At 45.3% G+C, this 72089-nt stretch overlaps 1 protein-coding gene across 1 annotated transcript; it reads right to left on the bottom strand.

Moving 5' to 3' along the window:
- Positions 1–13220: 13220 nt before the first annotated feature.
- Positions 13221–63153, bottom strand: KIAA1210 (KIAA1210 ortholog). The gene is made up of 11 exons (XM_020975099.2): positions 63049–63153; positions 62462–62931; positions 45593–45891; positions 43933–44089; positions 39737–39851; positions 34276–34338; positions 31548–31724; positions 28088–28196; positions 23810–25072; positions 22508–22668; positions 13221–15902 (listed from the first exon to the last, which is right to left on the bottom strand). The coding sequence occupies exons 1-11, from the start codon at positions 63151–63153 to the stop codon at positions 15900–15902; spliced, it is 2922 nt and encodes a 973-aa protein (XP_020830758.1). The 3' UTR covers positions 13221–15899.
- Positions 63154–72089: the final 8936 nt, after the last annotated feature.

Below are 72089 nucleotides of genomic sequence, written 5' to 3'. Positions count from 1 at the left end.
CTCTGTCTCTGTCTCTCTCTCACACACTCTGTCCCTGTCTCTCTGTCTCTGTCTCTCATACACTGTCTCTGTCTCTCTGTTCTCTGTCTCTCTGTCTATCTCTCTCCTCTCTGTCTCTGTCCCTCTGTCTCTCTCTCTCTTTGTCTCTCTCTGTCTCCTCTCCTCTCCTTCTTTCTCTCTCTCTCTCTCTGTCCTCTGTCTCTGTGTCTCTCTCCCCATGTTTCTAAAATTGGCCTGTAAACCAGTGGGTTGTCACTGGAAGCAGGGAGCAACAGTTCCCCCTCTCCTGAGCTCTCCCCCCATCTCTGCCCCTCACCCCTGCAGCACAGAGCCACCATTCTCTCCACTAATCCAGAATCGCCTTTTTCAGACAGCAGCTCCAAGCAGTGCAGGCCTGCCCCTCCCCTCCCGGCTTTCTTGGCAGTGGGTTTATACCAGCTTCCTCTGAAACTGTCCATTTCATCTTCTGTTATGATGCAAGCATATTTCACCGCATATGGAATATTCCAAGCACATAAACTTTCGTTTATCCGTGAGACAGTAAGAGCGGCATCCCTTTAGTTTCCAGGTCTGGGCCACCGTGAAAAGAGTAGTTTGGGATTTTGCTAAACTGAGGAAGGAATGAGAGCAGGCCGGGAGAGAGGTCAGTTGAGGGAGACAGGCGATCAGTTTGTTTAAGCTCCACCACCCCCAGGTCTAACCTCGTGGCTGATGGTAACTTGAGGTTCAATGAGCACAGGAACTATTCATTCTTCCCTATCTTCTATGGGAAGGCTTGACCCATTAGCAGCAGTATTCAACTTTTCAGTAAGCTGCATATCCAATCTGGCCATTAGATGGCCCTCTAAGACAGTGCTATATTCCCATGTGATCTTTCATGATGACCATGAGTGGAGTCCAATGCCTTTGTTAAACGCCTACTAAGTGCCGTAGTAGGACAGTGCCAGGCTCTGTCCTAGGTGCTAGGGATAGAAAAACAATAATGGAACCGCCTTTGGCCCTGAGGAACTTATATCCTACTGGTGGGGATCACAAGTACAAAATAATTATATACAAAATGAGTGTGGTGTGTGCAAGGTAATTTAAAAGTGAAAGTCCAACGGGGGTGGGGAGGGAGATTAGGAAAGATTTAGGATTAGGAAAGACTTTGTGTAAAAGGTGGGTCTGAATGGAGCTTTGATGAAAAGCCAGGAGTGTAAGAGACAGAGGTGAGAATGGAATGTATTCCCGGAATGATCCTCCTCTCCCTCAGCGTTTCCCAGTCTCAGTCTCCACACTCACCCACCTCTTCTTTATCTGCCTCTCTCTGTTGCTCTGTTCCCACCCGCACCCCACCCCCTTTTCTCCCATTTTCTCTCATTCTCCTCCCTTACACCCTTCTCTGCCTCAGTCTCCCAATCTGTCTCTCTCTCTTTCTCCTGTCTCCCTCCCTTCTCCCTCTCGCTCTTGCTCTTTCACTCTCTCACTATCTGCCTCCTCCTTGCTATCACTTGCTCTTTTCTCCATATCTCTCACTCACTGTCCATCACTCAAAACCAGTGGTTCCCTGTTGATGTCAGGGCTCTCAAAGCCCTTTCCAACCCAGCCCATTCCTGCTTTCCCCATCTTTTTACATTATACTCCCTTTCATGTAATCTACAATTCAGCAACTCTGGTCTTCTTTCTGTTCCTCACTCAGGACACTCAAACTCCAGACTCAATGTCTTTGCCCTGGCCATCTCCCATACCTGGACACACATATTCCCTCCTTACTTCCACCTCCTGGCCTTCTTCAAGACTCATGAGGCTCAAATCCTACCTTTTCCAAGAGGCTTTTCCAGGTCCCCTCCCACCATTACCACCACCATAGAGCCTTCCTTCTCAGATCACCATCCCGTCACCCTTTCAGTGCCTTCTCTATACACAGTTGTTTGCATCTTGTCTCTCCAATTAGAATGTGAGCTCTTCGAGGGCAGATACCTGGTTTTTGCCTTTCTTTGTATCCCCAGTGCACAGTGCCTGGCACATAGGAAGCCTTTAACTAATGCTTGTTGACTGACTGACTGATATCTTAGAAGAGATACTGATAAAGCAGAGTCCAGAGTAGGGCAGCCAAGATGAGAAGGGCCTCACAACCATTCCATGTGGAAGAATTGGTTCCAGTCCAATTCAACAAACACCCCTGATGTGCCAAGCATTATCCTGGGCATGGGAGCACAAAGACATGAGGGAAAACAGCTAATGAAATTGTCACCTGAAAGAGCTTGGCCCCAGAGGACAGAAAAAGGAGAGGCAGTGTTGCATAGTGGTCAGAGGGCTGGACATGGAATTAGGAAGACAAGAGACTGAACCCCGTCCATTTCAGGCACTCACTTGCTATGTAACCTTGGACAAGTCATTTAACCTCTGTCTGCCTCAGTTTCCTTCTCTGTTACATAGGGATGATAAGACCACCTACCTCACAGAGATGTTGGGAGGATCACATTGAATAATAGAGACAAAATACTTCGCAAACCTTAAGCACTATATAATCATTCCTGATTAATCATGATTTGCACCAATGAGTAGAAGTGGTCAATTGGCAAAATTTGGTTTAGTGTTAGAAAATACTGCTTCCAAATTGGCCATGCCCAACAGTGACCTCTCTCTTTCTGTATTTTAAGTCCATTGAGACTCTGGCAAGAGGTGGGTAGCATACTTCATCTTCAGTCCTCCGGCATCTTGGGTTATCTTTGCATGCGTCAGAGGACGAAAGCCTTTCAAAGGTGATTTCCATTATCATGTTTTCAACAGATAAGTTGTTCTCCAAATTTTGTCCATCCCACTCTGCACCAATTCCTAGAGGTCTTCCCAGTGTGAGGTGTGTTCATGTATGTGTGTGTGTGTGTGCATGTTACCCATGAATGTTACGTACATATTCACATTGGTTTGCCTAAAATTCATGGATGGCATGAATAGATATGTTGGGCAACATATCCTCTCACCAAGGTGGGGAGGGAGAGGCGGGGCTCTGATTCCTGCCTGGAGAGGAGCAGGAAATTGAGGTCTCTAGGCCAGCTGCTAGCTGCTCTACTCTCCTCAGAGAGGAGCAACCAGACTAGAATTAGATCAGTTCATCCCCCTGAATATTGCTACTCTTGGTAATTAAATTCATTCTTCTTTGAAGCTGCTTCCCTGGTTGCTATTCCTTAAAGGTGGAGGGGTGCAGCTTGTCTGAGACTTGTTCATTGCCTACCAAATCCTAGTTACACAAAAACCCATCACAAATGGTGAGTAGAGAGTAAATCCGTTCAAGCTCCTTTATAGATGAGGTCAGAGTTCTACATGTTAGAACATACTGAAGAATGCATAGAGTGAATGAGTTCCCCCAATGGGAATGAACTAAATTAGGTCAACTGAAACAGAGACTGACAGAAAGACAGACAGACAGAGAAAGAGTCCCTATCTCAGCCAAGGTGAAATCCCGCAAAGTCTTGAGTCTCTGGTTCCTCTACATGTCTGCCAGTTCCCGAAGTCTCTTCTCTCTCTCCCTTTGCAGGTTTCTCCCTGAAACTAGTCTGGAAACAAATGAGTCGTCACTGGAAGCAGGGAGCAACAGTCCCCCCTCTCCTGAGCTCTCCCCCCCCCATCTCTGCCCCTCACCCCTGCAGTGCAGAGTCACCATTCTCTTCACTAATCCATAATCCCCTTCCTCAGACAGCAGCTCCAAGCAGTGGAGGCCTGCCTCTCCCCCTCCTGGCTTGCTTGGCAGTGGGTTTACACCAGCTTCCTCTGAAACAATATCCCATCAGGTCACTGGATGTCATTTAAAGACCACGTGATGTTCCTTATTGGTATTCAATTGGTCAGACTGTATTCATTAGCACCTACTAGGTTCTAGGGATAGAAAGGCAAAAATGAAACAGCCCCCTGACCTCAAAGAGCTTATATACATTGGTGGAGACCACATGTGCATAAATAAGTATATACAAGATGGGTAGAAGTTATACATGGTAATTTAGGGAGGAAAGAACAAACACTTGGGGGGAGGGGAGGAGTGTGTTGTGGATCAGGAAGAGCTGTGTTTACAAGGGAACATTTGAATGAAGCTTTGAAGGAAACCAGAGATTCTAAGGGGCAGAGGTGAGGATGGATGGCTTTCCTGGGCTGCATCTCTCTCTATCTCTGGCCTCTCTGGCTCTGCCTCTGTCTCTCTCTATCTCTGGCTCTCTCCTTCCCTCCCCCCATCTCTCCTTTCTAGCCTCTACCTCTCCTTTCTCTTTGTCTCATGCTTCCTTCCTTCCTCCCTCCCTCCCTCTTTCTTTCTCTTTGTCTAAGACGCACTCTATCCATCTCTGTGTGTCTATCTCCCTCTCCTCTTGTCTCGATTTGTCCTTCACGCTGCCTCACTGTTGCTCTCTTCCTTTTCCACTTCTCTGCCTCTCTCTCTCCTTCTATGTCTTCCTCAATCTCATTCTATCTCTGTCTTTATCTGTCCCTCTTCCTCCTCCGACTCCCTCCCCATCTCCTTCTCTTGCAGTCTCTCCCTCCCTCCATCTTTCTCTCTTCCTCCCACGCTACTTCCGTTTCTCATTCTCTCCCTCTACCCTCCCTCTCGCCCACTCATTTGCTAGCTTGCTTTCTCTCCTTTTCTCTCTCTCTGTCTCTCGCTCATTCCCCCTCTCACCTTCCCTCCCCCTCACCCTATTTTTCCTTCTCTGTCTTCTTCTCTCATCTCTCCCTTCTCTATCCCCCTTTCCCCTTTCTCTGCCTTCCTCCCTTCCTCCCTCTCTCTGTCTCTGTCTCAATTTCTCTGTGTGTGTCTCTCTCTCCCTCTCCCTCCCCCTTTGCCCCTTCTCTCTCACTACTTTTTCTCACTCTGCCTCTCTCTGTTGCTCTCTTCCTTTATCTCTCTCTCTGACTCAGTTTCTGTCTGCCTCTTTCTATGTCTCACTCTCTCTCATCCCCCCTCCCTCTGTCTCCAGCCTCTTTTTCGATGTCTCACTCTTCCTCTCTTTCTCTAGCTCTGTGTCACCAGAAAAAGAGCTGCCTTCACTGCCATAGCCTGATGCTGGGTCTCCCTGCCTCCCCTTTCCCCACTCCAGCCCATCCTTCACTCAGTGACCAAGGTGGTCTTCCCAAAAGTGCAGGTCTGACCAGATCACTCCATAAACTCCAGTGGCTCCCTGTTGATGTCAGGGCTCTCAAAGCCCTTCCCAACCCAGCCCATTCCTGCTTTCCCCATCTTTTTACATTATACTCCCTTTCATCTACAATCCAGCAACTCTGGTCTTCTTTCTGTTCCTCACTCAGGACACTCAAACTCCAGACTCAATGTCTTTGCCCTGGCCATCTCCCATACCTGGACACACATATTCCCTCCTTACTTCCACCTCCTGGCCTTCTTCAAGACTCATGAGGCTCAAATCCTACCTTTTCCAAGAGGCCTTACCAGGTCCCCTCCCACCATTACCACCACCATAGAGCCTTCCTTCTCAGATCACCATCCATTCACCCTTTCAGCGTCTTCTCTGTACACAGTTGTTTGCATCTTGTCTCTCCAATTAGAATGTAAGTTCCTTGAGGGCAGAGACCTGGTTTTTGCCTTTTTTATATCCCAAGTGCTTAGCACAGTGCCTGGCACATAGGAAGCCTTTAATTAATGTTTGTTGACTGACTGATATCTTAGGAAAGATCCTGATAAAGCAGACTCCAGAGTAGGAAAGCCAAGATGAGGAGGGCCTCACAACCATTCCATGTGCAAGAACTGGTTCCAGTCCAATACAGCAAACACCTCTGATGTGCCAAGCATTGTCCTGGGCATGGGGGCACAAAGACATGGACCCAAGGAGACACATGAGATCTTAGACTGAGAACTGCAAGGTACCTCAGAGACTATTTTACACCCTCTTATTTTACAGATGAGGAAACTGAGGCCAAAAAAGAGGATGTGGTTGACTTAAAGTCACACACAGGACTGTGGACCTAGAGCTGGAAGGATCCTCAGAGGCCATGCATGCCATGCAAAGCCCTTATCTTAGAGCAGAGGATCCAGAGAGCTGAAGTAATTGACTCAGACTCACACAGGCAGTCACCATTCGAGGGGCTTTTGAACTCAGGTCTTGTGGCTCCAGATCTTGCAACTGTCCATACCTGATCGTGAATCACAGAAACTTGGAATATCTGAGGTACCGGGGACCCAAAAGGTCACACAGCTCAGACCCCTCCCTTCTAGATGAGTCCAACCAAGAGCCAGGGTGGAGAAGAAATTTGTCCAAAGGCTCAGCCATTGAGTGGCAGAAAAGGGACTCAAGCCCCAGTCCTTTGACTCCCATTCCGGGGCTCTTTCTATTCACTGCCCTGGGATTGTCCATTTTTAATACAGTATTCTTCTATCATGGCTAAAGGAGAGGCTTGGGGGGGGAGAGACTGAATCGAGTAACTTGGCTGACTGAGGACCTGTCTCCTGATTGCTTGTTCATTGAGGGACTGTCTGACAATGTAGGCTGTCTGCCTGGTAGCCTGAACCCTCTCCTCTCTGTATGAGGCTTAATTTTTCATTCTTTCCCTATGAGTCTTCCTTCTCAGGGCATCATGCCCAGACCCTAAACCTGCACTAATTGGGCCAGGTCCAAAGGGTGACTTTGCCTTTATCCTTAGCCCTAGGGAATTCCCTTATCTCTTGCTCTCCATACAACTGGGCAACTGGGGTGAGGGCATCTACCTCCTACCCGTGGAACTGCCCTCTCCCTGTGGGTCTTTTTATTGTACGCTGTTGTGTTCTGTGCCCTAACTTGGGGGCTGCTCTGGCCACTGACAGGGTGGCAACATGCACAGACTAGTGGCCTGTGAATGCACAAAGACCCAGGTTCCAATCCTGCCCCTGAACTTGTCTAGCTGTGGGTGACCATGACCATATCATCTACTACCTCTCTGAGCCTCAGTTTCTTCATAGGTAACCATCAACAACTGCAGAACCAACTGCCAGGAATTGTCACATAAGCACAGGAGCCCTGGTAGTAACAGCCCCTCCCAGACCACCAGTCCTGCTTCCAGCCCAGCCCTCATAGCCATCATCCAGGGAAGCAACTCCTGTGGAAAAGGGGCCAGACATCCCCACCAACCACCACCTACCACCCACGGGGCTGGTAAGCCCACCAGGCACCCGAGGGAGAGACAGAAGGCATCATGTGCCAGGCCAGGCAAACAACCACCACTGCCTTGACCACTCCTCATATCCTGATGGAGACGCCCAAGGACCCTGAACCCAAGAGCTCTGGGAATAATGATGCTTCCAGCCCAGTGTCCGAAGCCATGATCCTGGGAACCAACCCGGGGGGAGATGCAGCCAGACCACTGATCCTGCCAGAGTAGTGGTCGTGGCTACCGAAGACCCCGAGAAAGAAATCTCTTGTCACCTAAGTACTCGGCCCTGTCAAATGGTTCAACATCGGAAACTATGATTTTATCAGTGGAAGCCGACATTAACGAAGTGGGAGCTCCCTGAAGGCAGGTACTGCCTTATTCTTCTATTTGTAATTCCAGTGCTTTGAACATAGTGTCTGATAAATGATTCATTTATTCTATAGAACATTACCAGCAGCTCCTTCCTCTGATTGGTCATTTTCTCCCAGAACCTCCCTTTTAAGGAAGGGCTCAGGCTAGCCATATTCACTGCCTTCATTCCTCTCTGAGCTCTGCTCCTGACTCTCTGTACTTCTTATTTCATCCACCAAGACCCCTGCACCGGTGCCGTCCCCCACCGCTCACCCCAACCCCCACTTTTCTCTTGTAAGTCTTATCTTTCCCCCACCACCTTGAGGGCATACCTAGATTGCTTTTTGCCTCTGTGGGCGTTCACAGCAGCACCTGGCCATAGTAAGTGCAATTACTTAATTAATTAATGCTTGTTGACTCACCCACTTGACTTGATCTGCAGTAAAGCACTATTGATTTAAGCATCAGCTGTTCTTATTATTAAAGCCCAACAGAATTCACACCAAAGTATAAGTGATTGCTGAGGGTTCCGTGTATGGTGACAGACCTTACCCCTGGAGCATTTTCATCTTAACCTTTTTTCTTAACCCTTGTATGGAAAGGGAGCCAACTACCACCCACAGGGCAAGCCAGCCAGCTTTGCTGAAGCATCAGGAGCCCTGAGGGAGAGATAGGAGGTAGAATGTGCCAGGCAAGGCAACCCTTAACCCTTAACCCTTAACGATGGAATTTCAGACATCAGTAATAGGTTGGCAGGTGAGACATTTGCACCCTCCTCAGTACTCAAATCCTTAAATGGATTTGGGATCTTCTGGGATAGGTACTTCCTTCCAAGGATGTGGACCGAAACCCATCATGCTGTGCTCATCAAAGAGATTATAATCGAACTCAGAATTTTTCATCTAAAATAAACTCCCTAAAGATGAAGTGAAAAACCTCCGAAATTCACTCATCTGATCCCAATCCATTGTCATTCCACTTGTCTTGCTAAACAATTCCTACACTGTCCTCTTCTCCCGAGTCCCTAGTCCCCTCTTACTCTGCCAAGCCTCAGCCTTAGATTACTCCCATCATCCCCTGCTATTACTGTTTTGCTTTAAAGAAGCTGGAGAAAAATCATGAGAGCACAAGTCCACTACAAATTTATGTTATATAATCTCAACAGGGCCTGAACTGCAGCAAGAAAATCCTTTTGTAACCCTCTAATTATCTCATTCTCCCATTTTTCACAGAGGCTTTTTGAAACCTTTTCATCCCTACTCAAACCTCCCATGACTCCCCCTCCTGCCACCCTCCAGGCTGAGAATTTTGTCTTATATTATATTTCACTGAAAAAATGAAGGCCATTTGCTCAAAGCTCCCTCTTCTCCTTTCAGCAACTCACATCCTGCCTCTCACCACTATTTGCTCCTTGGATCCACTCTTACATACATGATCAAGTGAGCACATTCCATCTCATCTTCTTCAGCTGACTGCCTGATCTCTCCAACGTTTCCAGTGATCTCTTAATCACCAGATCTAATGGCCTTTTCTCGATCCTTTCTTCTCGACCTCTCTGCAGCCTTGGACATTGTCAATTGCCTTCTCCTGGATTCTCTTTTCTCTCTAGGTTTTCATGATAACATCCTGATCCTGGTTCTCCTCCTCTCTGACTGCTCCTTCTCTGGCTTCTTTGCTAAATCTTTATCCAAGTCATCCCCGCTAATGGTGGGCATCCCCCAAGGTTCTAGCCTGTGCCTTCTTCTTCCTCTCCACCCCTGCTCTCCACATTTTCCCCTGATGATCTCATCAGCTCCCATGCATTTATCTCTAAGCAGATGATTCTCAAATCTACTTGTCCATTCTTAACCTCTCTGCTGACCTCCAGCCTCACATCTCCAACAGCAAACTGAACATGGGGAACTGGATGTTCTTTAGACATCCTTCACTTAACATGGCCAAAACTGAGCTCCTTATCTTTCCCGTAAAATCCTCCCCTCTTCCTAACTTCTCAATTAATATTCATGGTACCACCACCCTCGAAGTTGCCCAGGCTCACAAGGCGTCGTTCTCAACCCCTAACACTCTCTCACCTCCCGTAGCCAATCTCTTGCCAAGTGCTATAGAGTCTACCTTTATAACATCTCTCCTATATCCATCCTTCTGTCTGACACTGCCACCAGCATGGTACATGCCCTCGTCACCTCATACCTGTACCATTACAAGAGCCCACTGGCTGGTCTCTCTGTCTCTTTTCCTCCTGCCTCCACTCAGTTATCAAATTGATCTTCCTAAAATACAGATCTGACCAAGTCAACCCCCCAATTCAGTAAATTCCAGTGACTCCCTATCACTTCTGGGATCAAATGCAAAACCCTCACTTTAGTTTTTGAAACCCTTCACAACCTGATGCCTTCTGACCTTTCCAGTCTCTTATACCTTACTCCCCTCCTTCTTCCCTTAGGATCCAGTGATACTAGTCACTTGATTTTCCTGCATCTCCCAGCTCCAAACATTTCCACTACTTGTCCCCCATGCCTGGAACTCTCTCCCTTCTCATCTTGTCTCTAGGATTCCTTGATTTTCTACAGGTCCCAACTAAAATCTCATTATCTTCAGGATGCCTTTCCCAGTCCCCCATAATGTTACTGCCTTCCCTCAAAGATTATCTGCAATTCATCCTGTCTAGATCTTGTTTGTATACATTTTTGCCCACTGTCTTCCTCATTAGAATCTTTGCATCACCAGTGCTCAACACAGTACCTGAAACATAGTAGGCACTTAATAAATGCTTATTGGCTTGACTTGAACTTAGGGGCCATTATATCACTCCTAGGCTAAAAATTAACTAATTATCATAAGAAAGTGCTACACTGCTTATAGGTAGGACACCATATACTTTGTTATACATGGTAATGCTACAGGTAGGGACCCATGCCTCCACTTACTTACAAAGGGAAGGAGAAAGGCCAACAAAAAGAGAAATGTGTGACTGCCCTTTTGAACTGGATCTCATAGACGCCTCAAACTCAACATGTTCAAAACAGAACTCATTATCTTTTCCCCAAACCCTACCACTTTTCTGAAATTCAAGGGCACCTCCATCTTCCCAGTCATCCAGGGTTGAAACTTCAAAGTTATCTTCTGACAGGTGACCTTTTGCCTGGAACCAAACCTCCACCTCACTTCCTGGCCACCAGCTCTAAGCCATTTCCAGTCCCTTTTCATCTTTATATGCTCTCTTCCCCCAGGAGAATATAAGCTCATTGAAGGCAGGGGCTAGTTTGCATCCTCAGAAGAGAACACAGTGCCTGGCACATAGTAAGCCCCTAAGAAATCTTCTATCTCTATATCGTAGTATGTATGTATATATGTATGTGTATGTATGTATGTGTATGTATGTATGTGTGTGTGTGTGTGTGTGTGTGTGTGTATGTATGCCCGTGCTCCTCACTCTCCCTCAGCCCTCATATTCAATCAGTTCCTGGGTCTCCTCATTAGTACCTTTCTTGCACCCATCTTCTCTCACCACACACACACACACACACACACACACACACACAACCTCATCACATCTCATCTGTAATACTGCAGTAGCCTCCTCCTAGCTCTCTCTGCCTCAAGTCTTTGCCCCCTCCAGTTCATCCTCCACTCAACTGCCAAAAGGATATTCCTAAAGCACAGACCTGATCTTGTCAATCCCCTGGTCAATAAACTCTGGTGAGTCCCCAGTACATCAGGCATGGATCCCTCTGTTTGACATGGAAGGGCATCCATCACCTGGCTACAACAGAACTCTGATACATTGCTCCCCTTTCACATATTCCAGGGTAGCCCCAGATTGGCCTTCTTGCTGTTCTTCACCCAGGAAGCTTCATTTCCCATCTACATGCCTTTGCCCAGGCTCTCCCTCATGCCAGGAATACATTTCATCCTCACCTGAGTTCCTGGGGCAGCTAGGTGGCACAGTGAATAGAGCACCGGCCCTGAAGTCGGGAGGACCCGAGTTCAAATCTCGACTCAGACCAAACACTTGACATGTACTAGCTGTGTGACCCTGGGCAGGTCATTTAACCACAATCACCTCACTAAAAAAAAAAATAATAAATAAAAAAGAATGGTTCACTACATTTAAGACATTTGCAAACTCCTGAATTTATGGATTATATTCAGGGAGGATAATTCATTAGGAAATGAAAAAAAAAAGAATCCCTGGTTCCTTCCAAGCCCCACCCAAATGCCATCTCCCACCCAAAGCCTTTCCTGAGCCAACCCCTCTGTTGTTTGTTGGTGCTCCCTCCCTCCTCCACTACCTTGTATGCTTATACACATTTTGTATATACATCCATACACATGGTCTCAACCAATAGCATGGAAGCTCCTTGAGGGCAGAGGCTGTGTCTTTACATCCCCAGAAGCTAGGACAGGGCCTGGCACATATCAGTAACTAAATTATAAATTCAGTTTGACCATTTTAGTGACATACTTTGAGTGATGCCTAGTGTCCAGATGAGATATTGCAGCTAGCTGAAAAGTAGAATACTACCTCTAAAGATTAGGTTGAGCCATTGGATAGAAGACAGGGTAGAATGAACAGTTCCAGTGCTCATAGGACCCAACATCACCACTGATGGTGAGGCTGGTCCTAGAGGGTGGGGTGGGTAGGGGGCAGGGCTTTGAACTTTCTGGGGACCTCCCTCCCTCAATTGACCTCATTCCATCCATTAATCCTCTTCCTGGATTCGTTCCTTCCTCAATGCTTCCACACTACTCTTTTTGAAGTAGCCCACAACCTGGATTCTGAAGGAGTGCCCACCTACTGGGCCACACCTAAACCAACTGTGGTGTATAACTTGTATATTATCGTGCCATAACAAATGGTGAAATGGCCAGTTTCAGAGGAAACTAAGATGAGAGGTGAAGGATGGGCTCTATGTGGCTTGGTAACCTGCTGCCTGCTGACGGTGATTCTGGACTGATGGAGCATGCTTGCTTCAGCAGCACATATACTAAAATTGGATTGATGCCCGAGAATGACGCCTGGATGCATTAAGCCCATGTCGATTGGCCTTTGAACTTGAGAGAGGAGACATCAATACAGGGATAAACCAGGATGCCAGAGGCCCAGTGATCTAGCATGCTACAGACTCAGGAGGCAGAATGAAACGTACCTTTTTGATCATGGTCAAGGTCAATGTGCAGATTTGTTTTACTGCACTTGGCATATTTTATAAATGTTAGGTTTGTGGGTATTTTTAATAGTTCAATGGGGGGGGTAGCTAGGTGTCACAGTGGATAGAGCAGCGGCCCTGAAGTCAGGAGGACCTGAGTTCAAATGCAGCCTCAGACCAAACACTTACTGTGTTTATAAGAGCTAAATTGGGTATACGACAAACAAAGAAAGGTGCTTATCATCTTCCCACTGAGAAAGCACCACTTCCTTGGGACCTTCCCATTCAGCCCCCAGGGATCTGGACCCTTCCCCACCATCCAACGTGATCCAATCCCACTAAGTGCCTCCTTGAGGCATGACCACTAAGTGCTCTGCATCTCAGTTTCCTCATCTATAAATGGAGGATAATAATGCCTCTAGTACAGAGGGTCTAAACCTTTTTTGTGTGTTCTGAATTCCTTTGGCAGTCTGTTGAAGACTAGGGACCCCTTCCCAGAATAATGCTTTTAAATGCATAAAATAAAACACATCTGATTACAAAGGAAACAACCAAAAGTTAGAGAAAAGAAAGATCTGACCCACCCTTCCCACTACAAATGGAGAGAGGCAGGGCTGAGGAGAAACAAATTTGCTTTTATTTAATCGATTTTACAGAGTTTGGATCAACAGTTGCATCAAAAGCTTTATAGATTGTATTTGTGAGTAAATAGCCTATTTTAGAAAGTTAATACTAATAGAGACTCATTCCCAAAACTATAAAAGAAAATGGGAGAAGGGTTAAGGGGATATTTGATTAGTAATCCAACCCCTCCCAGGCCTGTGATGTCTTCAGTACCCAAGGTAGCTCACCACTTGCTCTACAGTGCCTTAGAGAGTCGCCTGGGGCACTGAGAAGTTATGTGATGCCAAGATAGATCAGAGGCAGGTCTTAATCCAGGCATGACTGCCTCTCTGGTTAGGACTAGCTTCACTAAAATTAAACCCTCTTTGGGGTAAGCTTGGCCCCAAAGAAGAGATATAAGAAAGCACTTCTCCTGACTTTCTTTGCAGAGGTGGTAGAATATGGATGTGGAGCACTGCATATAATGTCAGCCTTTTGGGGTGTGTTGATTTGTTTTGCTGAATTGTTTGCCTTTTCTGTTTGTTTGTTTTTTCCTCCTCATAAGAGAAGGAACTCTGGCAGGGACAGGTATATTGGCAAATGTGAATGATGCAAGAATAAAAAGTATCAATAAAAATGCATTTTACAAAACTGAACCCAACAGGATTACTCAGCAGTAATTTCTAAGAGCTGAGAAAGAAGAGAATGGATAAAGAGGAGGGCAATATTGGGTGGGCAAGGTAGGAGAAGCTTTGCAGTGGGAGGATGGAAAGGATGTCTTAGACTTTCCAAGTGACTTTAGATTTTTCTCTCATTGTCCCCTCACTGCTTTACAGTTGCACTATACTAGGATAAGCATGAAGAGGGGAGGGGAGGATTTCTTGTTCTGTTGATTTTCTGCCTGGAATTTTCCTCCTTCTCAGAATCCTTAGCTCCCTTCAAAGTGGCTCAAGGACCACATGCTACTTGAGGTCTTTCCTGATCTGCTCTCCTCCATTACATTGTATTTACTTATATCTGCACATATGCTGAATTTATCAAGTAGACTGTAATCTCCCTAAGGGCAGGGACTATTTGGTCTTTATATTTGTATTCCCAGCACTCATGGAGCAGTGCTTGGCACGCATAAGGCATTTCATAATTGGTTAATTGGTTGATGGCTAGATTGAAGAGGAAAGGGAAGTTCTGATGATGAAGACTTCCTTCTTAGAATTGGCAAAGTCTCCTCACAGCCCTGGACAGGATGAGCCTTTTGCTCTAGGCCAAACAGAGGAGAAGGGAGGATGGCTTTTGGTATCTATGGAAAGTGTATTTTCAATAAGGGCTTAAATGCTTAAAGCAACAAACTGACAAATAGGTGGCACATTTTGGGCACTTTGGGGCAAGAGGCCAAATGGTGATACTAACTGCCTTGAGAAATAAGATAATAGGCCATAATTTAACTGTCATGTCTCACGGCTACCAAGATTGGAATTGGGGAACAAGGGTACAAAGAACGAACAAAAAGCAGCCCCCATGAAACTCGGGGACCTACAATGAGAGGGGAGGGCAGAGTTGGAGGCATTTTGTGGGGGTGGTTTTCTTCATTTTGTTCATAGGCACCAATGTGTCCTTTCTCAGAGCCTCTTACTGCCAGAGTTCTGAACTGGGCTTGCAGGCTGGAGCCATTGACCAGAGCCAAGGTGGATGGGCTGCTCCATTAGAAATACTACCTCTCACGAAGGCAAGCGATGTTTTCATATTTTCCCTAAGAGAATTCTAGCACATGGCTGGCTAGGGGGAAAATATATGGTGAGTGCATCAATCCAAATAGTTTCTCTGTTTTTTCTTGAGACTCTGGTTGCTGATATTAACAATTAGCTATACTGAGGGTTACGCAGTCCTTGGTATGCTTGGCTTTTAAATACCTGCAAGGCCAGTTCTCATTTCTAAGGCTTTTTGGCTTCAATGTATCAGGGATCAATGACTTCCCTAAGGTGGGCATGCCCTTCCTCAGTGGAGATCAAGGCCTCTCTCTAGCTGATGGTCTTTGAGATACACTATGGCTTACTGATGACATTAATGTGAGTCTCTGAATTTAGTGTTAGGCTAGTCTTTGGACAACAGGCATGTAATTCATTATCAGGCTTTTTTACTTATTATACTACCACTACTACTACTACTACTACTACTACTACTACTACTACTACTACTACTATTACTACTACTACTACTATTACTACAACCAATACTACTACTACTACTACTACTACTACTACTACCACCACCACTACTACTACCACTACTACTACTACTACTATGACTACAATGACTACTACAACTTCTACTAGTACTACTACTACCACTACTACTACTACTGTTGCTGCAGTTATTAATAATACCACTACTACTAATACTGCTAATAATGCTAACAATAATAATAATAATAATAATAATAATAATAAATGATAAAAAATAAAGAAATTGCTACATGAAACAACTATCAAGCTATTGGCAATTCTTGCCCCAAAAGGCTTGGCTATGGAATTATTGAACTATATCTATGACATCTTACTCCACGCTTTGGTTTTCTTCTTGGCCAAGGAGAACCAGGGTGGCTGGCTGGAGCTGTGGGACTGAACTAAGGCAGCTGAAAGGGCTGTCCTTTTCCAGCTTCAGACACCTGAGATGTCTCTTGCTCTCCACCCGGAATCACTGCAAACAACATATGAGTATAAGTCAGAAGCTGCTGATATGACTGAGTCACAAAGCATGGATAACTCTTCCCCATTCTCAGGTCCCCTTGGGTCTCTACACCTTCTTAATGCCATCTCAAGTCCTTCCCACTTCAGTGGAAGCTCAGTCATTGGTGGTATGTTAGGTCTGAGCCTCAGTTTCCTCATTTGTAAAATGGGAATAATAACCACATCTACCTTACAGGCTTCTTATGAGTTTCTAATGAAATACCATATATAAAGAACTTTACAAACTTTAAAACACTATATAAATGCTAGGTATTATTATTATTGAGAGATGATATAGTATATTCAAAATCTGGTCTCAGAGCCAGAAAGACCTGGGTTCAAGGCCCACCTCTGACATATACTAGGTATGTGAGCCCAAACAAATCCCTTAACAAGCCTCAGTGCTCTAGACAACTCTCTAAGGCTCTAAGTTGCAGAGAAGGTACCAATCTGCATTGCTGGAGGGACGTTCCTTACCTGGGAGTTCCCTATCATAGCAGTTCTCAATGTATTATCTGAGGATCTCGAAGGCTCCTGTAACCCTTTTGCAGGGGGAGGATGTCTGCAAGGTCAAAACCATTTTCAGAATAACACTAAGATGTTATTTGCCTATTAAAATATCCCTCCCTTTGCTAACTACATATCTGTGAAGCCAGATTTTCTTCATATACTTCAATCAAAACAACATATTGCAGAAGGCAGAAGCAGATAGGAGACTCCAGCTGTCTTCAATTAAGCCAGACATTAAAGAGATTTGCATAAATATGTAAAAACAGTGCCACTCTTCATTCTCAATGTTTTTATTTTGGAAAATATAGCTATTTCATCAAAATATGTTATTTATGTTAACATATAATGGATTTATTAATAAACATTATAAAAACTTCTCAGGTATAATTTCTAACATGGCAAATTCCGATAGACAAAAACTCTTTTGGGTCCTCAATAATTCTTTTTTGTTGTTGAGGCAATGGGGGTTAGGTGACTTGCCCAGGGCCACACAGCTAGTAAGTGTCAAGTTTCTGAGGCCAGATTTGAACTCAGGTCCTCCTGACTCCAAGGCCAGAACTCTATCTACTACACCACCTAGCTGCCCCTGGTCTTCAGTAATTGTTAAGAAATCTAAGATCCTGAGACAAAAAAGGTTGAGAATCACAGCTGCCCTATCCCAGTGAAATCAAAGGTCCAGGAGCAGCTAGGTGACACAGTGAATAGCGCACTGGCCCTGCAGTCAGCAGGACATGAGTTCAAATCCAGCCTCAGATGCTTACTAGCTGTGTGCTTATTAGCTGTGTGACCCTGGGTAAGTCACTTAACCCTGTTTGCCTCCAAAAAAAGAAATCAGAGGTCCAATAGCTATCCCCTATTATAGTGACGACAGAGAAGGCTTTGAGAGACAATTAGCCCAGGACGAGGAAGAAAATGATGGTGATAACCAATTGGGATGTAGGCCTCCAAGAGTAAAGCTCAGGACACAGGAAGTCCAGCAAAGTCATAAGCTTATAGGCCTAGGGCTGGATGGGCTCTCAGGGGTCATCTAGTCCAGAGAGTATCAAACTCCTGAGTTTGCTTAGAGCCAGATTAAAAGGGAATTGGGGAATGTTGAACAAAATAAATAAAAATACAATACAACATAGACAACGTTAACTTGTGGTTTTCTAAGTCAATATGCTGGGAGCAGGGAACAGTTTCTATTTGAGTTTGACACCATTGATCTAGTCCAACCCTCTCATTTTACAGGTGAGTAAACTGAGGCCCAGAGAGGTGAAATAACATGCCCAAAGCCACACAGGACAGCAGGTACTCTTAACTTTTGAGCAGCAGCAAATCATTTTTTATCAGAATGTACATCTCTGCTTACTTGCAGTTTTGAACATAGCCTGAGGTGCGAGAGTGTCAGGGCAGTAATTTGACATTTTTAGAAGTTCAAATAAAGGACAATTATTTTTCTTTTAAGAATTTTATGACATCTCTGGAGAGAAACCCAGAAACAAGTTTGTGTTAGCTAAGGAGTACTGCACCAAGCTGGTATGGAAGGGAGACACTTCTGTGCTCATCATATGTCCATCTGAATCTGTGTTTCTTAGCCCCCGGACACAGAAAAGGAGCTAGCCCTCATTTTCCAGGTTTTTTATTCTGTTCATCATCCATTCCGTGCCTGATTGGCTCAGTGGTGCTAACGAGGTCAATAACAGGGGTCAGTGTGAGCTGGTTAACTTTGCTGCTTTATATCTACAGACTACGCCAAGCTCCCTAGGGTACTGGCTCATATACTCATCATACCCTAGGGCACAACGGGTCCAGACAAGAGGGTGTAGATGGCTCCTGCAGATCCATCCCCACTACTGGACAAACCACTCCCAGGACATTCCCAGTGCTGCTGACAGTGGGTGAGTAGGTCAAAAATGCCTTTGTTTTCACATATATGAAAGACCTTTTTCTGTAATTTCTTTTGTTTCTTAGACCACTACTCAAAGCAACACCAAACATCTTAGATAAACCTCTCAAAAAGTTTGTCAAACACACAAACTTAGCTCAACACCGTAAGCCTTTGCAGACCGATCTTTCTCAAGGGTAAGAGAACAGTTGAGAAGTTATAGCTTGGTACGAATGGAAAGAGTGGGTGGTGTGCATATGTGTAAGCTGGAGAGAGGATGTTACATGTGTGGTATCAAGGGTTAGAAACAAGCTCTTTATCAGCCATCAGAAAATAGTCATATTTGCCAAGTTGTAACTTAAAAAAGAGATGCAAATGAAAATATGGGCAACATATTGGAATTATCCAAATCTGCAAAGGGTAAACTGGTGATTTCCTACTGTATATCTCAGTCATCTGAGCCTATACTCCCTTGATGGTCACGAGTTTATGCCTGTAGCCTACTGGTCAGGAAAGGAAAGTGTGGGAAGACCTCACCGAAGTGACAAAGAGGCTGGTATTAATCAGGCCATGGAGTATTTCTAGCACAAGCTATGTCCTGTGTATGTCAAGTTCACATTTGATATCTAAGTGTAAGGCTTGACATTTATCACTACTTAATTCTACCTTATTTGATTTGGCTCATCGTGTTAGCCTAGTGAGATCTTTTTGCTTTATGACTTTCTAATCCAATGGGTTAGCTATCCTCTTCAATTATCAAACTGTTTGATAAGCCTCCAAACGCTTAGATGAGGCCTTATTATATGCTTGGCCCCAGAGGCCAGAACAAATAGGACCAATGGGGTAAGTAAGCTATATAGAGGCAGCTTTGGCTCAATATAAGAGGAACTCTGTTAATCATAACTGTCTCAAAATGGAATGGGTTGCCTCAGGAGGTAATGAACTCCCCAGCACTGGGGTCATTCAAGAAGAAACTGAACTTCTGACAACTTGCTGGGGATGTTGCTTCAGGTAGAAGGTTGTAATAAATGACCTCTGAGTTCCTTAAAACTGATTTAGGTTGTGGGGAATGTACAGGGTGTCCCTGCAAGCTTCAACTTGCACTAAGACTTTTGGGATGCCCCATATGTAGAGATTTTAGTCATGTTTTGCCAAGAGTATTTTTACCCATTATGGCAGAAACAGCACCCTCCATACGTGGTGCCTCTTCTGGCTTATGGGTGTTGGGAATGTAATTCTTTCTTAGTTGGTTTTCTACTTCAGAATAAGCTTTCTTGAATACACAATGAGGACAGAGAGCATTTCAGTTAGAAAAGCATGAACCCAGTAAGGACTGACAGGCAATAAGTACTTATTCAGTGCCCAGGGGGAGGCAAAACCCTGTCCTAGGCACTGTGACTCCTGTAGTGATAAGAAAAAGAATAAAAAACATCATTCATTTAGACTCTACTCATTTGGAATCAACAATAACTAGAAGGACTTGGGCGGAATTTTATCTTCATCTGACCTATGAAGGAAGGACTGGCTAGCAAATGGATGAGAAATGAATGAAGAGTGTCAACAAACGTACAAAAGAACCATTGGACCTACTGAAGAGAAGACTGGTTTCCAGGTCTTTTAACCGCATCTAGTTTCATACAGCCTAAAAGTGGCGTAGTAGATTGAGTGCCGCACTTGGAGGCTGGAAGATCTGAGTTTAAATCCTGCCTCAGCCACTTGCTAGCTATGTGACTCTGGGCAAGTCACATCACCTCTCTCAGCCTCAGTTTCCTTCTCTGAAAAACTGAAACTTCTTTGAGAGTAAGGATTGTTTTTATTATTAACGACAATGGAATCTCATCTATGCTTCCAGTTGTCAGAGAATCTATGTTTCCAGTTGTCGGAGGGATCTCTACATAGCAAATGCTTTTTTAACATCTAGTCTAAATCACCCTTTGCATTTAAAAACTAAACAAAGGGGCAGCTAGATGGTGCAACAGATAGAGCTCCCGCCTTAGAGTCAGGAGGACCTGAGTTCAAATCTAACCTCAGACACTTGACACTTACTAGCTGTGTGACCCTAGGCAAGTCACTTAACTCCATTGCCTCACCAAAAAGATAAAAAAAAAATTTAAATAAAAATGAATCAAAAGGTATTTCTTTGTTTAAAAAGCACCCTATCATTCAAAAATTTCCATGGTTCAAATACTTATTGCTGAGAAAGGTCACTGGTGTAATGGAAATACTGAGAATAAAGAGATCGTGAGTAGAAGCTTAACTGCTCACTAGCTATGTGACCCTGAACAAGTCCCTTCCCCTCTCAAACCCAATTCTTTCCTCTATTAAATAAGAGAGTTGGACTAAATGGTCTCTAAGATTCCTGCAATTCTATCAGTCGGTGTTCTGATTAGTCCCCACAGTTCATGAGATACTGGCCCTCTCCACATTCTGATGAAAAAGAAAACTTGGAAATAAAGGGCTTCTCCTGTCCTATCTCCTATGCATGGCTCCTTGTTGAGAGGAGTAAGATTATGACATAGATAAATCCAGACAAGTCTCTTGATCAACGAGTCAATTTTTCCTGGGATTGGTCTGCTATGGTAGTGATTGTTGGTTGTTTCCCACCCTTTATGACCCCCATTTGGGGTTTTCTTGGCAAAGATGCTGGAGGGGTTTGCCATTTCCTTCTCCAGCTCATTTCACAGATGAGGAAACTGAGGTAAACAGGGTGAAGTGACTTGCCCAGGGTCACATAGCTATTAAGCGTCTGAGACCAGATTCAAACTCAGGAAGACGAGTCTTCCTGACTCTAGGCCTGGTGCTCTGTCTACTGCAGCACCACTTACCCTGCCCATGTTGGGGATGAAGACTTATATATACGATGAGATGGGGACCAGGACTGAATATCCAGGCCCCTAAGCCCACTGTGCTATCAGCAAACTCTGTTATATCATCCATCCCAGTTTCTATAGCAACCAAGAGGTGAGTCCTACTTTAAACATATATGATATTTTTAAAAAATCTAAACTTACTGTATCACTAATTATGCAGGTGATATACATTTTATATTGCAGGTGGTTCAATAATTCACATTATGGGATGGGTCTTTGCACGTGAGTCTGCAGAGATCAGCAGAGTAAGGCAGTAGATAAAGGAGGGGGGGGGGGATCAAGAAGACCCGAGTTCAATGTCCAGCTGACACATACTTGCTTTGAGATCCTAAGCAAGTTGGGTAGCTTCTCAGGCCCCCCAAGTAACTCTAAAACTACAAATCACAGAACTATGTTGGTGGAAGGAGTTTCCTTATTGGAAGTCCTCTATACCAGTTAAATTACAAGTATGGACTAATTTAAAAAAGAATGAATTCAAGGTTCCTAAAAAAAAGCACCTTCTCCTAGTTTGGGGGTTCTTAACCTTTTTGTATGCCATGACCCGCTTTGAGTAGACTGGTGAAACCTATAGACCCTTTCTCATAATAATGGTTTTCAGTGCATAAAATACACAAGATTAAAAAGAAAATCAATTATATTGAAATAAAGATATATTTTCCCACCTAAATTCACAGATCCCCTAAAAGCTATCCATGAACCCTGTGGACCCCAAGTTAAGAATCCTTGCCCTAGTGGATTGAAGGCAGGAGTAGATTTGCCAAAAAACAAACAAAGCCAATATATACACATTTGTGTAAAATACTTTTCAAGGATACATTGACTGCACAAAGTCAAATACACCTATATTCATGGCAAAAGACAAGCAGCCAGTTCAAATGTCTGGCCCCACAAAGGCCCATGGCCTCTACTAGGTATGCAAGGAAGTGCTGAGCCAGGCAAAGTCAATCAACTAATCAATGAGTGTTTATTAAGCACCTAAGTGCTGGGCACTGTGCTGGACGTACAAAGACATACACATAGAAAAAATAAAACAATTTCTACTCTTGAGGAGGTTATAGGAATGAGCAAATGAATAAATGAATGAATGGGGAAAAGCCTAAGTGCCCATGACGTGCTGAGAATAAGAAGACCTAAGTCAACTGCCTGTTCCCTTAAGGAATTTACCTCCTGCTGGGGGAGAGATCTATGAATGGGAACATATAAGTCTAGAACAAATGGAAGGTCATTTTCGAGGGGATGGTACTCTGCCTGTGATTGAACCAGCAGGCAGTGATTTCTTGCCCCCAATTTCCAGGCTATGTTTCTCCTCCCCCTAGAATGTTTCCATACCTCATCAATATAGATGTTAGTTGCTTCAGCTCCAGCTTTGTTCTGAGAGACAAGTTCTTTGGCCAGAAGATATCTCCGGAAGACTTTCTGCTTTTGCTTGGCCATCATGACCCACACAGGTTCAGAGAGGTCAGAGCTGCATTGGGCAGCAGCGGCCTTTTCTGAGGAAAAAGAATTGAAGGAGCTTAGAAAAAAGACGAGAAATCTAGGCTTCCATTCTTGGACCCTGGTCCTTTGTTAAAAAGCTGACCCTCCAGAAAAAGGGTTTAATGCTCCTTTAATGCTCATCCCAATGGAGAGGCTTCTAGGGCAGTAATTATGCCCCTGCATCTGGACAATATTAGACTTTGGCTAAAAAAATTGTTTCAAGTGGCACCATTTCTATGACCCATTCTGCCTGTCACCGAATCAAGCTGGGGCAACTTGGTCTCCCTATATGTAAGCTGAGCACCTTAGACTAGCTGAGCCCTCAGGCCCCTTACAGCTCTAACATTATTTGGCTGCTGCCAAGCCTCCTGGGCCAAGTGCCAGGAGGTCAGGGCCCAGGATGTTTCCACTCCCTCCTTCTCTCTCCTAATGGAAAAGGGGATGTGACATGATTCTGTCCTAGGCCAGTGGGCGCAAGTGGGGCAGAGACTGAGCAGGAGGGTGCCTGAGAGAGGCCAGGACCTAGAAGGCCCCAATTGTTCTGGATTCAGCTAGGGGAGCCTTGGCAGTCAGACCCCACTCAGAAACAAAGCCAGGCAATGCAAATCAGCAAGTGGAAAACGCACCTTTTCCATCTCTCTTCTCTAATTGACTGTTGCCTCAGATGGCTGAAAGCATAATCCTAAGAACTCATGCTACAGTTACAAAATCCTTTACCAACATTATCTTATCTTAGCCTCACAAGGACACTGTGATGTAAGCAGGGAAAGTATTATTCCCATTTTACAGATGAGGAAGTTTAATGGCCATGAAAGCATTTGGGAAAAATCCAAAGTACTTTGGCAGTGGGAGAACCAGCTTGATAAAGCAAGCATTCCATGGCAATGTCAAAATGTGGGTATGTCTAGGAAGATTAGAAGAGACAACATTTATAGAGAGCTTTACAGTTACAATGTGATTTACATATGTTATCTCATTTGATTGGTGATATGAAAATAGTGGTGGGGAAAGTGGAGGCAGGGGTGGGGGAGCAAGAAAGAGCCCTGGATTACAAATCAAAAGACCTAAATTCTAATCTAGGTTCTGCCACTACCTTGCTATGTGATCTTGGGCTCTTTTCTCCCAGTGGTTGGCTAAGCCAAGATAAGGTCTCACCTAAAGGCACTTCAGCACAGGGCTGTCTGTCTTCATTTTCTAACTTGAGATTGAAGAGAATGTCTTTCAGACATTCTGGACAGAAATCTGAGGGCTCCTGTCCAGGCTCGTTAGCTGCTTTGGGATCCTCCTTTATTACGGAAGACAGACGAGAAAACTCTGGTTTCTTCCTGGTCAGACTCAGGGAAGAGTTGATCCTTTTCAGGCGGACCCCAAATGGGTTCTCGAGGTTGGAATATTCTTGGAAATTCAGGTCTCTCTCAAAACCTTGGAATGCCTTGTAAGATGCTTCTTGTTTCAGTGAAAATGAAGAACTGCTAGCCCAGGGCTCTTTCTTAGACTTGGCTGCCAGGCCTGAGGCTTCTGGCAAAGACTTTGGCCAGTCAGGGGTCACAGTGAACCTCACAGACTTGGTGGCTGGGGCAAAGGGCTTCGGAAGAGTGTGAGCAGCAGCTTGAGCACTCTCTGGAGCTGAAGCCTCTGGTGGTAAGGAACCGTATGTCTGGGCTTCTGATTCATCGTAGTGTGCTTCAGCTAATGACTTATCATTTAATAGATTCTGCCAAGATGCTAAATGACCTTTTGGAACCTCGCTCTCTAGGACAACAGGGACCTCCCCATGTGCTTTGGGGACTGGCTTGGTTCTGGCTACCAGACCAAATGGAGACTCAATTTTTGGCTTCTCCATTGTAGAAAATTTCTCTGTGTTGAATGTCATCTTTCTGGAAGGCTCAAAAGTAGCAGTGGTAGAATAGCCTTTGTGAGCAGAATACTGATTCTCATTGCCTCTTCGGCTGCCCAGGGAACCTCCATTGGAGTCAGGGAAGAGTTTCAGCAATGGTGCCCATTTGCGTTCTACAGGTATGGTATCACTCCTCTTTTCCAGGCTGAGAAAATAGGAAGGGATGTCCCAAGATGATCTTCGTTCTGAAGGTCTGGACATCCCGATGACTTTACATTTGGGGAAGCGTGATGGGAAGATGGGTTCCCTGGAAAGGTCTTGGAAAGGTCTTGATGCTGTATTGTCTTTGATGAAAAAAGGACTCATTTGCCTAGGCAGGACTTTTGGTCTGGAGGCTGCCTCAATATTAGCATGAGAGGATTCTGAAGGGCTGGCCCTCTTTTGCCCAGAGGTGGTACCAAGAGCTACAGCTCTCAGGTGACCTCGCTGTTTGGCCCTATTGGATCTGGGCACCAGGTCTGGCATGATCATAGAATGACTCTCCTTGTCACTGCTGTGGTCTGAGACAGAAGGACCTGGGCCTGGAGAGGAAAGGAAGACATGAATCGTTTGCGCTTTAGCTTCCACTTAGTAAGGCTGTTCTGAATAAAATTCTGGTCCCTAATGTTAAGAGACTGCTCTTTAGCAGACACAGAACACCTCAGTCAACAGCACTCTGCCTCTGGAACTAGAAACCAAAGGAAGTCCATGTAGAACAGCATCTGGCCACCCACCCTCCTGGTCAATGGTCTCATACACACACACACACACACACACACACACACATCAGAGCAGAGCTAGGACATTCTTCCTGTAGAATGGTACTAACTTCCTGGTACCAAACATGTGGTACCAGCTCAAGGTCTAGGGCTAACCCAAATCAGTGGCCATATGATAAGCATCCTTTCCCTTTCCTCTCTAGTCTTTTTCGTTGGCTGGGACTGCTCAGCTCAGCTGGTTAACAAATAGATCTCCCAAGACCAAGGACTGAGCCTGCCTGCCTCCAGGGGCTCGAATGCTTGATCCCAGGCTCCAACCCTAATCTTAACCAACTATCTCCCAAATGAACCCTCATGAGTGGCAAGGTGGGTAGGGGAAAGGAAAAACAAAATTCAATTGATGTTGTAGCCCAAACTTACTCCCCCAAATTAGGGCATGTGTGTGTGTGTGTGTCTGTGTATCTGTGTGTATTCTGATGGCACTAAGTCAGGCATGTCATCTATAAGTCTTGGGTTAGGTGGAGGTGGGGACAGGTTCCTGATCATTTCCTTTCAAGGAATTTTGTTCTTAAGGAATTAAAAGTTTAAGTGCAGAGGTCAAATCCCACTATGGTGTACTCCAAGAAGTGTCTGGATTCACTGGGATTTTGTTGAATGAAATATTGTCTAAAGTAAGTAGGTCATGGGGCTTAGAGATCTCCCCCCCCCCCAGTGCTTTTTCACCGTCCTGGCATTTCCCATCCTGTGCTCTATCCACCATGGCTCCACCACTAGCTATCAAAGCCCTCCTTCTCATCCAGAAGTCTCAGAATCAGTCTCACCCTTACCAAGACCATTTCTCTCCCCTTGGAAAAGGAATTGATCTGAGTGTTCTCCTCAACCTTCAGTGGCTCCCTCTAAGATAAAATACAAACTCTTCAGGCTGGCATTTAAAGCTCTGCACGACGTGGCTCCCACCTACCTTTCCAATCTTACTTCTTTTGTTTTTGTTTTTGTTTTTAGGCAATTGGGGTTAAGTCACTTGCCCAGGGTCACACAGCTAGTAAGTGTCAGGTCTGAGGCCAGATTTGAATTCCGGTCCTCCTGACTCCAAGGCTGGAGCTCTATCCACTGCAGCACCACCTAGCTGCCCCCTCCAATCTTACTTCTTATAACCTTTTAAGCATTCTCCATTCCAGCCAAACTGACCTGCGGCGCTTCATATTCCCTATTCTATCTCCGGTCTCCAAGCCTTTGCCTCTCCCAATGCCTAGAGCCATAGCTAGCATGGAACAAATAGGGACACACTTCCTCTTCCCTGGCAACTGCCATTCCTGCACCTTAACTCAAAGGCCAACAGAGACACAGGATGCATCTGTCCCTTTGGCCTCTCTGGGGAATGAGGTTACCTTCACCGAGAGCATGTGCACTCAGGTTCAGAAATCATGAGTTGGAAAGGACCACAGAGGTCATTGAGTTCAACCCCCTCATTTTACAGAGGCTCAGCAAGGTAAAGTGACTTTGAGAGCCCCCTCATTATAAAAAACTCCTGAAGAGCCAGAGTGATATAGAAAGGGTGCCAGATTTATAGTCAGATGACTTGGGCTCGAATCCTGTCTCTGCCACTAAATACCTAAATGACCTTGGGCAAGTCACTTCACTGGATCTCTGCACCTTGCTTTCCTCATCTGTACAGTCTTGAAGCAGATGGCCTCTGAGGTCCCTTCCAATTCTATATCTGTGAACCTGTGAATTTTCCCCAGGTGTATTTCCACGTGCAGAATACACTCCTCTCCAGCCTTTGAATGTGTACAGCTCAGGGGCCCACTTCCTTACGTGAACCTACCATGACCCCAATTGTTGGTATCTTCTACTGCCCTCAAAATCCCTTTGCACTTGTATGTACTGTACGTACTTTTCTGTGAAGGGGAATGGAAACTCCATGAGGCAGGCATTGTTTAGTGTATGCCACATTGGAACAATACATTTTACAATGAGTTGGATGCCAGCTCTGTACTTTTCTGGTCTAGAGGGGCCCTGCTGTCTAGGGCAATCACCAGCACATCTCAGTTCTCAGGACTCCCTGCAGCGTTCACAATGTGCCTCCTGAGCCCTGGGGAAGGGATTTGAAACTGTGGGACTGAAAATTCACATTCAGCAAGGCTTGCATCCCTAACTATACCTGAGCTACATCAGTGACATGTGCCCCCTCCAATTGGTCTGTTTTAATAATAATAGTAGTGGCAGCTAGGTGGCCCTGCAGTGGATAGAGCTCCAGCCCTGGAGTCAAGAGGATCTGAGTTCAAATCTAGCCTCAGACATTTGACACTTCCTAGCTGTGTGACCTGGGGCAAGTCACTTAACCCCAATTGCCTCACCAAAAAGCAAATAATAATAATAATAATAATAATAATAGTAATAGTAATAAGAACAATGACATCTAGCATTTATACTTGGTGACTTTAGGTTTACAAAGCACTTTATAAATATTATCTCATTTGATCCTTACAGCAACCTGGGAGATAGGTAGGTACTATTATTGTCTCTACTTCTCAGATGAGGAAACTGAGGCAGACAGAAGTAAAGTGACTTGCCCAGGGTCACAGAACTAGAAAGTGTCTGAAGCCAGATTTTAACTGGAGTCTCCCTGACTCCAGGCCACTGCAGTGCCTTCAGACTTAGATTGTAAGCTCTCAGAGGACAGGACCTGAGTCTGGGAGATGCTTTCTTCAAGGCATTTATCAAAGACCACACACAAGCAGATATTTAACAAACACTTTGGGTGATGCGGAGGAAAAGGAGGAGGAGGAGGAAGAGGAAGGGGAGGAAAAGGAGAACAAAGATGATAGAGATGACTACCTTGAGAGTCTCCAGCCTTCTGGTTCCCCTTTGCTTGCTGGTCATTACCACTCTCTCCTTCAGCCCTTGGGACACTTGCCTGTGCCCCCTTTTCCTTTTCTTTTTCCATCTGAAACAGGAAAAAAGATTGGATCAAATTGAGTATTATTCACTCTGCTCTGCCCAAGTAAGAATGAAGATTCAAGTTCAGAGACAAGACCTTGATAGTCCATCGACCATTCTTGTTACACATACCACTGATAGTGAGAAAGCTTTCTGATGTACTTTTTGGGGCTGGGGGGGGAGGGGGGAGGGGCGGGGCTAGACAATGGGGTTAAGTGACTTGCCCAGGGTCACACAGCTAGTAAGTGTTAAGTGTCTGAGGCCGAATTTGAACTCAGGTCCTCCTGACTCCAGGGCCAGTGCTCTATCCACTGCAGCATCACCTAGCTGCCCCTTCTGATGTACTTTTAAAACAGATGTTCTGGGACCTGCTCTCTGAGTATCATGCTGCATACCTGTAACCCCTGAGGCTCTGCCGAAAGGCACAAATCTGGTAACAGCATAAACAAGTCCGATAAAGGACACTTCCCTAGTAAGCAGGGGCTTCTCAAATCTGAACAACTGCCAGCCTCTTGGCTTCACTTTAGGGAATATAGTAAAAACACAAGGCCTCCCAAAAGGCTTACTGCAGTTTTAACCTTTAATAGCTATTATAAACAGTGTCTTTCCAAGGAAAAACTGATGAGGAAAGAGAATTGGGGTTTTAGTGGAGGGAGGACACGAAAGGTCTAATCCAGGGGTGTGGAACCTGCAGCCTCAAGGCCCCATGTGGCCCTCTAGGTCTTCAAGTGCAGCCTTTTGACTGAATCCAAACTTCACATCTGATCCTTAGAAATAAGAGGGTGAGAGGCAGCTAGGTAGTGCAGTGGATAGAGCACCGGCCCTGGAGTCAGGAAGACCTGGGTTCAAATCCGGCCTCAGACACATAACACTTACTAGCTGTGTGACCCTGGGCAAGTCACTTAACCCCATTGCCTAGCCAAAAAAAAAAAAGGAAAGAAAAGAAATAAGAGGGTGAAATTGCTTTGGTCCCAGATATCCCAGTGCACGAGGCAGTCACAGTACCTGTTACCCTTAGAAGTCTTTGGCAGCATGGATTTGAAGATAAATTAGCACCCCCATCAGCCTTCAGAATAAATGTACTCACAGAGAAAGATAGTTATAAAAGAATGTATTAGCAATGAATGGGAAATGTGCTTCACCACTATCCATGGATACCAGTTTAACCAAGCAGTCAGTGGCAAAGTCACCAGAGGAATACATTTCGGTTTACTTGAGCCATACTGAGTCCATTTTATAGGGTTACACTGAGATGTTCCACTGGCCTAGGAAATGGCCTATTTTTCATTTTTACTACTTTGTATAGAATTGTTTCCTTTATCTAACATTGCACTGTCCTGGGTAAATTAAGTTTCTAGATAAGTGTAGCTTTCAAAAAACAGAAACAAAACATTTTTATGTTAACTGTTTTTATAGCAAATACATTTACTAAGTGCATCATGATTAAAAAAAAGTACTTTCACACACATTATCTCATTTGGATAGAAATTGTGCTTTTTTTCTTATCAATTTTTTTTATTCTAGACTTCAGCATCCCCCAAAAAGGGCATTTCCGTACGCATAGCAGAACACACACAAAAAGGATTTTTCATGAAACTGTGAATCACCATTTCACACTTGCTTTTGCTTTAAAAAAAAAAACAGTAACATAGAATCAATTTTGCAGTTCTTTCAAAACCATCCTGCTTATCTATGCTAAATAGAAATCTTTCTAAAATGGGTTACACAAACTTCCTCTCTCCTCGAAGCAAGAAACTGGGGGACTCTTAGAGTAGAATGCTATGCATGAATGAATGAATGAAAAGGCATTTATTAAGTACTTTCTATACGCAACTGGGGATACAAACAGAGCAAAAAAAAAAAAAGAGGGGACACAAACAGATATGCCTGATTCTCAAGGTGCTCACATTCTAATGGGGAGACAATACCTAGGAAGTTTCAGTTACAAGTCAGATGGAAAAGCCCCCTGGTCTTTAGGGCACAACAACAAAGCAGATGGTAATATACATCATATTAATATGTGTGTGTCTGTGTATACATATGCATAAACACACAACGTGTCCCAAAAGGCTTAGTGAAGCTTTATTATTATTATGTTTTAGCCCAAAGTTTTTATTAAAGGTTCAAATTTCACTAAGCCTTTTGAGACATCCGGTATCCAGTCAAACATGATATTTTTACTTAATTTTTTTTTTTGTCACAAGGAAAGTTTTGAGGTAAAGGTGGGAGCAGGGAGGAACTGGTATCTCCAGAAATGACTGTGATGTAAACACAAGAGGCATCAATAAAACATTTTAATAAATATTCTTCACTAAGAAAGAGAAAATAAAGTATATCAAATGTTTTACACTTCCCTGCCTTCTATAGCATAGACTGAACATCATTAATCTTTTACTTGATACAAGGCAGATAGGTGGCTCAGTGGATAGAGTTCTGGGGCTTAGAGTCAGGAAGACCTGAGTTCAAATCTGGCCTCAGACGCTTACTATCTGTGTGATCCTAGGCAAGTCACTTCACTCCTGTCTGACTCAGGTTCCTCATCAGCAAAATGGGATAACATTAGCACCTACTTCCTAGGGTTGTGCTGAAGATCAAGTAAAATTTGTAAAGCACTTAACATAGTGTTTGGCACATAGTAGGTGCTTTAGAAATTTGTATTCCCTTCCCCTTCCCTTGATACGGTTATCATCATGTACTTCCATTACTGTCCTGCCCTCAGTGGTGGAGAGCTAGCTATTTGCCCCTAAGATGAATGGTCCCAGGATACTCTGTTGTTACTTCTCAATGGGGTCAGTAGGTCTTTGACTCTGCCTTGATGCCTTATTTTACCCAAATAAACCCAGAGTATAAAGTGCATCGGATGTGTGACAGGTGTTCACTCCCCAATCTGCACCCCCACCCCCTTTTTCAAATTTACCTTTGGGGTTCACTTTAGCATGATAGATGGTTGCAGTTGCCCCAAACTTGACCAATGGATAAGTGGGGATGAGAGGGGCTTCACTGCATTTTGTGACTTATGCAATGCCCTTTGACAACCTCCGCAACAAAGATCGGGCACGTTCTCAGATGCCAAAGCCCTCAAGAGACTTCTACTTCCTGTACTGGTCCTAGCTCTAAGAGTTGCCAAAGTCGAGGTTACCCACACCTAACAAATCAATGCCTGACTCCCCACTTGGGGAGTCCAAGCCAGGTCAGGGCCTAAGGCCAGCTCCGTCCCCTTGTTACCTAGCCCTGCTCATTGGCCTATTTCCTGGGCAATTCCCACCAGCTCTAGTGGCTGGCTCAAGGGTGTTTCTGGAGCTCTGGACATGTCTTTCTTTGTGCATGGGTGCCAAACCACCCACAATTGAGCACTTACCCTTGCCCTTTGTAGCTCCCTTTTCATTGTTTGTTTCCTCGGGTTCAGTGCCATCTTGTGTCGAGCAGCTGAGGTGTCCAAGCAACCCAGGGGGTTGGCTGTAGTACTGAAATCAATGGGGAGCTCACAGCTGGTCTGAGAGGCAGATGTGGATGAGTCTGGTGCCGATGAGGAACTCTAAGGCAGAACACAACAGAAGCATGCTGTTCTCACTATGTGCTCCCCCAGGACTTCATTTTGTGACACGGCCTGGCACATAGTAGGCACTTAATAAATGCTTGTTGGTTGATTGGTTGCATCATGAGCCTTCTGAACCTGGGAAGGACTCATCGTGAGATAAAAGACTATCCCCAGACCTGGATCTTCTGGCATCTGTGTGAGTATAATCAAGGATTATGGAATATCCGAGACTTAGGGCTTGAAGGGCATTAGGAGTCAGCTAGTCAATCAATAAACCAGCATTTATTAAGCACTGAGTATGTTCCAGGCACTATATTTATTAGGGTTTGTTGTTGTCTTTCATTCTTGAAGAGCATCAAAATGACATCACTATGTTGGGGTCAAGATACAATGTGTTCAACTGTGGCTGATCAAACCAATATACAAGCTCAGAAGGCTCTGCCACAGGTCGGGCACAAATAGCCCACATAGGGGCAGCTAGGTGGCGCAGTGGATAGAGCACCGGCCCTGAAGTTAGAAGGACCTGAGTTCAAATCCGGCCTCAGACTAAACACCTGACACTTGCTAGCTGTGTGACCCTGGGCAAGTCACTTAACCCCAATTGCCTAAAAGCAAAAAAACAAACAAACAAAAAAACCAAATAGTCCACATGAACCTTTGGAGTGGAGATGTTTCCAAATTTGCCCATCTCACATTTCTTTTGAGCTCCTGAAATTCTGCTTTGCTCATAGAGCATAGCACCTTATTTGATGTGGGCACGCCGTACTGGGCAATCCTGTGCCAGTGTCTCCTATGTCTCGCAGATTCCAAAGTTCTTCAGAGAGAGGTATGGATATGTACCAAAGTAGAAGGCAGATGTCAATCAGGCAAATAGATGCAAAGCTGACCTACTATTGTTCCCATATTAAGTACAAAACCAGTGAGACAGATGTTGAATATTCAATCAACAAACACGTATTAAGCACCTACTATAAGTGCTAGGTGGCACTGCAGTGGATAGAGTAACAGAGACCACCAAAGGGCATCCTTTAGTGACCAGTTTGAGAAACTCAAGCAAATTCTGGAGATGAATGTATGGCCTCCTCAATGCAGAGACCCTAGCCTCCTGGCTGTTCCATGAACAATTCACTCCATCTCTCAGCTCTAGGCATTCTCTCTGGCTGTCCTCCATGCCTGGAACACTCCCCCTCCTCTGCTCCCACTGCTGCCCTCCCTGGCTTCCTTTAAGTCCCAATAAAAATCCCACCTTCTACTGGAAGCCTTCACCAACTGCTCTGAATTCTGGTGCCTTCCTCCCTTCATTATTTCCTATTTTATTTACATTTGTCTCTCTCCTCCCCCCCCCTTATATTGTGAGCTCTTTGAGGGCAAGAATTATCTTTTGCCTTTTTTCTGTATATGCCGAACTTAGCACATTGCCTGGCACATAGTAGGCACTTAAAAATGTTTGCTGATTGATTGCTTTATTGGCTAAGTGAAACAGTGGACTGGAAAATCCAATAGCCCACTCAATAGAGATCTATTAGTAGGCGGAAGAAAATACTGCAATGCGTGATAAGCTCAGGGAGACCATCCAGCAGAGGAAATAAGTAATTGAGGTCAAAATTAAAAAGTTCAAGGTGATGAAGCTGAGGAATTTAGCCCAGCAGGTTGTCAATTGTCACCAATCTCTAGAACAGTCAACAGACGTCACTAGCTCTGAGTCAAGCAGAGCACATCCTGCAGGAAAAAACGGTCGGGGCACGATTCCTATAATCTGCAAAGAACGTCATGGAGACGGCTGCCATGGCAACCACATCCTCTCAAGCTCTCTTCCCAGACATCAATTTTAATCATGCTTTTGAAAATTTTCCTTTAGACTCTTCCAGAGAAAAGAAAATGCCGGAGGGGCCGTATTACCAAACAACCCCCAACCCACCATCTTTTCATGAAGAGCCTGCATTGCCTTCCATTAAGGAAAGAATCGATACATGAAAAGGCATTTATTAAGCATTTACTATGTAGACAGCACTGTGCTAAAGCTCTGGAGATACAAAATGAAAGACAATTATTTATTTCAAGGAGCTTCCAGTACAATATGGAAGACAATACATAGGGAAGGATTCAGCTGCCAGACGTCCCATGGGAAAAGACTAGCTTTAGCATGTCTGAACTCTTAGGTAACCAACAATATTTGGCTAACAAGGACCCTCCTCCCCCCAGCCTAGCAGAGTACCATGTTTCTATTTTATCTAGAAGTGAAGTCAGGGCCTTTTTTAAACTAATATAACCTGAAAAGAGTTCAGTAGCTAGGAAGGCACTGTCCCCTCAAAGTCCAATGTGTCTTGGTTGTATGGTTCTAAATTCCCTCACCACTTAGGGCTCCCCCGCCCCTCACTCCCCAAAGTGAGGACCCGGCAGAGAAATCTGACCCAGTAAGGCTGAGATGGGGCATGCTGAGGTGTCCTGATGGCTGAGCCAGGCTGGTCTGGAACACAGAGCCTTTGGGGTCAGAGAAACCTGAGCCTGGGCAGAGATCCCCAGTGGTTCCCACAGAGCATACACTTACCACTCCCTCCACATCTGTCCCAGATAAACTCTTGGAGCTCTGGTCCTGATCAACACTGGAAACCTGTGGGGTTGAAAAAGAGAGAAAGGGTTAGTCAAAGGGAAAAAACACCATGTGCTGTTTCATTTTGATTAAAAAATTCAAACAGCAACACTAAAACCAAATACAGTTATCCCTTCCATATAGAGGGGTTGGGGGCGCAGTACCTCCCCCACAATCTGGAAAATCTGCATAAAATTTTTTGGCCCTCCCTTTGTACCAGAGAAGAAGTCTGATTTTTTTTTTCTTTCTCTTTGATGGGGTGTTTACAGGACCTTATTGTAAAATTTCCATCCATCTTATAGGATACTATACACATATTTTATGCATTTCTGAGTTTCCAAACTATTTCTGTGCCATCTGCCTTTTTGTATTGTCTGTGGCTTCTGCAAAACTCCTCAAAATTCCCATTTAATTTCTTATACCAACCCATGATACATTAAAACCACAATGGGCAAAGTTTGATACATTAAAACCACAATGGGCAAAGTTTTGATGTGGAAGGGATAACTGTAGTCTTTACCTAAGGCAATGCAGAGGAATCCAGTAAGGTGTTGAAGTAAGGGGGCTCTCATAGGTAGCCAACCTGCAGATGGGGCTACCCTTTGCCATTTGGTAGCATAGAAGGTTGGGGTAGCTATACATGGTGACCCACAACAAAATGCCGAATTGCCTCTTGGGGTGGGCGTTGCCCTTCACCCCCATGGGCAGGGGGAAATAACAGAGGGCAGCAGAAACAACTCAGGTCTGCCAGTAATCCAAGTGACCCCCACCCCTGCAGGGCAAGGCTCAAAAAAAAAAAAAAAAGGAAAGGGCATTGGAATCACAAACCAAAACAGGAGAACCTGTGAGCTTCATTTGCCTCCTCTAGGCAGGCAATTTGCCTTTTGCTGCCTCCTGGGCTTGAAGTGGAACTCTGCTACTTACTAGCTGTGTGACCTTGGGTAAGTGTCTCCCCCTCTCTGAGCCTGTTTCCTCATCTGCAAGATGGCAGACATAAAGCTAAATGGCCTCTGAGGTCCCTTCCAACTCTAGATCTAAGACCATCTGATTCTTATACAGGCTGATTCATTCAGGCTGGATCCTTGAACACACCAATGGTGAGCTCCATCAGGGTTCTCCATTCTCCTGGGAATCCAGAGACAGAAGAGCCATCTTCCTAGGGTCAAACTCATCTGTATTGTAAAAATGAAGGGCTCACTTAGATTTCTAAGGTCCCTTTCAGCTCAAAATCTGTGACTGTGATCCTATGATCCCTCTGGGCTGACCCCAGGGGAGGCATCGGAAGCCATAAAGGGTAAGATTCAAAAAACCCCAACCTTCCTCATATGCCTCCCGTGGGTGATGCCCTGTGCCTGCAACTCCAGCAGGTCCAAAGCTGCCCAAGGTCCCCTGCCTTGCACACACTTCAGCAAAGCCCCCTGCCCAGCCTTCTGGCTTCAGTGTTTGCCTGGGTAACAACACTAAGCCATATGGCCAGATTGAGATCAGCTCACCAGCACTGAGGCCAGTCTCTGCTGCCCATCTTTTTATGCTCAGCTGCCTGTCTTCATGAGGAATGACCAGGACCTGCTCAGGATGTACCATGACACAGCTGTTTCCACCCATGTGCTCATATGAGCCCTGTGCCCAGCTATGGGACCCAGAGACAGGCCCCACCTCTGGTACCCTATTGCCTGGGGAGAGAAATCAGTTGCCATTTGCTTATGATCCTCAGACCTGCTCCCACACATCTGGGCATCTGGAACATCCCCTACTTCTGTGCAGAGGTGGGGGGCTATGGGTGTGGATCATTGTAAACAATGTCAGATTTTTTTGATATGTTGGTTAGCTTTGCTGTTTTTTGTTCTCCCTCTTTATTCTTTGTCATAAGGGATGACTCTCTGGAAGAGGAAGAGGGCAGGAGTACATTGAGAAATGTAGCTAATAGGAAAACAAAAGATAGCAGTTTACTTTTAAAAATCTTAATGTCTGAGAAGGGAATGGGGGGGGTACCTCTGTGTTTTCCCTGGCTTCAGCCCAGATAGCTTTAATCTCTCCTACTGATGAACATGAACACAGACACACAGATACACACACACACACACACACACACACCCCTCTATTCCACTAGGGCCACGACCCAAACAGTTAGAGGATCCTAGAGCTAAAAGGGACTTTACATGGAGTCCAAGTGCCATATTTTACAGAGATGGAAACTGAGGCACAGAGAGATTAAGTGATTTGCTCAAGATCACATGTAGGCTCCTATAGCTAGAGCTAAAAGCAACATCAGAAGCCATCTCATCCAATCCTTTCATTTGCAGAGGAAGAAACTGAGACCCAGGGAAATAAAATCGTTTGACCAGGCTCAAACAGCTAGTGTCTGAGGCAGGATTTGAAATCCAGCCTTCCCAACTGCACACCCAGTGTTCTACCCAGTGAACCACTCAGCCTCTCTCTGCTTTAAAATCATTGACTGGAGATTTAGAAGAACCCTAGGAAGGCTTTGTTTGAAGCCTGCCTTTGCATATCATTGGAGAAAAAGGGGATATATTAAGCATACGAATATATTTCAATAAGTTTGAAAGGAGAATATTTCCCTATGTAGAAAAAAACCCAAAGCCCTTTTTCAGGTCTGAGGAGACCCCCCCCCCACACCCCTTCCCCGGCTTGCAAACAAAGGAGCTGCTTAGGCTGGCTATGACACTGGTTCAAAGAAATGTCTAAAAATGATGTTTTTTGTGCGTTGTTATAAAATGGTAAACATCTCTGGAACAGACAGTCCAAATGGGAAAAAAAAATGGAAAGGGACATGGACTGCATTGCTTTCAGATAATTATCAGGCTCCTTTCCTTTCTCCCCGTTTCCCATGGAAACCAAGGTTCGTCATTTGAATGCAGCCATTCTATAGGGTGCAGCAGGCGGTAAGCCAGCAAGACATGGAACACAGCCGTCTCCAAGAACAGCAGGCGAGCATCACCCAGGGAACTCGAGAGATGCCTGGAGGCTGTGAGATAGCTGCTGCTACATACTCATCGAGGAGCTCCCAAGGAGAAATAAGATAGAAATCGAAGATAGAAATTACAATGGATTGTTAGTCTATTCATCACCTTGGGCCTCTCCTAGGTGATATTTCACAGAAGATCATAATCTCAGAGTTGGGAGGGGGCTCAGAAAGCAGCCAGTCCACCTGCTGAGTCACCAACCTCAGTTCTATTCAAAGAACTGTTACAAAGGCTGAGATTAGCCTGGCACCTAATGAGCACTATCTTTCTGAGATTCAGTTCAAATAAACAATAGCAAACATTGATTAAATGTCAATGGTGCTAGGTATTGCAGTGAAAAGCATGCTGGATTTGGAATCGGTGGACTCTCACAGTCTACGGGACCATTAGACCCTCACTTCAGTCAAATGAGATGACCTACAAAGGTCCTCCTAGCCCCACATTTATGATCCTACAAATTACTTTATCTCTTTGGGCTTCAGTTTCCTCTTCTATAAAATAATAGCTAGCAATGATAGACAACCTTAAGGCTCCAAATATTATTTCATTTTATTCGTGTAACAACCCTGGAGGTGCTATTATTGTCCGCATTTTATAGATGAGGAAACTGAAGCAGGTGGAGGTGAAGTGACTTGCCCAGGGTCACACCGCTAGTAAGTAAGTATAGGAGGCCATATCTGAACTCAAGTCTTCCTGATTCCAGGTCCAGTGTTGTATCCCCTGTGCCACCCCAGATGCTTGATCCTTAGACTAGATCCAACTAGAATGGCTTCTGAGGTCCTTTTTGACTCTTAATCTATGATCCTATAAGTGACTTTCTTCTTGCTGATGGTAATAATAATAATAACAATATCAATCATAATAGCATTGTAGTAAGAGCTTTTTACAAATATCATCTCCTTTGATCCTCATGACAACCCCAGAAGACAGTGGAATTCATCTTGAATCGCAATGCTAGCTTTTCATCCCCAGGAAGCCCCCTGCATAGTCTGGAAACATCCCTCTGATTGTAAGCTGCCTTGTAAAGAAACAAATTGGAACTGGCTGCTTTCACATGTTGTGATGGACAAGATAGTAGCCATTGTGTTGGATTTTAACAGAAGATTATACTTGCAGGGATGTAGAATTTTTTTTAAACAAAAAGGCTCTCTGCCAGACTGTGAGGGTCCTTTTAGGGGGTGGGGAGTAATGAAGTCTGACTAATAAACAGTAACTTGGTGTAAGCGACCCATGGGTCACAGACTGTCCTTAAGAATGATCCTAGTGAAAAAAAAAAAAAAGAATGATCCTAGTGGCAGCTAGGTATTGCAGTGGATAGAGAGCACAGGTCCTGGAGTCTAGAAGACCTGAGCTCAAATCTGGCCTCAGACACATGATACTTACTAGCTGTGTGACCCTAGACAAGTCACTTAACCTCGATTACTTAAAAATTCTATATCCCTGCAAGTATAATCTGTGTTTAGCAGAGCTTCATTTCTCTTGGTCCTTAAAGAGGGTGAGGGTAGAGGGAGGCTGAGAAAGGCAATGAAGCCTTGGACTGATTGAATTGATTCAATTTCTGCTATTAGCTGTTAATAATTTGGATTATTTATGTTTATAAATGAGACACAAAGTAAACAGTATCTGTAGACACTTATCTGTAGATAAGCTTCCTTATAAGTGATACAGAGGAGAACTAGTCCTTTAAATTTTGCTGCATTTTCAAAAAAAAAAAAGGTGTTCCTATTGAAATGACACTAAATTTTTCTAAGTCTTAAGAAACCTTCATACAACACCTTGGCATTTTGAAAAAGGTTAGTAGCAACATACTTATTTTCTTTTTGTTTTTGAAACTTGTTTGTAAATATAAACACATCCTTTTATTAAAATAATAACAATAACCTCCCAATTTTACAGATGAGGAAACTGAGAAAGGTTAACTGACTAACCCAAAGTCACACAACTAGGCAGTATGTGAGGCCATATTTGAATGAAAGTCTTCTGGATTCCAGGCCCATACTCTGTGCACTGCAGCACCCCCTAGGGGCCTATATTTCTAGTCCTGTATTGTGACCTTGAGAATCTCACTTTGTCTTTTTGGGTGGGCCTTGGTTTCTTCATCTGTAAAATGAATGTACTTTAACTCTCCTTTCACCTTTAAATTTATCATCCTGTAATCTATAATACACAAATATAAAGAAAAGGAAAGCCATCTCCCACCACCCCCACCCCCAAGGAGCCCCCCACTTCCATGGATCTTACTCTGACTAAATCTATCTAATTCTCCACATGCAAGAGTTTATAAGTCTGACAGGGAAGGTCTGTACTTTTAATTCCATTTCTCACAGAAAATTAATAATTGGTCTAAGAACTTATGGGCCAGAAATACCCTTCTGTAACATCATCTATATAACGGGCCTAGCTAAGGGAAAAAAAGTATAAGGCTGCTTTCTTACCTGCAAGGTTCCAGATTTCTCAGTAGGGTCATCCTGGGAAGAGTCTCCCAGGACTGAGTCCAGCATAAAGATGCTTTCGTGAGACAAGGATTTGTTCCCCATGTTGCCTTTGGACCTGGAAACAAGAGAAAAGTCTCTCAGAACTGTGAGGTAGATCACCTCACACTCAAGGCAGAGTGAGGCTCTCCCAGAAGGCAATGGGGCACTTTCCTGGTGATCCATGGGAAAATGGCGGGAAAACTGTGTTTGCAACAGCAGTAGCAGCCTGAGCCCCAGCAAATGTCCCACCTTAATCTGAGCAGGTTGCCACTCTCCGCAACAAAGTAAGCAAAATATTCCCAGGCTCCCTCTCAAGGAGCCCTCCTCTGATTAGTCCTGTGACATACACACTCATATTGGTTCTCTGTTTCTCTGAGACCAGCCCTATTTAGGTGAAAGTCATGGAAATGATCCCCTTCCATGCAGGTCAATTCACTTGGAAAAGCTAGGAAAACATTTCCATAATTCTAGTTTGTGCTCCAAATACGAATTTGCCATCTTAGAAATATATACCAAAGGGGAAGCTAGGTGGCACAGTGGATAGAGCACCAGCCCTGGAGTCAGGAGGACCTGAGTTCGAATCTGACCTCAGACACATAACACTCACTAGCTGTGTGACTCTGGGCAAGTCACTGAACTCCATTGCTTATGAAAGAAAGAAAGAAAGAGAAGGAAGGAAGGAAGGAAAGAAAGAAAGAAAGAAAGAAAGAAAGAAAGAAAGAAAGAAAGAAAGAAAGAAAGAAAGAAAGAAAGAAAGAAAGAAAGAAAGAAAGAAAGAAAGAAAGAGAAGGGAAAAAGAAATGTATACCACAATCCCAAGAGGATCCTGGGCCAGAAAACTCAAAATGCAATTTAACCCCAATGTTGAAAAAATAACAAATAGTTACACCAACATAATTTGTTAGGGCAAAATACGTGCTTAGCAATTGAAATGTTAAAAAAAAAACTATGGTACACAAATGCAATGCACTATAAGAAATGGGGAAACTGAAGAATTCCCAGGATCATAGGGAGATATTGAAGGATAAAGCAGAGCAAAGAAAGTCACTTAAACTCTCTATACCTCCGTTTCATCCTCTGTAAAATGAAGGCACTACATGGCCTCTAGACCTAAGATCCTAGATGTGACTTTGGGTAAGAGACTTCCCCTCCCTGTGCCTAAGTTTGCTTTTCTGTAAAATGAGGAATTTGGACTAGAGGGCCTCTGAGGGCCCCTCCAACTCTGAATCCAAGTGCTTCCTACTCAATGAAACCTTCCCTGACCCTCCCTTCCCACCTCCAACTCAAAATCATCTCTCCCTCCTCACATTATTCATAATATTTTGCCTAGCTCATTGCTCCAGCTATTATTGTGCATAAAAATCCACTAAATTTCCTTGATAAACCATGCTTTCCCTTAGGTCAACTGAGAATCCAGTTGCAGAAACCTAATCTTTCCCTAGGGCAGCTAGGTGATGCTGCAGTAAATAGAGCACCAGGCCTGGAGTCAGGAAGATGAGTCTTCCTGAGTTCAAATCCAGCCTCTGACACCTACTAGTTGTGTGGCCCTGGGCAAGTCACTTTACCTTCTTTGCCTCAGTTTCCTCATCTGTAAAATGAGCTGGAAAAGAGAATGGCAAACCACTCCTGTTTTGGTTTTTTGGGTTTTTTGGGGTTTTTGCCAAGAAAACCCCAACTGGGGTCACAAAGAGTCAGACACAATTGACTAACAACTGAACAACAATCTTTCCCTACTGAACGCTAACCAAGGTGGTCAGAAAATAAGCATCTTATATTAGACCCATGGCTACTCAGTGCTTAGTGAAGGCTGCCTGCTCCTGCAGAAACTTGGAAAGAATATAAGTCCAAGGACAATACCCAACATTCAATTGTACATATTAAAAAACCAAACCTAGGAATTGGATTTGTACAACAGTATGAAGGCTAAGAAGGCTGGCTGCAAAGTCTCTATGCCTACCTTCCCAGCTGGTAGGTAATAGCTTTAAAAAATCCCACCTGAATTCCCTCCTCTTGCCTCTGGAGTGCTATTTTCTAACCTTTCCACTAAGAAAGGTACCAGGATAAGGTGTGTTGTGCTCTTTCTTGCTTGATGTCTTGCCAACTAACCCTAAAGGCATGCCATCTCCAATCATCCTGATAGACATCTGGCCACTGGACTCAGATGGCTCTGAAGGAGAAAGTGAGGCCGGTGACCTTCCACAGCCCTCCCTCACGCCAATCAAAGTCAATTGCAAGACATGTCATCATCTCCCAGATGTCATGGTCCTCTTCAAGAATGAAGAACAAACCATACACAACAAAATTGAAATCTTAGCTAAGATCTAGCTCAATTTTCTAGAAAATTGTGTGTCCCCACCCTGCCCCGCCCTAATCCGCTGACACATGTAGATAGGCACACCTTGACACACTGGCCTCCTAGGAATAGACAATGCTTCAAGATCATTTCTTTAGGGGACAATAGACAACAAAGTACAGCTTGAGACCAATGAGACCTCTTCTAACTGGAGATCAATCATCCTGGCTTTTTTTTTTTCCTTTTTTAAAAAAATCCTCAACTCACCAAACACCAAACAAAATGGGCAGTTGCATATACATAATATAACAGAAGAGGCCCACACACAGACTTTGGTTCTCCAACATATACAGTTTGCTTTTCTTTCAAATACATCATAAATTCGATATAGCTTTCAGAGTTGTCCTGCTTGACTGTGATTCTTTCTGTTTTCTGTAGATTTTTTAAAAAGAGAATCCAGTGATCCTCTTTCTTTTCTTTTTTCTTCTTTTCTTTTTTTTTGGGGGGGGTTGTTTTGTTTCCTACCCTATCTCTATTCTACTTAACCCTTTCACCCACTACAACTGGAAAAAAGCAAAACAACACCTCTGTAACAAATATGCAGCTGACTGAAAAAAAAATTCCTGTATTAACCATTTTGGAAAAAGCATGTCTTATTCTGCAGGTCTCAATGACCCTAGGTGGGACCTTGGGCAAGTCATTTCCTCTCTGGGTCTCAGCTTCCTCCTACATAAAATGAGGAAAATGGCTTCTGATCCTATGTCTTTTTTTTTCCTTTGTGAGGAGGAAAGGAAGGAATGGAAGGAGAGAGGGAAGGAAATATGGAGGAAAGAGAAAGAAAGGAGGAAAGGGAAAGGGCCTTTCAATGAGCTGAGGATGTTGCTCTGGTACCAAATCACAAGTCATGGGCTCTGTTTTCCATCCCCCAGTAATCCCCATTTGGCTTTTATGCCATTTGGTATAATGAATCAGCCAAAAGAAACTCCCAGCATCTCTGGTTGTTGGAGGAGAAAGAGAAGAGATTTTTTTTTCCTATTTTGCTTCTATTTTCGTTGCCAAGGAGAATGACCTTTGGAATGGAAATGACAGAACTAGAATGGCTAACAGGGAGTTTATACCTAACATGAGAAAAGAAATAAGAGAGCCTCTAGTCCCTCTTGATGACTTCAAGTCACCTAGCTGAGACAACTTTCCCCAGATCCTGAAAGAATGTGTATTTGTGATTATTGGGCCACTAGTAGTGATACATAAAAGATTCTGGGACCATATGGAACTGCAGGACCACGGAACTAGAAAGGGGCAAGTGTCCTGATTTTGTGAAAAGGGGAATAGAACAGTCTGAAAATCCTGGGTCAGTGAGCCTGACTGATTCCTGAGGAAATTTTAGAATGGATTATTAAAGGTATTGTCGGTGAACGTATAGAAAAGGAAGCAGTGATCACAAGGATCCTGCATGGCTTCGTTAAGACATAGGTCATGGTCAATCCAACCCCATCTCTTTCTTTCACAGGATTACTAAACAGGGAGATGTTATCCTTATTTTAAAGTGAGAAAACTGAAGCTCAGAAAAGTGAAAGGATTTCTTCATGGTCATCCAATGACTCAGTATCAGAAACCTGGATTTGAAACCAGATTGACTTGATTCCATGTCCAGGACCCTAACCACTTCACAGCACTGCCTGTCATCTGTCTCTGGACTCCTTGACACCAGGCTGGGCTAAGCAGCTGAGATGATTCTTAAGTAACAGGGAAGGGAAGTATATAAGATTGGAACCTTGATATGAGGCCCCCAGAAGAGTCAAGGCCCCCTCTCCTCCTTATGGAAGCAGACTTGATCTTGGCATTTACACTTCCCTTGACTTACCCTGAATGAATTAAGGAATGAAACACCCCAAGCTCTGAAATGGAGATGTTACTGCTGGACTGGCTAGTTTGCAGGTTGTTCCTTCTCGGGACCTTAGGAAATATCTTCTTTTTGGAAAAAAAGTCCTTGAAAGTCTGAAGTTTGGATTTTTTCCCTCCTGGAAAGCAGAATATGGGAGAGGGAGGAATACCATCACAGCAGAGACTAGCATGATGCACAGAGTACAATTGCTTCCCTGCCCCATTTGCTAGCTTTCAGGCCCGTCCTAATCATTCACTGACCAAGCCTGAGCCTCTCTAGGGAAAGCAGAGGTCCCAATATCCAGGACCTGAACCTTAAGATGCTTCTATTCTGGCCCCCATCCTAGTGCCTCATGTTTCTCTAAGCTTCCATTATTGACACCACCTGTCCAAAGTGGCAGGCAAAGAGATGTTGCTGTCCAGTTAGTGATATCTGTGCTATTAGACTGCACCAAGTGCTTAATTCCCTGCTATACCCCTTCCCTCCTCTCACTCCGAAATCCTTACTGCTTGGTTAGCCCCACCCTAGGGCCTGATAGCATTAAAATCTAACTGAAAATAAACAATGTATGCACAGGAAAAAATATTTTCAATGCAAATTATTGATGTATAGAGGCTCTGAGTCAGAAGAGACCTTAGGAAACTAATCCAACTCATACCTGCTACAGGAACACCCTAACTAATGGTCATCCGTATTCTGCTTAAATACTTAGAGTGTTAGGTAGCTCCCACTACCTCTGAAGGTAAGGGTTCATTCCTCACCCCTAAACCCCCACCTCCAAATGCTAAGTGTATCAATAAAAACTTAATAATCCTCCTAGAATGTAAGCCTCCTGAGGACAAGAACTATTTCCTTTTTGTCTCTGTATCCCCAGTACCTGGCACAATGCCTGGGGCACACTGCTTGATTTTTTTAGACTGCAACAGCTATCCTAATGGGGTGACTGGGTGGCCACAGGATCAGCCCTGTCCCATCCCCCTTCTGCCACTTGGGGCCATGGCTGACTTCAGGTCATCAACACATTCCCCAACCAGACCAGGGTGGGTCTTACTGTGACTGGTAGGAGGGAGAAAGGAGAGGCATACCCTAAAGGCTATGCCTTCTTCCTCCCATCACTACCCCTCCCCCAGCCCCAGTGTTCTTCCCATCTGGCATCATCTTCAGGCTCCAATACAAACCTTTGGCCCCCTCAGTGCTTAATCACCCCACCCTGGGCTCTGCCCTGCTATTTACCCCAGAGACCTCCCTTAGTCAGCCCCAGTTCCTATGAGAAAGATGTCTGTGTTTCTTCTAGAACAGAAATGTTACTTTGGTCCATTATATGCAAAAAGACTTTGCCATCACCTGTGTACAAGTGGGGAAAGGGCGAGGAGGTACCCAACATAGGAAGTAGCCCTTTAGCCCTTAGCAGCAGAAAAGGAATCAGAGAGACCCTCTGCATAAAAGAAAGAGGAGACTGAAGTGTCAGAGCAGGACTATGAGATGTCCCTAGGGGTCTGCATATGTAAGAGGCCCTACCCCCACAGTGGACTTAACATGCACTAGTTTGCAAGAGAATCCATTTGTTGGTTGGATGCAGGTGGTGCTAACCCAAAGGTAACCATGAAATAAATTTCAAATGGAAAAAACAGCTACTTACCTGAAAAAATGTCACTGGTTTCACCAGCGTCAACAAACCTCAAAATTTCATAGCTGAATTGGGCCTCATTGATAACTTGAGGCTCACGGGGATCATGGGATCCTTGGGGCTCAAGGATCTTACAGTCCTTACCATCTGGAGCTTCTTGGGCCTCCTGGCTTTCTCTGGCCTCATCGGTCTCTTGGGCTTTATGGATGCCTTGGATCTCAAGGATCCTAGAAGGCTCTTGGAACTCATGGACCTCCTCTGTCTTAAGACTCTGGAAGATTTCATTTGACTTCAGAGCCATAAGATAGTCACTAAAAGTGGAGAGAAAAAAAGGTAATTCCATGAATTCTAAACTTCTTCATGGACACTCAAAAAAGGCCAATGAAATAATCTTTTCCTCAGGAAAAAGAACTATTTTCAGCAAGGTGAATCAAGAAAGTGTAGCCCACCATTCCAGACAGTAGCCTCCCTAGCTTTGTGTTGGGGTGCTGGGGAGCAAAGCACACCAATCATTACTATTCAGAATCATGCCAAGGAACTCTAAACTCTCTCTAGCAACAAAACTGATAACTCTTCTCTGGGGCCAAGCTTGGTCATGATAATCACGCAGAGCTCAGTTTCCTGGTTGCGTTCCTTCCTTTTACATCATTGTAGTCATTGAGTATATGGTTTTCCTGGCTGTGCTTCCTTCACTCTGCATCATTTCAAAATAGTCTTCCCACGGTTTTCTGATTTTTTTTTTTTTTGCGGTCATTGTTTCTTATGGCAGAGTAATGTTCCCATACCACAATTTGATTAGCTATCTCTTAATTGGTGGGCATCTGCTTTGTGTTCAGCTCTTTGCTACAACAAAAAGTGCTGCCATAAATAGTTTGGGGCTTTGGGGACCTTTCTGTCTTTTGACCTCTTTTGGGTATATGCCCACCTAGCACTAGGATCTCTGGGTCAAAGGGTTTGAACATTTTGGTCACTTTTAAAAGAATTCCAAATTACTTTCCAGAATAGTTGGACCAGTTCACAGCTCCACCAACAATACATTAGTGTGCATGTGCATTTACGTGTGTCTGTAAACTCTTATATGTGGACTCTTTCACTCCTTCTGATATCAAGTCTATTGTTTTTATCTCCAGAGCATCTCTCACATACAGCCCCACTCCTATTCGAAGCCCCATTCAAATCACCTCTTGCCAGGGCTATTACCATAATCTGCTAATTGATAAACCAGCTTCAAGTTTCTCCCCTCTCTATTGCATTCTCCATTCAGCTTCCCAAGTGGCATTCTTAAACCCCTGACCTGACTACATAACTAGACTTCTTTCATCTCCTCCAAAATGACTAGCACAGTGTCAGGCAAACAGTACGTAATCAACGTGCCTTTATTCTTTAATTCTAGTGGAAGGTGGGAGAAGCTAGTAACAATGGCCTCAGAGAACAGTCATGGGCATCAGATGCCTCCTCAGGTCTCGTCAGTTGTTTGGCAGGTGACATTGCTCCTGGCGGCTGATGTCTGTGTGCCAGGGGTCCATCTCATTGACTAGCCTCTTGCCTCCCAGCAACTACACCCAGCTCTGCTCCTTTCTTCTCCATGAATTTATGTCTCAGTCAGTCAGTTAACAAACATTTATATTAAGTAACAGCTATGCCCCAGGCACCCTGCCCAGGCATTAAGAAATCAAAAACAAAAATTAAAATAGTCCTTGCCCACAAAGAGCTTGTATTCTAAGGGGGGGGGGGATGACATGTGTGTGTGTGAATAACATGAATAATGACAAAGTGAGAGAGTCATCCACTTAGCTCCTGTAAGGTTGTCATGTCCTTATATCATGGGAGATGATGCCCCTTGGGAAGCTGGACTACTGCAGAACCTTGGTAGCTTAACCGACCAGATCAGATGGGGTTCCTGAGGAGAGCAGAGCCTGAGACCGCCACTTCTATCTGATTCCCAGGGAACCATGGAGCTCATTAACAACTGTCCAGATCCACTGCAACTTTTTTTTTAGCATGAATTATTGTTTGCCTAGAATGTGTTTGTGATATTCTATTAATACCTGTGGCACCATACCAGGTACTCCAGACTATTCATCTGACTGAGAGTAGGTGTGGGCAAACAGAAGGGATAGTAGTCATGGTTTCATAGAATCACAGATCTAGAGTTGGAAAGGACTTCAGAGGTCATCTAGTCCAACCACCTTATTTTACAGAGTGGGAAACTGAGGCCCAGGGAGAGGAAGGGACTTACCCAGGGCCACAGAGGTAGTAAGTGGCAGAGCTGAGATTCCAGCTTGGGTCATCTGACTGCACACCCACTACACCATTCCCCCTCCTCTGAGGGTACAGAAAGGAGCCGCGGAGTGTGAAATGTGAGAACCACTGTCTTTTCAGCCCTCCTCTGCAGGAAGGCCACTGGCTATCCAAAGACCAAGCAGGAAATGGAGGCTTTCACTCCCCCCAAAAAAATAACAGGAGACCTTTCACTTCAGTTCCAAGGTCCCCAAATGGTACTGTACCAATAGGCATCAGGAAGTCTGAATCTGCAGAGATAGCCCCTTTCATTATCAAGGCATTAGTGAAATATTCCTTCCCTCAGTCTCTGTCTCTTTGGGGCCACTCCAGCAGCTTATCATCCCATGTTTCCCCCTTTTCCTGACTGCCTTGGGAGCTGACCAAGGCGGGAAGAAGAAGAAAAACAAGGGACCATCTTCCGAGCCCCACCGCGGCTGCAATGCTTTCCTAACGGCCTGGTTCAGGTTCAAGGATTCCAGGACCTCTCCTGCTCCACTAGGGCCCCACCCCCCAGCATGGGCCTGCTAATGGGAAGCAGCTGTCCTGGGCCTGCTCCTCTTAAAGCAGTGGGGGGGGGGATGTTTTCTATTGAGTCCAACAAGCTTCATCTCAAAGTGGGGGAGAAGGGCAAAGGGGAGGAAATTTGGACACTGGACAGCAACTATCCTCCAGGATAATCAGGGGTTCTCTGGGGCAGCCTTCTTCTATCTAGAGGAGGGCATAGCAGCCATCTAAGGTGCTAGACTTGGTAGCATGACCCTCATGGGGATTGACCAGCATCCTCTCACCCAACTCCTAATGTCCTGTGCCTAAACAGGTAAATCTACCACAGTCATCCCCCTGTGCCCGGGCAGCTCAGGCCAGCCAGCAAGAAAGACTCCCCAGAGTAGGCCAGCCAAATCCCCAAGGCACCCAAGACACTAAGCAGAGATAGCCCCCCTCTAACCCTGAGTCTAGGAAAAGGTACTGATCAAATGTTGAGTTTTGTCCTCTGGGGCAGTCCCTCCCTGATGGCATGCTTGAGGTCTGCTTGGGATCTGATCACCACCCTCCTCCCTCCCCAAGAGACTGACAAAGTAGGATGTGCTTTCCTATCTCCTCTGACCTCTAAAGTTGCCCTGGATGGGCCACCCCAATGCCCATTTCAGCCATTACCAGCCAGGAGTTATTGTTGGACTTGCAGGTTCTTAAAACTGGAAACCAAAAAAAAAAAAAAAAAAAGAATGCACCTGAGGTTTTTTCCCTGGGGGACCTCTCCCAAGAAGTCACTCTGCAGGCAACCTCCCTGTAAGCTCCAAGTCAAGCAGAGGAGAACCGGAAATGTCCAACCCCTATCTCAGTGATGCAGCAAAAGCAGAGCCAGGCATCTCTCCTCTTTCTCTTCACCCAGTCCCAAAGATCTCCCCACTGACCTAAAACCTCCGTCTGTCACACCTTTGGGCTAGTAACAACCACCATGGCGTACAGCTGCAAAGCTTCAGTGAGTCCAAGAAGCAGCGGTGTCAGCGGTGGAAAGTACCAGAGCAAGCGATCGAATCATAGACCCTAAAGCTGGGAGGAGCCTGAGGGGGCACATAGTCCCATCCCCTCATTTTACAGAGGAGGAAACTGAGGCCCAGAGATGGGAAGGGACTTGTTCAAGATCATTCCTACGAGCAGAGAGCTGGAGCTAGCAGGGACTTTAGAAGCCATCAGCCTGTTTCTTCCTCCATAAAACCTCCCAAAGTAGTTACGGGGACCAGATGAGATATTATATGTAAAGTGCTTTGTAAGCCTTCAAGTAAGTGCCAGATAAATGCTAGGTATTACTATTGTGTAGTATTATTATTATTAATGTTCTAGTCCAACCCCATTATACAGAGAAGGAAACTGAGGCCCCAAAAAAGGAAGTGACTTGTCCAAGATTACACATAGGATCATAAATATAAGGCTGGGAGGGACCTCAGAAGCCATCTAGTCCAAATTCTCATTTTACAAGTTATTAAATGGCAGACCTGAAATTCGAACTCAGGTACTTTGTTTTCAAACCCAGACTTCTTTCTACTGCAGCATGCTGCCTCCATTTTACAGATGATGAAACTGAGGTTCAGAGAAGTAAAAGGACTTGCCACTGAGTACACAACAGATCTGGGATTCAAGCCCAGGCCTTGTGGTTCCCAAGGGTAGCAATTCCCTGTATTAAGAGAGGTGAGGAGGGGGGCAGAAGTGATCTGCAACTCTGGAGTGGGTTATCTGTCTCTGTCTCTTTCTTTGTCTTCCTGTCTCTCTCTGTCTCCCTCTCCTTCCCCCACCTCCTCTTGCTTTCTCTCAATCTCTGTCTCTGTCACTCCCAACACACACACACACACACACACACCCCTTATGCTTTGGTCTCAGGGCTGTCCACCACGGACACAACCTACTGGCTTTAAACCCAGAGCCCAAGTCATCCTTCCATTCCCCTGAGGATGGCCTGAATGGGGGCTGTCCCTACCCAGACATGTCTAGCCCCTCCTAACCCCAGGTCTTCCTGGTTTTGCTACAGGTTAGGAAGCAGTTCCATATTATGATTGCCCCATTTAGAAGTGAGCAGGACATGGGGCAGATAGGTGGTGCAGTGGATAGAGCACCGGCCTTGAAGTCAGGAGGACCCGAGTTCAAATCGGGCCTCAGACCAAACACTTGACATTTACTAGCTGTGTGACCCTGGGCAAGTCACTTAACCCCAATTGCCTAAAAAAGCAAAAAAAAAAAAAAGTGAGCGGGGCAGAGTGAAGGCATCTTTCCCAAGAAATTCTCAAAATTGACTGATCACTGACATTTTATAGTTTTCACTTTTTTACAAAACCTTTGCATAAATGATCTCAGTTGTCAGGTGAGCATTACTATCTTCATTTTACAGATGAGGAAACTGAGTCAAAGAAAGGCTAAGTGATTTGTCCATCACACAGCCAACTAGTGTAACCCAGCTCTTCCTGATTCCTGACCTCCCCGTGCTGCCTCTCAAAGACTGAGTCTCTAAGAGGTTAGATAACTTGTTTACAGTCACATAGCTAGTAAGTGACACTTGTCAGGGAGAGATTTGAACCCAGGTCTTCCTAACTCCAAATCCAGCCCTCCAACTGCTATGCCACACCCCCACTTAATAATATGACAGTATTGACTGACAGCAATCTACCTGCTTGGAAGCTTAAGGCAGAAGGAGCCAGCGACTGAGAAACAGCCTCCATGGCAGAGACCATCACTGAGCATATCCATCTGCAAAGGCTACTCAAACAACATCACAAACATATGCTTTAAGAATTTGAAGGCAAGTTCCCTTATTACTTTTGATATCAGAAACATAAATGAGAGTTAACTCAAATAGCATTTGGTAGCCCAAACCATTGCTCCATTTCTCCACACAGGGAGGAGCTGGTTGTTAAATTTTCAGTGTGATTATTTACACCTTGCAAATTGGCAAATGTTAGAAATCAGTACTCGATACACGGTTTTGTTGATTGTTTAAATTTTGAAAGTGATGGAGAAAATGTTAATAATGCAAATTAAACTGAAAAGTGTGTTTTGCATACATTTCCTCCCCTTCTTCACAACCGGTTGTTAAACATTTACTAACACGTCTCTAGCTCCGGGGCACCAAAAACCCTTTGATCAACTTCTTGGAGATGGTTATCCCCAATCTGAGAGAATGACCCATTCGAATATCACCTCTACACAGAGGACCATGCCCTAGTACTACAGTTATGGTCATCTCAGGGCTGATCCAGTGGGTAATACCTTCCTGCTGGTGACATAGTGCTAACTCTGCTCCCGAAAAAAAAAATCATTAATTCACTGAATATACTTGTGTCTACACGTCTTCTCTCAAAGAGCCCCACTCAGATAGGACAATTGGCATAGCAATCCTGAGTCGGAATTACTTAGGAAAGGTGGGAAGGGACATGGAGTGAGGTGCACAGCTCACCCATCTCAGGAATGTGGCCAGAGGAGATGTCCTAGAGTCCTCCAAGACCTTGAACTTGGGCCACTGCCCACCATTGCCTCCCTCTGCCCCCATTGCCAGCTTGGCAAAATGTTGCCCAGGTGCCCACTTCAGACAAAGTTAGAAGGGAGTTAAGCTTCCCTACTTCCTGTGGTCAACATCACTTGTCTCAGAAGCCTTGCCAACAATCTATCCTGTCCACCAGGCAGGCTCACTCAGCTGACTTGGATGGATATCTTCAGGCATTGGTTCGGGGCACCCAGGCATTTAGCCTGCCCAACCTTTGAACATGTGTAGAGCCTTCTACCTAGATCAGGGCCACCAATGGAGTGTCCTAATCAGAGTTTACCCTTCCTGAGAAGGGAGGAGGGCGCCGCTGGCTCTCAGAGTTGCCTGGGGTCACCCTCCCTGTGTCAGGGGCTCAGCACATACATACCTTGTCAAGAGGAAGAAGAGCCCAATCCCAGACGCTTCACAACCAAAGGAGTCCCTTCAATAGGCAAAGATGTGCCAGGGAGGCCAAAAGGTCTTACTGTTCCCACAGCACCAAGCGACCACACAGTGTGCATCACTGCCCAGGAATGGAGAAGCTTAACCTATTTCTAGTCCCTGGGATAGAACTAACTGGAAGCCGACTAGTGTAGAGCCTCCATTCATCTGAATACTTTCCGTATACCACATGAAGGAGAGAGGGGGAAAATGACAAGAGAATGAGCCTGTGCCAAGGATCACAGTTAAAAAAAAAAACCCAACTTCCTGGGTTCATTCTGTGTTTGGGCCTATCTTCTACCCTTGCTGTATCCTCACTGACAGCAGGGAACTGAATTACCAAGCCACGTGCAGCAAAAGCAAGCTGGAACCCAAAGTCAACCAAACACAAGTATATATTATATACCTATTTGTGTCTAATGATAGCCATGTCAAGGGTGGGGGGAGGAAAAAAAAAAAGAAATTTATGTGATAATTTTGTCACATATTTGAAAGGAATAGCAAGTTGCACATAGTAAATTTGCAGTTTCTTATACAATTATCTTTTTATGGTACAATGTTATGGAGATGCTTGTTTCCTTCCATAAATTAAAAATAAAATAATTTTGGGGGGAGGGGCTAGGCAATGGGATTAAGTGACTTGCCCAGGGTCACACAACTAGTAAGTGTCAAGTGTCTGAGGCTGGATTTGAATTCAGGTCCTCCTGACTCCAGGACCAGTGCTGTATCTACTGCAGGGCCACCCCCTAGCTGCCCCCAATAAATTTTTTAAACATCCCGTGGAGCCCTCTGGGGAGGCCAAGGGGGAGGAATGTATTTGGAAATGAAGGTTATATAAAAATAAAGCATAGCAACAATTTTTTTAAAAAAGAAACAACATCACCTGAGTCACTGTGGCCTAGGCTGTCCTTTAAAATCTCCCTCCAGCTCTAAGGTCTGCCATGTCTCTTTCAGCACCAAGCCCTTCTCGGTCAGGTAGAGGCACCTGGAGCGCAGCCATTATTGTAGCTTATCTTGTCCTGTTCTCTAATTATTTCATATGCGTTATACTCCTGGATGGCAGGGCTTGTTGAAACCAATGTCTCTGTTCTTCCCAAATGGCCAGCCATGCCAAGATCCAAGAAGCAGGGCCCACAAGCTCCTGAATTTCCCAAATCACTATTACCTGCCTGGCTTTCTCCAGTGGCACTAGCTTTCACATAGGAGAGATGGAATGAACATTTTCTGACCAGCACTCAGGCCCATGGAGTTTGTGAGGAGTCCTAGGGGGCTAATCAGAGATATCTGTCCTGCCCCATTGAGGGGGAGAAGACAGTAGCCAATGACCCCCCGGAACTCTGTGAGGTAGCCTGAACATCATTACAATCTGACAGGCCACCTCAGTGGGGGTGACGCTACTATCTGTGTGATTATACAGGAGTTCCTTATGAATAACTCCCCCCTCTCTCCTCCCTCCCTTGCTAGAATGCATATTCTATGTTGAAGAAGAACCCTAATCAACAAGGAAGTGTAACATAATACACAGTGCGTTAGACTAAGAATCAGAAAGTCTTGGGTTCAAATCCTGCCTCTGATACCTAATACATGTGTGACCTTGGGCAAGTCACTTCCCCTCCCAGAGTCCTCTCTCATAGCTCTGCATCTATCCTCTCCATTCCATCCGTATGTGCCTTTGGCCAGTCGCCTTCACCTCCCCAGGCTTCAGTTTCATATTCTGTAAAAACGAGGGAGCTGGCTTCTGAGGGCCCTCTCGGCTCTAGATCTAGGATTCTATGGCATCCTTGCTTCCAAAGGCCTGGTAGTGAGCTCACTATTCAACAGAAATGAGGAATCCTGGTGGTATCAGAGTAGCCAGAGGGATATAGAAGGCCAAACTCCAAGGAGCCCCCTTATGGCTCCCACAGAATATCTTTACTAGCTCATTTAGAATTTATGAAAAGTATCCGAGAGCAAGATGATTGGTTATGTAAATTCACAGTGGAAGCCTCATAATCATACATATATCAGTGCTAACATATGCATTACTTTATAGTAAATTGATATGATCTGCATATTTTACGGAGTAGAAGAAAAGGTCCTGGGGATTAAGGGGTTTGGCCATAGTCACACGACAAGTTAGGGACAGATGGCCTCTGAGGCTTCCAGGTGCAGACCTAGGAGTGTATGTGTGACCTTGGGTAAGTCACTTCCCCTCCTTGGGCCTCAGTTTCCTCCTCTGTACAATGAGGGAGCTGGACTAGATGACCTCTGAGGCCCCTTCCAGCTCTACTTCTAGCAGTCCTCATCCTTAACCTCTATGGCCTTAGGCAAGCCACTTCTTTCTATACCTGTTTCCTCAAAAGTAAAATTACAGGGGTTGGCTGAAATGACCTCTAAGGTCCTTTCCAACTCAGATTTGTTTTTTTTTTATCATATTGTATATTTATTAATTAAAGTTGGTCCCCTATGGACCTCTACAGAGAAAAAAAAAATAGCCTAGGTTGTGCTTGAAAATAATAATACATTATCTTATTTGATCCTCACAACAACCCTGTAAGGTATCCCCATTTTACAGATGAAAAACTGAGGATCAGAGAGGGTCACACAACTAGTTAGTGTCTAGGATGGGGTTTGAACTCAGGTCTTCCCAACTCCAAGTTTGGTGCTCTATTCACTAGCCAAATAGCTCACTCAGACAATAATAAAATAATAAAACTGCGTTTCATAGAATCAGATTTAGAGCTAAATGGGACCTTAAAGATCATCAAGCCCAACCCCTTCATTTTACAGATGAGGAAACTCAGGTCTAGGCAGGCTAAGGCTAGGACTAGCCCAGGGTTATACAGCTACTAAGTGTCTGAAGTGGGATTTGAACCTGTCTCCCTGATTCCAAGTCCAGGCCTCACTGAGTTCAGGCTTTTCACTAATTCAGGCTGTCCTCCTTTTCCAGTTAGTCCAAATGAGTGAAGTACACATATGGACTCCAGTGATAACATCACCATCCCCAGACCTCTCATACAATGTTGACTTGGGGAGTGGGGAGGGGGGCAGGGGGAGAGATAGACAGACAGAGAAATACATGACATGACAGATAGACAGCCGGACAGACAGGTAGATAGATAGATAGATAGATAGATAGATAGATAGATAGATAGATAGATAGATAGATAGATAGATGGATGGATGGATGGATGGATGGATGGATGGATGGATGGATGGATGGATGGATGGATGGATGGATAGATAGATGGAAGGGTGGATGGATGGATGGATGGATGGATGGATGGATGGATGGATGGATGGACAAGTAGATAGATCACTCATGATAGATGATAGATGGATAGATAGGTAGAGAGTTAGATATCTCATAAATAGATAAATATATCATAGCTGATAGCTCATAGATGAGAGAAAGAGAGAGAGAGATCAGCAGAGTATTTCTTAAAGTATTACTACGTGCCAGGCAGTATGCTAAGTGCTAAAGATACATACAAAGGGAAGGAGGAAAATTCACTGTCCCTGGTGCCTCCTAGATCCTGGAGTCACACTCACAGATGGAAACAAGACCAAAGCTGCTGAGTGAATGAATGCAGGTTAGCAGAATGCAATACTCAGGCCAGGCCCTTTGCCAGAGAACCAGTACTAACCCCCTTCTCCTGATATAGGAAGGGGAAGGAAGGATGAGAAGTGCCAGGGGGTTCTCTAATGACCACGTTAGATACACTTAATTACGGGGGGGGGGGAGCCAGAGCTGTGTCTGAGCAGGATTGCCATTTCAAAGCAGGAGCTCTGCACAGGGGATGAGCCAAGTGAGCTAGCTGGGGAACTGAGGAAGGCCAGGGAGCACAGGTTCTCTTAGACATATAGTAGACGGTGAATTAATAATGATTATGGAAGTGGAGTAGGCTTGGCCCAGTAGGGACTCCACATGGCAATAAACAACAAAAAGAGGCAACCCAGTGTGATGGCTAGAAAGCTAAATCAGAAAGGTCTGGGTTCAAGTCTCACCTCTGACATATACTAGCTGTGTGACTCTGGGCAAGTCACTTAACCTCTCTTGGCTCCTGTTTTCTCCTCTGTAAAATGAGAGCATTGGAGAAGATGCCTTCTGAGGACCCTTCTGATTGAAGAATAAGGATACTACAATCCCCTGAGCCTATCGATTGGTTTTATTTCACTCCATTTTTTTCTGTGCCCTGGATGACTAACATGTTAAGTTGTAGATGAGCACAGCAGCCAGCTGGCTGCAGGAGTTTGCATGGGTGGAGGGAATTTCCATACTGGGAGTGAGCTCCTCAAGAGTAGGGACTGTTTTATTTTTGTCTGTGTCCCCATCACCTAGGGCAGTGGCTGGCATACTTAACAAATGTGGTTAACAAATGCTGGTTGGTTGATTAGAAGCTCTACTCCTTTGGGAGATACTCAACCTCTAATCACAGGTTGATATGGGGGATGCCTGCGAGTAAACCCAATGCAGATCAGCAGCTGCCCTACAACTTAAGGTCTTAAGGCAAGGATTCCTAACCTTTTGGTTGCCTTTGGGCGGTGTCTGGGGAATGTTCTTAAATGCATAAAGTAAAATTCAAAGGATTACAAAGGAAAGTGATTATATTGAAACTCTAAAAAAAAAGTCACACACTTCAGGTCTTAAAGAGTTGCCTGGGGCAATGAGAGAGTGGTTCAGTTATTGTCCAAAGATCATAAAATCAGTTTGTACCTGAGGAGGCTGACTCTTTGTCCTGTACACCACAGCCATCACTCAGGGAGCATCCTACACTGATGAAAACACAGGTGCAGACCCATTTCCCCCACTTCATCCCCTCCCCACCCTGCCAAAAAAAAAAAAAAAAAGGACATTCACAAGAAATAGGGCCCCAAGTCTGCAGAATGCTGCATGCACTGGCAGATGTGGTCACTCTGCTGACTAGCTGGGCTTGGCTGTTTTTCTTTGTTATAAAGGAGGGTTCATTTGGGGAGTATAGAAAAGGGAAGTCATGTTTTACAGTGCCAAGAGCACTAACTCTGGAGTCCCAGGACCCAGGTTCAAGTCCTAAATCTGATGGTTAACTATTTGCACGTCCTTTTACAAGCCACGCAGCTTCTCTAAACCTCAGTTTCCTCATCTGTAAAATAGGAAAGGGATTGGACTCAATGGCCTCTGAGGTCTCTTTCAGCTCCAGATCTAAAGCCTTTGAAAGGAGGGTGAGGTGGGGGTGGGGGTGGAGGAAGGAGAAATTACCGTAGCATCAATAACTTTAAAAAAAAAACCATTGGACATAGTAAGAAGTTCTGGACTCTAATCCCTGCTCTTCCATTGGATTCCCATGTGACCTTAGATAAGCTTCTATTTCCTCACCTGTAAAATGGGTTGATGGTAATGATACTTGTCCCAATTATCAGGTTTGCAGATAATACACAGCACTATATGACACATGTTGAAAACACTTTGAAAAGTTCTAAGGGGGCATCATCACCATTTGTAATCTGGATCTCAGTCACACAGCCAGCATAGAAGGATTGGCAGAACCCAAGCAACTGGAGCTTAAGGAGGATGGAAACTCATTCTTGTCTCGACATCCAAGAACTAGGAAGCTTTCAGATTCACCAGCCTCTTAAGAAGCTGAGCCTGGAAAAGCTGGGGTAGAGAAAGGCAGGATGGTACAAGGTAAGGGGTCCTAGAATCATGGGAGTCAGACTCACATTTAATCATTTTGCGATGTTGAATAAGTCCCTCCACCCCACCCCCCACTTATTGGCTCAGTTTCTACCTCTGTTGAATGAAGTGTTTGGACAAGATGCCCCCCCAAGGGTGGTTTTCAAGCTCTCACAGCCTACAGCCCTAATCTATTGTATCTCTAGAACCTTTTTAGTAGGTAGAGGGTACTCAAAGAAGGTAATTCACAGCAGTTACAAGACTGCCCTGGATTTGTCCAGAACTTGTCCTATGAACAGGCAGATTATTGCTGGTTGAGTCATTTCAGTGATGTCTGACACTTCATGACCCTATTTGGGGTTTTCTTGGCGAAGACACTGGAGTGGTTTACCATTCTCTTCTCGAGCTCATTTTACAATTGAGGAAACTGAGGCAAACAGGGTGAAGTGACTTGCCCGGGGGTCACATAGCTAATAAGTATCTGAGGCCAGATTTGAACTCACGAAGATGAATCTTCCTGATTCCAAATCTAGTGCTCTATGCACTGCAGCACCACCTAGCTGCCCAGCTATTTACTGGGGCAGAGGAATATCTCCCCCATTGTGAGATTATGCTTGCATTAAAGCACTGTATCTCCTGAAGGTCGCTGAGCTGGGAAAGCTAGCCTCATCTACTAAAACCTTCCCACAGATTGGTTTATTTAGTCATCCTAAATGTAGACAAACATTGGGTGAATGGGTCACAGAACAGATAAGTTTTGACAGAGGTGCACTGTGATACATTTGGGTGGGGTGCACTGGTGGATGCCCCTGGGCAGGATGGGGTGCTTGAAGCACTGAAAAGGAAAAAAGGAAGCCAATGGAATAGGCTGGCTCACCTGCCTCAGGTTGCCCTTCTGCAAGGCAGGATATCGGTGTGGGTTGGTTCAGCTCTCCAATTCAGTAGACAGGATGCTGGACCTTAGAATTAGTTAGACCAGGGCTCAAATTCTGCAAGCTGCTTACACTTTCTTTGCTTCACTTACCTCCCCTTGGACGGGATGACCTCTAAAGTCTCTTCCAGCTGCCAATCAATAATCCTATGGTCTCTAATTCCCACAGTTCTTGGTGTGGGCCCACTGTTCATGGGCTGATCTCTCTAAAATCAGCCTACTATGTCTGGGTTCTGAGCTCCTTTCAAATCCTGGCCCTGCCACTGACTAACTCTGTGCTCCAGGGGGAGTCATAGTATCTAATGGGCTCAGGCCTCCCCATGTGTAAAACAGAGCCAATACCACCCAGCCTCTGAAGGACAGCTGCACCATTGGGGGACACAGGCATTGGCCTTTGTCTCTAAAGACCTAGATGCACTTTTTTTCCTCTTCCACTTATGAGCTGGATGACCTCAAGCAAGCCAGCTGCCCTAGGCAGGGTTTTCTCCTCAATAAAAATGGTAATAATGTCTGCACAACCTCTCAATTAAGGAGTGTTTTGAAAATGAAATGAAACTTTGATACAAAACATAAGTTAGTATTACTCTGGAAGGATGTCAGATTAAGTGAAGTTGATAAGTGACTTCACAAATCCTTGAATGGCGCTACATGAATTCAAGGCTATTGTCTCCTCAAAAGAAACACACATCTGTGCACACATTGGTCAGGGTGGAGTAAGGCCACATTTTCTGATGCCATTATCTTTTCATAGTGAATCTTGAGACTGTTGCTTTGGAACTGAAACACAGAAAGTGGTAGCTAGTACTAATGAGTCTGTGGCCAGTGGCCTAGTGCCTGGGCCCCTTAGCTTCCTCCTTAGCTGAAAGGAACATGGGTATCCTTTGGTAAGGGAGAAAGCAGAAAAGATACAGTACTTGGTGTAGCTCAGAGGGGACTTGGTGTAAACCCATCCCCACTATTGGATAAATGACTCAGAATGCATGTCCTACTGATAATGGCTCTTTAGTGTCAACTAATTAGATGGAAAATGAAAATTGGAGATTATACAGAGAGACAGACAGACAGAGACAGAGGAGGAGGAAAGAAGGAGAGAGGAGGGAGGAAGGGAGGGAGAGAGAGGGAGAGAGAGAGAGAGAGAGAGGGAGAGAGAGAGAGAGAGAGAGAGAGAGAGAGAGAGAGAGAGAGAGAGAGAGAGGAGGAAGAGAAAGAAACAGAGAGGAAGAGAGAGAAGGAGGAAGGGAGGGGGAGAGAGAGAGGGAGATAGAGAGAGAGAGAGAGAAGAGAGAGAGAGAGAGAGAGAGAGAGAGAGAGAGAGAGAGAGAGGGAGAGAGAAGAAACAGACAGAAAAAGAGGAGGAAGAGAGGAGGGGGGAGGGAAATAAAGAGATAAGAGGGAAGGGGAGAGAGAGACAGGAAGGAGAGGAGACAGAGAATTAGAGATAAAATCAGAGAGACAGAAAAGGAGGAGGAAGAGAGGAGGGGGAAGGAAAGAGATAAAAAGGAGGGAAGGGGAGAGAGAGGAAGGAGAGGAGAGAGAGAGAGATGAAATTAGAGAGAGACAGAGACAGAAAAGGAGGAGGAAGAGAGGAGGGGGGAGGGAAAGACAGAGAGAGAGGAGGGAAGGGAAGGGAAGAGGAGGGAAAGAAAGAAATGGGGAAAGAGAGAAAGAAGGGAAGGAGAAAAAGAGGAAAGAAGACAGAGAATATCATTTGGTAAGGACACTAGGACTCAAACCTGTACTTCAGCCCCAGTGTCAGCTTCTAGGGAATTCCCACTAAGGTTCCTGGTTTCCTAGGTCAGCTATAATCACCTCAGTCGATAGCTGCAGAATGACTAGAATCCATCTCTAACAGGAATTCTACTCTGTAAGAGTGGAGAGGGAGGTTGAGACTTGTTAACTTCACAAGTGAAAACAAAATAATCACATAATAATCATGTATATACAGGCACACAAACACGTTGCCAAAGGCCACCAGAAAAGTAGAGTAGGTACCACCTCCTACAGGAGGCCTATCCTGATAGCCTCAGTTGTCAGGTCTCTGCCTCCCTCTCAGCAAATGACTTGGGACTTACCTGTGTACTGGTTCTTTCACCCAGTGAGAAAGTACATTTCTTGAGGGTAAAGACTCTTTCATTTCTGTCTTTGTAACACAAGCACCCAGCATAGTGTCTGACATACAGTAGGCACTCAATAAATGCACATAGAATGATTGCTTTACTCCAACCCTATTTACATCACCTGTATAGCTAGAAAATAAGAACTATACAGATGTCAACAAACTCTTACAAGGAAATCTCTTCTAGTGTTTTCTCTCTCAAAGTTCCCTGCCTTTCTTCCCTCTACTCTCCCCCATCCCACCCCACCATGATCTCATTAGGATCATAGAACTGAAATAGAAAGGGCTAAAGTTGGAAAGGGCTTCTCATTTTATCATTTTTTTTGTTCACCAGAGATTTTGTTAATTTTTTTAAATATATGGATTCAATTTGTTTGCACACAACAGACATTTCCCAACACTCAAACAAACCCTTATGCAAAATACCTTTCCTGAAAAGTTAATCCATTTAAAAAAAAAAAAAGGAAAAACCCCCCTCTTTTTGCAGACTGAGGAAACTGAGGCCCAAGAAGGGTTTGGGTTTTTTAAGCCCTTAAAGGAAGCAGTATTGACAATGGAAAGAGCACTAGAATTGGAGGTAGAGGTCCCGAGTTCCAATTTCACCAGTTCGTACTTGTGTAGGGTAAGTCCCTTCACTTCCTCAAGATCCTATTTTCTCCTTTGGAGCACGAGGTCTTTTCCAACTCTAGATGTAAGCTCTTGTGAGTCTATGGGTGACCTTGGGCAAGTCACTCTCCCTCCCTGGGCCTCAGTTTCCTCTTCTGAAAAAGGAGTGGGATGGACCAGATAGTCTCTGAGGTCCCTGTCAGTTCTGGATCGAGGTTCCTACCTAAGAGCACCGGCTTGCCTAGCCGATCCTCGTCCATAGATATGTTCCTTTTCAGTCACGTGGGCTGCTAACCAACATGCATGATATAAATGAAACACGATTACTTTGACTAACTTGTCCCCTGAGAAGGTTGTTTGCATTTTGTTCCTTATCAGCGAAATTAGTCTTGGACAATCGGGGTACCTTTTGGGGTTTGATGATTGAAGGAAAGGTCTGTCCTCTGGGGAATTCTTAACCAATGCATCTTGGAACATCTGCCTTTCCGCTCCATCTCCCTCTCTACTCAGTCTTACTGGGCACACAGGTTCCCCGAGTGGATCTCCCTTTGGGTCAGTCTCTTTAGGGACTTCTCACTGTCTTAGAGCATTGGCGCCCCAAAGCCCGACAGCAGTACCAACCAGCGGCTGGTGTCAGTCTCCCCACCGAGGGCAGGGTGACAAGGGAAAGACGCTCACAGTGGCATGGAAGGAAGCTGGAACAGTCTTACTCAGCTCCCGAGGCCCCCTACCTCGCTCCCACTCGCGCGCCGTTACATTAGAGCGTGTGTTAGTAACGACGGCCCTGGCAAAACACCACTACAGGCACCCCCTGAGGTCTGGTTAGCCGGGGCACGGAGGGCGCCCCGAGACGGGCTACTTACTTCTTGGCTTTCCAGCAGCGGTATGAAGTGGTCATGGTGTCTCTGAGCTGGACCTGGTCTTCCCGGGATCTGCTTGGAATAGTTGGTCCGCTACTCACTCGGATCTCCTGCAGGTCTAAACTATCTGTGCGCGCCAGAGCGCGCCAGCACGCAAACACATGAAATCCAGAGCGCACCCCGACAGGCAAGTTGGCGCCCCGACTAGGCAGGCAGGCAGGCTGAAAGGCAAGCTGAAAGGCAGTCAGGCACACCGAGACAGACAGACAGTCAGGCAAACAGACAGGCAAGACCGGCAGACAGGCAGGCAGGCACCCAAGCGCCCAGCGCTCCGCTACCTCCTTCTGCGCTCCCGTCGGGCTCCTGCTCTGACTAAGCAGCCCAAGCCTCTGCTCTCGCGCCTTAAAAAGGCTGCTGTCGGCCGGGCCAGATAAGGCTCGCGCTGCCCAAACCTCCCCCTCACGCCTGGACAGCTGCCAAAGGGGAAGGGCCGGCCCGTTCCCTCCGTCCGGAGGCACCACAGCTCACTCCTCCTTTCCTCCACTTCCCCCCTCCCTTCCCCTCCCCTCCCCGAGGCCACCTCAGCCCACAGGCGACGGGGCACGTGGCTGTCCTCCCCGGCCAGCCGCCCATGGGGCAAAGAAGGGGGAAGGAGGAGCAGAGGCGCCTCTGCCAAGGTCACAGTCCGGAATCATGGTCGTCCTCCGGAGTAGAAGCCCTAGCTAAGATTATAATCAGTGGGGAGAGGCTTGGGGCTTGGGGGAAACACTGGCAGCGGCCCAGGCCCGAAAAGCAGTTTAAAAAAAAAAAGTTTTGTTGTGTTCAGAAAGTGCAGGACCAGTAGAAGATGCAAAAACAATAAATAGCAATAAAAGTTTTTAAAAGAATGCTGAGGGGTGGTCATAACAGCAACTCTCGTTTATGCAGAATTGAGGCTTCCAAAGAACTTTCTTCGAGGGTGACAGCAAACTGTATACTATTAACAACCCCCTGAACGACTGGGCCACATCTCTAATAAGAAGAGAAATGCACATCAAAGCGGCTCTGAGGTTTCACCTCCCACCCAGCAAATTGGCCAAGATGCCAAAAGATGGAGCTGGTCAATGGTGGAAGGGCCTCGGGAAGACTGAAACGCAAATAAGCTACTGCTGAGGCTACGAAGTGGTACACGCTGTCTGGAGAGCAATTCGCAATTAGGCTAAGAAAGTAACCAACATGTCCAGACCCAGAGAGCCCACTCACTGCTAGGTCCAAGGAGTCACAGACAGAGAGAAAGGTCCTATCTGCGGGAAAATATTCATTTCAACATTTTTGTGGTATAGAGCACTGGAAACAAAACAGGTGGTCATTGATAGGGGAAAGGCTGCATAAATTGTGGTTCAGCTTAAAATCAGAGCTGGAAGGAACCCCAGAGTCCATTTAGATAAGGAAACTGAGGCCCAGGGAAGAGAAGGATGCCCAGGGTCACACAGGTGGTAAACTGAGGCAGAATTTGAACCAACATCCTCTAACTATATTGTGGGACATAAGAAACAAAAGTGAAGACGGAAGGAAGGAAGGAGAGAGGGAGGGAGGAAGAAAATGAAACAGAGAAACAAAGAAACAAAGGAAGGAAGGAGGGAAGAAAAGAAAGTGAAGCCCATGTAATTAAAAAGGGCGAACTTGTATGTGCCTGGAGAAGAGTTGCCAAGGCATCTGGGTGTAGAATCTTGTGTGTGGACTGTTAGACTTGGGGAAATGTGTTGCTTAGTTTTGCTAAGCAGCTTGCTTCCCCTCTTCCATTTTTAATCTTTTTTACAAGGGGAGGGGAGGGGCAAGAGATCTGTTTGGAAATAAAGGTGATGTAAAAACAAAAGATATCAAAAAAAAATTAAGAGCAAATAGGGATTTTTTTAAGCAAATAGCTATCTTTACAACATCTCTGTGAGGTAGACTTCATTTTACTGAGGAGGAAACAGGCTCAGAAAGGGCTAGGGTCCCACAGTTGGGAGGTGACAGGATAGGAACCCTGAAATCCTAACTCCAAGGAGAGAGAGAAAGACAGAGACACATAAAGACAGAGAGACACAGAGACACAGAGGGAGACACAGAGAAAGAGAGACAGAGACAGAGAGATAGAGACACAGAGAGAGAGACAGAGACAGACACAGAGACACACAGAAAGATACAGACACAGAGAGACACATACATAGAGACACGGAGACAGAGAGATGCACAGAGAGACAGAGACACAGAGAAAGAGGCAGAGACACAGAGACATACAAACACACAGAAAGAGACACATATAGGTGCCTACTATGCACTAGGCTCTGGAGATACAAAGACAAAAAATAAATGGCCATCTCCCTCAAAGAGTTGACACTGGAGCATCAGGGCTGGGGAGGGATGGGGGGATACGACTCATATACAGATAAGTACATCTATTCGAAGTAATTTTGGAAAGGGTGCACAGCACTAAGGGGCAGGGATGGGGTGGCGGAGGGAAGGATCAGGGATCCCACAAGGGATCCCTTGTGTAGGAGGCAGCAATTGAGCTAAGATTTGAAGGGATCTAGGGACCACAGGAGAGGAAGAGGTGAGGAGGGAGTGCATTCTAGGTATGGGGGACAGCCAGTGCAAAGGTACAGAGGTGGGAAATGAAGGGTCAGCTATGGAGAACAGTAAGTAAATCAGTTTGGCTGGAATGGAGGCTATGAGAGAGGGATCTAACCTGGGTGTAGGACAAAGAACAAAGAGAATCAAGAGACCTGAGTTTGGGGTTACCGTGGTTCCCTTCCTGGGCCTCAGACCCCATCTGTAAGATTAGGAAGTGGACTAGATAAGCTCTAAGCTTCCGTCCAACTCTGTGGATGCGTGATCTCAAATAAATTGGCAACAAAAAGAAACCCAAGTCTGCTTACAGCCTGACTCTAGAAAAAAAGTGGCTAATAATACTAGGTAGAATTTATTAAGTGCCTGCTGTGTGCCAGACACTTTACAAATCTCTTATTTGACCCTCACAACAACTCTGGGAGGAAGGTGCTATGATTATCCCCATTTGATAGATGAGGAAACTGAGGCAAACTGAGGTCAAGTGACTTGCTCATAATTAGAACTCAGGTTTTCCTGACTCCAGGACTAGCCCTCTATCCAGTGCACCATCTAGCCTCAAGATAAAAGTCCTAATCGTGGTAGCTCCATGCTTAAAGAGGTAAGCAGGTACCTCCAGCTCTCTTAATGAGGGGCCCTGGCCCTACAGAGGAGATAAAGACACACAGCTTCCTGCAGATGGTACTTGTCTGGTACAAAACATTTCACTGCTTGGGATTATGCTCTAGTTGTTTTCCAGGTATCTGCCTTCCTTAGCCCTCCCACGTAACCCTAACTGAAACCTTCACCCTCTCTCCCCGATAGGAGCCAATGAATGAGTTATGAGCAATGGGTGCAGAGGAGAAGAAGGTGACATTGGGGATGAAAGGGGTAAAAGGTTTATGTCAACTTACATATGACCCTGGTATGCTCACAGCAATCTAAGTGGAGTGACATCTCAAGGAGATGAGGAGAATGAGATAAATGTTTGTACAGAGCCATCCAGTCAAGGATCTCAAAGCACCTTCAAAGGGAGGCAGGAGAATACAAATGGAATGTAAAGGTCCCTGGCCTCTTGGTGGACCCCTGGGGGAAAGAGTTACACAGGATGGGGGGGGCATTTTTCAAGGATAGACCCTCATGAGGTCACAGATCCATTTGGAGCATTTGAATCTAGAATAACAAGGATTGAATAATTATTGGGTGTATTGTTGGGAGGGGGGGCAAGAGGTACTTCTGTCTAGTGAGAGTGAGGTTACTCCCTTCTGAGCTCCTATATTCTGCGATGATTTCTAAACTAGGGCTTAGCCACAGAATTTTTTTAATCAATAAATAAATGCTACGGGGTTTTTAACAATAGAAATCCCCCCCCCCAACACTACCTATGTGGCCTGGAGCAAATCCCTCCTCCCTGGGCCTCAGTTTTCTCCTCTGTAAAATGTGGGGATTGGACTAGACCAGGGGTGGGGAACCTGTGGCCTCGAGGCCACATGTGGCCCTCTGGGTCCTCAAGCGCGGCCCTTTGGCTGAATCCAAACGTCACAGAACAAATCCTTTTATTAAACCTTTTCTTCTCTTTTCAAACCCCCCACGGCTCCTCCTCCCCACTCCAACCTTCTCAGCTAAGAATCTTGCCTCATATTTTACGGAAAGAAAAAAAGATAGGCCATTGTCTATGAGCTCTATCTTCTCTTTTCCTCATCTCCTATCACTCAGGTGCCTTCTGTCACTATCTCCTACTTCACCCTTGCCTCACACGATGAAGTGACTTACTCCTTACTGAGTCTAACCTCTCTACCTGCTCAAGCGATCTTATTCCAATTACATCTGTCCTCCATCAGATTGTCCCTTCTGACATCCCCCCTCTATCACTTATTTTTAATCTGTCCCTGTCTACTGGCTCCTTCCCTATTCCTCCTCAGCCTCCATTGCTGAGTCCTCATCCAGATCACATCCTGTAACTCTAGGTGTCCCCCAGAGTTCTGTCCCGGGCCTTCTTCTCCCTCTATACAACTGCTTCACTTGGTGATCTCATCAGTTCCCATGGATTTAATTACCATCTCTGTGCTAATTATTCTCAGATCTACCTGTTCTGCTTCAATCTCTCTGCTGATCTCCAGTCTCGGAATCTCCAACTGCATTTCAGACATCTCAACTAGATGGCCAGTAGACATCTTAAACTCAACATGTGCAAAACAGAACTCATTATGTTTTCCCCTAAACCCTCCCCCCCTTCATAACTTCCTTATTACTATAGAGGGCAATACCACCCTCCCAGTCCCTCAGGCTCACAACCTAGGAGTCATCCTGTACTCCTCACTATCTCTCACCCCCCCCCCGTATCCAACCTGTTACCATATCCTGTTGATTTCACCTCTGCAACATCTCTAGGACATGCCTCCTTCTCTTCTCTGACACTGCCACTCCCCCCACACACACACCATGCAGGCCCTCATCACCTCACACCTGGACTATTGCAGTAGCCTGCTGATGAGTCTGTCTGCCACAAGTCTCTCCCCACTCCAATCCATCCTCCATTTAGCCACCAAAGTGATTTTCTTAAAGCACAAGTCCAATCATGTCACCCCTACTCCCACTCAATAAACTCCAGTGGCTCCCTATTGCCTCCAACATCAAATAAAAAATCCACTAGTCAGCAGTCAGAGCCCTTCACAACCTATTCCCCTCCCATCTTTCCAGTCTTCTTACACTTTGTTCCCTACCATATTATCTTTGATCTAGTGACGCTGGCCTCCTGGTTGTTCTACAAACAAGACACTCCATCTCTCAGCTCTGGGCATTTTTTTCTGGTTGTCCACCATTCCTGGAATGCTCTCTCTCCTCAACTCTTCCTCCTGGCTTCTCTGGCCTCCTTTAAGTCCCAGCTAAAATCCCATGTTCTACAGGAAGCCTTCCCCAACAGCTCTTAATTCTAGTGCCTTTCCTCTGTTAATTAATTCCTATTTATCCTGTATATAGCTTTGTTTGCACATATGTTTGCTTGCTGTCTCCCCCATTAGACTGTAAGCTCCTTGACAGCAGGGACTGTATTTTGCCTCTTTTGGTATCCCCAGCGCTTAGCACAGTGCCCAGCACATAGGAGGTGCCTAAAAAAAGTTTATTGACTACTATCGACTTGTTAAGGGACTTCAACCATAGGCCTTGTACCGGGACCTGGTTTAAAAGTGAGTCAACAGCACCTGCCCCTTTTTTCCCAGAGATGGCTTGATCTTATTTTTAAAAGTTCCTCCTTAAACTAAGCAACCTCTGACTTCTTCACACCTCTCCAAAGCCCTACCCTCTCCCCATTACCACTTTCAACCAGCTCTATCTTTCCCACCTCAAGACTTCTTCACCTCCACCCTTTGGCCTTCCCACCTATCACCTTTTCAGCTTGATTTGCTAGGGCCCAAACGACCCTAGGCATACCTTGAGGCGGGAGTGGAAATACAGAGAGGTGGCAGATCATTCTGGTTGCTTTAGGAGAAGCTTTCATTTCCCTCTATTTCTGGGTGAGTGAAAACCCATTAATAATAATTCCATGCTCTTCCTGACTTCTTTCCTTCTTTCTCTCCCTTACTTTTTCTTCTCCTCCCACCTTTTCTTTGCCCAATTCTACCCTCCTTTTTTCTCCTCTTCCTCCTTTCACCCTCCTTTTCTTTACATCTCACTTCTTCCCCCCTTTCTCTTTCCCTTCTCACCTCTCCTTTTCTCATCTTTCCCTCCTTTTTCTTCTTCACTCCTTCCATTCCCTTCTCTTCTTCCCTTCTTTCTTTTGCCTTCCCTTTTTCTTTTCTCCTGATCCCCCAGCCCATCCTGTTTTATAAGAAAAGGTATCCGATACGGGCAGCTAGGGATTAAGGTGAATTTCAGTCCCGGCCATTCAGGAGAAGGGTAGTAAAGAAATGGTCCATGTTGGAAGAAAAAAGAGGAGAATCATTTCAGTTTTCTCTTTTTCCTCACCTCAAGCCCAGTCCAGAGTAATACCTCTAAGCTGGAACTTTAGCAAGAGAGATGAAGCACACCCACAGATCACTGGGCCCTCACCCTGGGGGGGGGGGCAGGAAGGCTGCTATAACTCTATAGCTGATGCCTCCTAGAGAGTAGGTGATGGGCCAACACCCTGACCAGCTGCACTTCCCCCGCAGACCTCTTTTTCCAAGGTTCCACCAACAGTTCTGAGCAGTAACCCTGGTGCAGGGGCCAGCCAGGCCAGGGGAGGCCATCTCAAGGGAGATCAGAGGCTTGCTTGGCAAAACAAATCTCTTTTAACTACCTAGCTGGGTCCAGAAGTGAGTCCACTTCCTTTCTCTGGCAGCTAGGAGGGAAATGACACTCCTAGGTCCGGAATCATTGACTGGCTCCATCTGCCCAGTGACCTCCTGCTATGGTTTTATTTCCTGGGCTAAGAGCAGTTCCAAGTCACCACTTAGACTGGGTAGGGGGGTGCAGAGGGTGCCAGGCTAAACCTGATGAACACGAGTGAACTTTGAGGAACAGAAAAGACCTTGCGGCAGCAGGAGCATAGAGAGCCTTCTCCCCCACTGAGAGTGCACAGGCTTATTATACTGTGCTACCAGGGATGGTCACTGGAGTGGGCACTGAAGCATGTGGGTCCCCAAGTCCCAAGTCCCCTTCCACTAGCGATATGGGCCATGCCCAACTTCTAAAATTGCAGCAGCAATTTGACTTCTTACAACTGCACCATAACTAGAAATTGTCTCAAGTCAGGCAAAGATGGGAGTGGGGGAAGGGAAGGGGTAGCCAAGGTCATACAGAGAGTAAATGCCAGAGCTGGGATGTAAACCTCCCAGTCAGTCCTTGGACTTCAAACCTTGTGCTCTTTCTATCATGTGGTGTGATGGAAACTAGAGTAAGAGGACCTGGGTTCAAATCCTACGATTACCACTTACTACCTGTGTGATTTTGGACAAATCACTCTATCTCCATAAGCCTCAGTTTCCTCCCTTGAAAAATGGGAAGAATGTACCAAAAGGCTGCTAAAGCGCTTTCCAGCTCTGAATCTAGAATCTACGTCTTTTCGACTGCAAGATTTTTGAAGGCAGGAACAATTTCATTTTTATCCTTGCGCTCCAAATGATTAGCATAGAGCCTAGCACCTAGTTGTTCAGTCATTTTTCAGTCGTGTCTGAATCTTCGGGACCCCATTTGGGGTTTTCTTGGCAAAGATACTGGAGTGGTTTGCCATTTCCTTCTCCTGTTCATTTTACAGATGAAGAAACTGAGGCAAATTGGGTCGAGTGACTTGCCCAGGGTCACCCAACTAGGAAGTGTCTGAGGCCGGATTTGAACTCAGGAAGATGACACTGCCATTTCCTCCTAGATGTTTAGTAAATACATGTTGGTTGATTGATTGATGCCACTTTGCCTTACTTTAAGATTGTGGAAACTGAGGCTCGTGGAAGATGAAGTGATTTTTGCCCAGGTCACACAGACAGTAAGTAGCAGAGTCAGGAAGATCACAGTCTTTCAGCATTCAAAAGCCCTGTCACTTAGAAAAAGGGTTAGCCTTACTCATCTTGGTCCCTGGGGATCAAACTATGAGTTCTAAGTCAAAGTTGCAGGGAGGCAGATTTAGGCTTAAGATAATGACAGATTTCCTCATAATTCGAGCCACCCCAAAGTGCAAGGGACTGCCTTGGGAGGCAGGAGGCTCCCTGTCACTGCAGCTCTGGAAGTAGTTATTATCAGGTGGCTTGGACTAGACAGCCGCTGATGTGCCTTCCAACTCCAGATCTACGATCCTGGGTATGATCTCGGGGAAGTCATTTCCTGTCCCTGGGCCTAGGTGGCCCACTGAGGTCCCTTCTGACCCTAGATCTAAGATCTTAGGTGTGACCCTGGCCAAGTCCCTTCCTTCCCTGGGTCTCAGTTTCCTCCTCTGTAAAATGAAAAAGGTTAGACTAGAGGGCCTCTGAGGTCCCTTCCATCTCTAGAACTAGGATCCTAGGTGTGACCTTGGGGAAGTCACTTCCCCTCCTCGGGCCTCAGTTTCCTCCTCAGTAAAAGGAGCTTGTTCTAGGTGGGCTCTGAGGTCCCTTCCAACCCTAGATCTAGGACGCCATGAGTGACACTCACTTCACCACTCTGGTGAACTCTAGCAACATAAATGGCCATTGCTTATCCACCCATACCTCAATGCACACACGGTCATTGGAGACCAGGCTCCCCACTGGTCTCCGTGCAAATAGGGGAGGAATTCCCTTCAAAATTCACAGAAAGCATGCCAGACCCCTCAACTTCTTGCACACCCACAGGACCATCCCTATGCACACACACATACACACACACACACACACAGAGTTCCTATAGACCCCTCTCCCTGCTTGGAAATGAGTGTTTGAGGCAAAAACTCCACACTGCCCTGGCCCCAGCAGAGACTGCCAATGGCAATATTTATTAGGAGGGGAGTTCTTTTGGAACCTAGCATGTGGATTCCAAAGCAATGGAAAGATGTACAAAGGCGTCATCAGGCAGAAATTTCTTCTTGCAGAATACTCCCAGGAAATTGGGGCTTTGGAGTGTATGGGTGGTGGGGAGAGGGAAGGGGGAGAATTGTGGCCTTTAAGGGACTACAGGTCATCAAAAGATAAACCTTACCTGCCTAGCTCTCAAGTCAGTTCTTAGAGAAACCCCAAATGTGAACTGGGAATGAATGAGGTTCTATGAAGAGCCCTGGGTTCTAATCTTAGCTCTGCTACTCACTTGCAATGTGATTTGCTATCGTTGGAAGAGTTTGACTAGATCCAGAAGATGAAGGTTCAAATTCTACCTCTGAAGGTTGCTACTCAAGTGACCTTGGGCCAGTCCCCTTCCCTCCCTGTGCCTCATTTTCCTCCTCTGTAATATGAAGGGGGTGGGGTTGTGACCTACAGTTTAAGAAGTGCTGAAGGGTTTGAGAATGGAAAAGGTTTAAGAAGCCCTGGACTAGAGGGCATCTGAGGGCCCTTCCAGCTTTAACTCTAAGATCCTATGCATGACCTTGGGCCAGTCCCTTCCCCTCCCTGGGGCCAAGAGGTGTAAAAGTACTTCTAATTTTTTT

Source organism: Phascolarctos cinereus, unplaced genomic scaffold (genome assembly GCF_003287225.1).
Source record: "Phascolarctos cinereus isolate Bilbo 61053 unplaced genomic scaffold, phaCin_HiC Scaffold_8;HRSCAF=390, whole genome shotgun sequence".
NCBI lineage: Eukaryota > Metazoa > Chordata > Mammalia > Diprotodontia > Phascolarctidae > Phascolarctos > Phascolarctos cinereus.
This window is presented reverse-complemented; position numbering and strand designations above follow the sequence as displayed.

Coding starts and splice junctions, on each gene's coding strand:
- KIAA1210 (XM_020975099.2), bottom strand. CDS start 63,153: ATGATTCCGGACTGTGACCTTGGCAGAGGCGCCTCTGCTCCTCCTTCC. Junction 45,892..62,461: donor CGCTGCTGGAAAGCCAAGAA/GTAAGTAGCCCG, acceptor CTCCACTTTTAG/TGACTATCTTATGGCTCTGA. Junction 25,073..28,087: donor GAAGGCTGGAGACTCTCAAG/GTAGTCATCTCT, acceptor TTTCCTCTCCAG/GCCCAGGTCCTTCTGTCTCA.